The following is a 72,089-nucleotide window of genomic DNA, read 5'->3' as shown; positions in this document are numbered from 1 at the left end:
CGAACTCGTACGCTTTTTCACAGTCTTTTTCGTTATACACGTCTTGCCAGTTTATGCGCAATATTTCGTTGCGAAATTTCTCAAGTGTGAATGGGTTAATATCCTGAAATGTGAAGTGTTGATCTTTAGAAAGACGCGAGGGCAACACAGGTGAATTAACAAGTAGAAAGATAGGCAAGTGGTCACTGTGATTACGCCCGATTCAATAATTTGTGTGTCAAAATTCGTAATGAAAACATCGAGTAAACTTTGGCAGTCACCTTGAACACGAGTAGGAGCAGTAATTGTATTAATGCAAGCATTTGATTCAAATACCCGCAATGCGTCTCTGCGAAGTGGGCTATCGTGTAACATGTTAATATTACTATCACCACCCAAAACTAAACTGTAGTCGTTATCGTTAACCCAGGATAAAAGGTTGTCGATGTATTTAAGAAAATTAACCACATTCCCTCCCGGTGGGCGATACACCACAGAAAAAATGCTGCGACCATGAAGAACAGTCAAAATTTCAAAGTCAGCAGTAATTTGAGTAAAGTCTTTCAACAATTCGCAATGCAAGTTAGTCCTTGTAAGCAACAGGACACCGCCGCCTTTTTTATTGCAGCGATTCAGATAATGAGAGACATAGTCTGACATTTGCAACACTTCTTCGTTGCGATACCATGTTTCGCACAGCATGACAATGTCAAATAAAAAACCAAAAGAAGACAGCAATGCGTTGAGATCATCGTCCTTATTGCGTGCAGATTGCGTGTTTAAATTAAAAAGGACGTGCACTTACTTTTCTTAGAAAACATTTTACCAACGTCAGTTGGTGTGAACAGTCTTTCAGCCATGTTTAACTACTGTAGTAAGGATGACGTCCGATGCACACTAGCAAGTGCTTACTCCATTTTATCAAGGTCTTGAACTGCAGATATGCGTAGTGCCCGTGACGTGTCAGTTTTCCGCGCGAAAAGTCTACCATCCCGAGTCCACGCGTACTTCCACTGTTTGTCTTTCTTTAGCGCAACAACTTGCCCAAGAAGCTTCTTTAGTGTTGGGCACAAGTGCTCATTTACGAAAATAGAAGCATGACCAGATTGACCGAGTTCAGTGGCGGATATACGCTTTTCTCGCGCCTTTTCAATGAGCCCATCACGCTTTGAACGCGAACGAAACTGAACGACAATATTCGGACAGCCACCGTCTTTCCGCGGCACACGGTGACAAACATCGACGTCTGCGTCACAGATAGGCTCATTGACCAGGCTGCCGAGCTTCGCTACTACTGCAAAAAGATTTTCATTTTCAGTGAATGGCACACCTTTAATTTCAACGTTTCTGTTTCTTGAGTATTGTTCATGGGTTGTCACCCTCTCCTCAAGGTCAGACCCTTGCCCTACAAGCTCCTGACATTTGTCTGTCAAAGCAGCGTTTTCCTTTTTTAAGGAAGCGCTTTTTTTTTTCAATTGCAGCACACCGTGTCGTCATTGCATCAAACTGCGTGCTGAAGAAATCAATAGAATGTTGCATATCTTTGAATTCCTTTCGGAGTTCTTTTTCAATAGCGCTTCGCATGTCACGCATTTCTTGCCGAATTTCTTTTAGGAACATGGTTAGTTCAGGCATCACCCTAGTACCGGACATTTACACTTCACGTTTGGCAGCAGTGACGGAGTAAGTAAGAAAAGGAAACATACAAGATTCCGCACAAACCTGTGTGTAGGACAATCAACGCAAGTAAATATGTCGGCTCCGCCGCCACTGCTGCCAAAGTGCCGGTCAGGTAGAAGATGCAGGTCCTTTATAGCCAGGGGCAGTGCCAGTTGAAGGTCAGGGGGCGCTGATTTCACTCGGAAAGCTACGTCAGCTGTAAGCGCGTATGCCACCCAACCGAAGACGGTATGATGTGGCAAAACGGGAACAATCCCGCGCAGCCGCAGCCGTGAAGTCCCCAAGTGGCAGCCGACGTCGTTGCGGCTCGAGGCAGGCAAAACCTGTGTGTAGGACAATCAACGTAAGTAAATATGTCGGCTCCGCCGCCACTGCTGCCAAAGTGCCGGTCATGTAGAAGATGCAGGTCCTTTATAGCCAGGGGCAGTGCCAGTTGAAGGTCAGGGGGCGCTTATTTCACTCGGAAAGCTACGTCAGCTGTAAGCGCGTATGCCACCCAACCGAAGACGGCATGATGTGGCAAAACGGGAACAATCCCGCGCAGCCGCAGCCGTGAAGTCCCCAAGTGGCAGCCGACGTCGTTGCGGCTCGAGGCAGGCAAAACCTGTGTGTAGGACAATCAACGTAAGTAAATATGTCGGCTCCGCCGCCACTGCTGCCAAAGTGCCGGTCATGTAGAAGATGCAGGTCCTTTATAGCCAGGGGCAGTGCCAGTTGAAGGTTAGGGGGCGCTTATTTCACTCGGAAAGCTACGTCAGCTGTAAGCGCGTATGCCACCCAACCGAAGACGGCATGATGTGGCAAAACGGGAACAATCCCGCGCAGCCGCAGCCGTGAAGTCCCCAAGTGGCAGCCGACGTCGTTGCGGCTCGAGGCAGGCAAAACCTGTGTGTAGGACAATCAACGTAAGTAAATATGTCGGCTCCGCCGCCACTGCTGCCAAAGTGCCGGTCATGTAGAAGATGCAGGTCCTTTATAGCCAGGGGCAGTGCCAGTTGAAGGTCAGGGGGCGCTGATTTCACTCGGAAAGCTACGTCAGCTGTAAGCGCGTATGCCACCCAACCGAAGACGGCATGATGCGGCAAAACGGGAACAATCCCGCGCAGCCGCAGCCGTGAAGTCCCCAAGTGGCAGCCGACGTCGTTGCGGCTCGAGGCAGGCAAAACCTGTGTGTAGGACAATCAACGTAAGTAAATATGTCGGCTCCGCCGCCACTGCTGCCAAACTGCCGGTCATGTAGAAGATGCAGGTCCTTTATAGCCAGGGGCAGTGCCAGTTGAAGGTCAGGGGGCGCTTATTTCACTCGGAAAGCTACGTCAGCTGTAAGCGCGTATGCCACCCAACCGAAGACGGCATGATGCGGCAAAACGGGAACAATCCCGCGCAGCCGCAGCCGTGAAGTCCCCAAGTGGCAGCCGAAGTCGTTGCGGCTCGAGGCAGGCAAAACCTGTGTGTAGGACAATCAACGTAAGTAAATACGTCGGCTCCGCCGCCACTGCTGCCAAAGTGCCGGTCATGTAGAAGATGCAGGTCCTTTATAGCCAGAGGCAGTGCCAGTTGAAGGTCAGGGGGCGCTGATTTCACTCGGAAAGCTACGTCAGCTGTAAGCGCGTATGCCACCCAACCGAAGACGGCATGATGTGGCAAAACGGGAACAATCCCGCGCAGCCGCAGCCGTGAAGTCCCCAAGTGGCAGCCGACGTCGTTGCGGCTCGAGGCAGGCAAAACCTGTGTGTAGGACAATCAACGTAAGTAAATATGTCGGCTCCGCCGCCACTGCTGCCAAAGTGCCGGTCATGTAGAAGATGCAGGTCCTTTATAGCCAGGGGCAGTGCCAGTTGAAGGTCAGGGGGCGCTGATTTCACTCGGAAAGCTACGTCAGCTGTAAGCGCGTATGCCACCCAACCGAAGACGGCATGATGCGGCAAAACGGGAACAATCCCGCGCAGCCGCAGCCGTGAAGTCCCCAAGTGGCAGCCGACGTCGTTGCGGCTCGAGGCAGGCAAAACCTGTGTGTAGGACAATCAACGTAAGTAAATATGTCGGCTCCGCCGCCACTGCTGCCAAAGTGCCGGTCATGTAGAAGATGCAGGTCCTTTATAGCCAGGGGCAGTGCCAGTTGAAGGTCAGGGGGCGCTTATTTCACTCGGAAAGCTACGTCAGCTGTAAGCGCGTATGCCACCCAACCGAAGACGGCATGATGCGGCAAAACGGGAACAATCCCGCGCAGCCGCAGCCGTGAAGTCCCCAAGTGGCAGCCGAAGTCGTTGCGGCTCGAGGCAGGCAAAACCTGTGTGTAGGACAATCAACGTAAGTAAATATGTCGGCTCCGCCGCCACTGCTGCCAAAGTGCCGGTCATGTAGAAGATGCAGGTCCTTTATAGCCAGAGGCAGTGCCAGTTGAAGGTCAGGGGGCGCTGATTTCACTCGGAAAGCTACGTCAGCTGTAAGCGCGTATGCCACCCAACCGAAGACGGCATGATGTGGCAAAACGGGAACAATCCCGCGCAGCCGCAGCCGTGAAGTCCCCAAGTGGCAGCCGACGTCGTTGCGGCTCGAGGCAGGCAAAACCTGTGTGTAGGACAATCAACGTAAGTAAATATGTCGGCTCCGCCGCCACTGCTGCCAAAGTGCCGGTCATGTAGAAGACGCAGGTCCTTTATAGCCAGGGGCAGTGCCAGTTGAAGGTCAGGGGGCGCTGATTTCACTCGGAAAGCTACGTCAGCTGTAAGCGCGTATGCCACCCAACCGAAGACGGCATGATGCGGCAAAACGGGAACAATCCCGCGCAGACGCAGCCGTGAAGTCCCCAAGTGGCAGTCGACGTCGTTGCGGCTCGAGGCAGGCAAAACCTGTGTGTAGGACAATCAACGTAAGTAAATATGTCGGCTCCGCCGCCACTGCTGCCAAAGTGCCGGTCATGTAGAAGATGCAGGTCCTTTATAGCCAGGGGCAGTGCCAGTTGAAGGTCAGGGGCGCTTATTTCACTCGGAAAGCTACGTCAGCTGTAAGCGCGTATGCCACCCAACCGAAGACGTCATGATGCGGCAAAACGGGAACAATCCCGCGCAGACGCAGCCGTGAAGTCCCCAAGTGGCAGTCGACGTCGTTGCGGCTCGAGGCAGGCAAAACCTGTGTGTAGGACAATCAACGTAAGTAAATATGTCGGCTCCGCCGCCACTGCTGCCAAAGTGCCGGTCATGTAGAAGATGCAGGTCCTTTATAGCCAGGGGCAGTGCCAGTTGAAGGTCAGGGGGCGCTTATTTCACTCGGAAAGCTACGTCAGCTGTAAGCGCGTATGCCACCCAACCGAAGACGGCATGATGCGGCAAAACGGGAACAATCCCGCGCAGACGCAGCCGTGAAGTCCCCAAGTGGCAGTCGACGTCGTTGCGGCTCGAGGCAGGCAAAACCTGTGTGTAGGACAATCAACGTAAGTAAATATGTCGGCTCCGCCGCCACTGCTGCCAAAGTGCCGGTCAAGTAGAAGATGCAGGTCCTTTATAGCCAGGGGCAGTGCCAGTTGAAGGTCAGGGGCGCTTATTTCACTCGGAAAGCTACGTCAGCTGTAAGCGCGTATGCCACCCAACCGAAGACGGCATGATGCGGCAAAACGGGAACAATCCCGCGCAGACGCAGCCGTGAAGTCCCCAAGTGGCAGTCGACGTCGTTGCGGCTCGAGGAAGGCAAAACCTGTGTGTAGGACAATCAACGTAAGTAAATATGTCGGCTCCGCCGCCACTGCTGCCAAAGTGCCGGTCATGTAGAACGTAAGTAAATTGCGAAAAAACAAAGTACGTCATATTTAGACCAAAAGGAAAGCAGCTGATGGGTCACTACGAGCTAAATTTTGGGGGGCGCATTATAGAATATACGAAGTGCGTAAAATTTTTAGGCGTATGGTTTAACGAAAACCTGTATTGGTCCATTCATGTGGAGACCCTCAGAGCCGACATTCGTAGAGCGACGGGAATGATTAACATGTTAAAGCATCTTATTCCAATGAATTTAAAGAAACAGCTATATTACACACTAATACACTCTCGTCTACACTATTCTCTTCTGGTCTGGGGAACTACTACCAAAACTAACCTTATGTCACTATATAGGCTGCAAAAAAGAGCCGTAAGGGCAGTTTGTAACCTACCTGTTCTTGCACACACTAAACCGTTTTTTGATAAGCTTGGTATACTCCATATAGACCACCTATTTTTGCATAAGCTATCGCTCGAGGCGTTCCGTCTCCGTCAGGCTGATCACATACAGTTTAATCAGACCTTCGCCACCAAAGAAACTCCGTATAATCTCAGACATGACCCAATCTCTATACTGCTTACTCGCACGAACTACGGGAAACAGGCATTACACTTTCAAATATCAACCTTACTAAACAATAATCCCACAATTCTGGAACAATTACAAACCACGAAATCAAGCTTGAGGTTCAAGAAATCTGTTAAAACGTATTTTCTTCGCTGCTTTATTGTATAACTTCCTTATGTACTACGAGATTACTGTTTTGTTTTCCTTTTTAACATGTTCTGATCGAGATTCGAATTGTTAATCGTTTTTTATATGTTATCATATTTCGAAAATTGTAACACTTGTTGTGCTGTTGTTTGCTTCAGAGTGTCAACATGCTTTGGGTGCTGCAGCCTTTGTCAGGCAAGAATATTGCCTTTTGCTGCAGCCCCTGAGACAGCTGTATGTCTCAAACAACAAATAAAATAAAAAAAAATGAAATGAGATGCAGGTCCTTTATAGCCAGGGGCAGTGCCAGTTGAAGGTCAGGGGCCGCTGATTTCACTCGGAAAGCTACGTCAGCTGTAAGCGCGTATGCCACCCAACCGAAGACGGCATGATGTGGCAAAACGGGAACAATCCCGCGCAGCCGCAGCCGTGAAGTCCCCAAGTGGCAGCCGACGTCGTTGCGGCTCGAGGCAGGCAAAACCTGTGTATATGACAATCAACGTAAGTAAATATGTCGTCTCCGCCGCCACTGCTGCCAAAGTGCCGGTCATGTAGAAGATGCAGGTCCTTTATAGCCAGGGGCAGTGCCAGTTGAAGGTCAGGGGGCGCTGATTTCACTCGGAAAGCTACGTCAGCTGTAAGCGCGTATGCCACCCAACCGAAGACGGCATGATGCGGCAAAACGGGAACAATCCCGCGCAGCCGCAGTCGTGAAGTCCCCAAGTGGCAGCCGACGTCGTTGCGGCTCGAGGCAGGCAAAACCTGTGTATATGACAATCAACGTAAGTAAATATGTCGTCTCCGCCGCCACTGCTGCCAAAGTGCCGGTCATGTAGAAGATGCAGGTCCTTTATAGCCAGGGGCAGTGCCAGTTGAAGGTCAGGGGGCGCTGATTTCACTCGGAAAGCTACGTCAGCTGTAAGCGCGTATGCCACCCAACCGAAGACGGCATGATGCGGCAAAACGGGAACAATCCCGCGCAGCCGCAGCCGTGAAGTCCCCAAGTTGCAGTCGACGTCGTTGCGGCTCGAGGCAGGCAAAACCTGTGTGTAGGACAATCAACGTAAGTAAATATGTCGGCTCCGCCGCCACTGCTGCCAAAGTGCCGGTCATGTAGAAGATGCAGGTCCTTTATAGCCAGGGGCAGTGCCAGTTCGAGGTCAGGAGGCGCTTATTTCACTCGGAAAGCTACGTCAGCTGTAAGCGCGTATGCCACCCAACCGAAGACGGCATGATGCGGCAAAACGGGAACAATCCCGCGCAGACGCAGCCGTGAAGTCCCCAAGTGGCAGCCGACGTCGTTGCGGCTCGAGGCAGGCAAAACCTGTGTATATGACAATCAACGTAAGTAAATATGTCGGCTCCGCCGCCACTGCTGCCAAAGTGCCGGTCATGTAGAAGATGCAGGTCCTTTATAGCCAGGGGCAGTGCCAGTTGGAGGTCAGGAGGCGCTTATTTCACTCGGAAAGCTACGTCAGCTGTAAGCGCGTATGCCACCCAACCGAAGACGGCATGATGCGGCAAAACGGGAACAATCCCGCGCAGCCGCAGCCGTGAAGTCCCCAAGTGGCAGCCGACGTCGTTGCGGCTCGAGGCAGGCAAAACCTGTGTGTAGGACAATCAACGTAAGTAAATATGTCGGCTCCGCCGCCACTGCTGCCAAAGTGCCGGTCATGTAGAAGATGCAGGTCCTTTATAGCCAGGGGCAGTGCCAGTTGAAGGTCAGGGGGCGCTGATTTCACTCGGAAAGCTACGTCAGCTGTAAGCGCGTATGCCACCCAACCGAAGACGGCATGATGCGGCAAAACGGGAACAATCCCGCGCAGCCGCAGCCATGAAGTCCCCAAGTGGCAGCCGACGTCGTTGCGGCTCGAGGCAGGCAAAACCTGTGTGTAGGACAATCAACGTAAGTAAATATGTCGGCTCCGCCGCCACTGCTGCCAAAGTGCCGGTCATGTAGAAGATGCAGGTCCTTTATAGCCAGGGGCAGTGCCAGTTGAAGGTCAGGGGGCGCTTATTTCACTCGGAAAGCTACGTCAGCTGTAAGCGCGTATGCCACCCAACCGAAGACGGCATGATGCGGCAAAACGGGAACAATCCCGCGCAGCCGCAGCCGTGAAGTCCCCAAGTGGCAGCCGAAGTCGTTGCGGCTCGAGGCAGGCAAAACCTGTGTGTAGGACAATCAACGTAAGTAAATATGTCGGCTCCGCCGCCACTGCTGCCAAAGTGCCGGTCATGTAGAAGATGCAGGTCCTTTATAGCCAGAGGCAGTGCCAGTTGAAGGTCAGGGGGCGCTGATTTCACTCGGAAAGCTACGTCAGCTGTAAGCGCGTATGCCACCCAACCGAAGACGGCATGATGTGGCAAAACGGGAACAATCCCGCGCAGCCGCAGCCGTGAAGTCCCCAAGTGGCAGCCGACGTCGTTGCGGCTCGAGGCAGGCAAAACCTGTGTGTAGGACAATCAACGTAAGTAAATATGTCGGCTCCGCCGCCACTGCTGCCAAAGTGCCGGTCATGTAGAAGACGCAGGTCCTTTATAGCCAGGGGCAGTGCCAGTTGAAGGTCAGGGGGCGCTGATTTCACTCGGAAAGCTACGTCAGCTGTAAGCGCGTATGCCACCCAACCGAAGACGGCATGATGCGGCAAAACGGGAACAATCCCGCGCAGACGCAGCCGTGAAGTCCCCAAGTGGCAGTCGACGTCGTTGCGGCTCGAGGCAGGCAAAACCTGTGTGTAGGACAATCAACGTAAGTAAATATGTCGGCTCCGCCGCCACTGCTGCCAAAGTGCCGGTCATGTAGAAGATGCAGGTCCTTTATAGCCAGGGGCAGTGCCAGTTGAAGGTCAGGGGCGCTTATTTCACTCGGAAAGCTACGTCAGCTGTAAGCGCGTATGCCACCCAACCGAAGACGTCATGATGCGGCAAAACGGGAACAATCCCGCGCAGACGCAGCCGTGAAGTCCCCAAGTGGCAGTCGACGTCGTTGCGGCTCGAGGCAGGCAAAACCTGTGTGTAGGACAATCAACGTAAGTAAATATGTCGGCTCCGCCGCCACTGCTGCCAAAGTGCCGGTCATGTAGAAGATGCAGGTCCTTTATAGCCAGGGGCAGTGCCAGTTGAAGGTCAGGGGGCGCTTATTTCACTCGGAAAGCTACGTCAGCTGTAAGCGCGTATGCCACCCAACCGAAGACGGCATGATGCGGCAAAACGGGAACAATCCCGCGCAGACGCAGCCGTGAAGTCCCCAAGTGGCAGTCGACGTCGTTGCGGCTCGAGGCAGGCAAAACCTGTGTGTAGGACAATCAACGTAAGTAAATATGTCGGCTCCGCCGCCACTGCTGCCAAAGTGCCGGTCATGTAGAAGATGCAGGTCCTTTATAGCCAGGGGCAGTGCCAGTTGAAGGTCAGGGGCGCTTATTTCACTCGGAAAGCTACGTCAGCTGTAAGCGCGTATGCCACCCAACCGAAGACGGCATGATGCGGCAAAACGGGAACAATCCCGCGCAGACGCAGCCGTGAAGTCCCCAAGTGGCAGTCGACGTCGTTGCGGCTCGAGGAAGGCAAAACCTGTGTGTAGGACAATCAACGTAAGTAAATATGTCGGCTCCGCCGCCACTGCTGCCAAAGTGCCGGTCATGTAGAACGTAAGTAAATTGCGAAAAAACAAAGTACGTCATATTTAGACCAAAAGGAAAGCAGCTGATGGGTCACTACGAGCTAAATTTTGGGGGGCGCATTATAGAATATACGAAGTGCGTAAAATTTTTAGGCGTATGGTTTAACGAAAACCTGTATTGGTCCATTCATGTGGAGACCCTCAGAGCCGACATTCGTAGAGCGACGGGAATGATTAACATGTTAAAGCATCTTATTCCAATGAATTTAAAGAAACAGCTATATTACACACTAATACACTCTCGTCTACACTATTCTCTTCTGGTCTGGGGAACTACTACCAAAACTAACCTTATGTCACTATATAGGCTGCAAAAAAGAGCCGTAAGGGCAGTTTGTAACCTACCTGTTCTTGCACACACTAAACCGTTTTTTGATAAGCTTGGTATACTCCATATAGACCACCTATTTTTGCATAAGCTATCGCTCGAGGCGTTCCGTCTCCGTCAGGCTGATCACATACAGTTTAATCAGACCTTCGCCACCAAAGAAACTCCGTATAATCTCAGACATGACCCAATCTCTATACTGCTTACTCGCACGAACTACGGGAAACAGGCATTACACTTTCAAATATCAACCTTACTAAACAATAATCCCACAATTCTGGAACAATTACAAACCACGAAATCAAGCTTGAGGTTCAAGAAATCTGTTAAAACGTATTTTCTTCGCTGCTTTATTGTATAACTTCCTTATGTACTACGAGATTACTGTTTTGTTTTCCTTTTTAACATGTTCTGATCGAGATTCGAATTGTTAATCGTTTTTTATATGTTATCATATTTCGAAAATTGTAACACTTGTTGTGCTGTTGTTTGCTTCAGAGTGTCAACATGCTTTGGGTGCTGCAGCCTTTGTCAGGCAAGAATATTGCCTTTTGCTGCAGCCCCTGAGACAGCTGTATGTCTCAAACAACAAATAAAATAAAAAAAATGAAATGAGAAGCAGGTCCTTTATAGCCAGGGGCAGTGCCAGTTGAAGGTCAGGGGGCGCTGATTTCACTCGGAAAGCTACGTCAGCTGTAAGCGCGTATGCCACCCAACCGAAGACGGCATGATGTGGCAAAACGGGAACAATCCCGCGCAGCCGCAGCCGTGAAGTCCCCAAGTGGCAGCCGACGTCGTTGCGGCTCGAGGCAGGCAAAACCTGTGTATATGACAATCAACGTAAGTAAATATGTCGTCTCCGCCGCCACTGCTGCCAAAGTGCCGGTCATGTAGAAGATGCAGGTCCTTTATAGCCAGGGGCAGTGCCAGTTCGAGGTCAGGAGGCGCTTATTTCACTCGGAAAGCTACGTCAGCTGTAAGCGCGTATGCCACCCAACCGAAGACGGCATGATGCGGCAAAACGGGAACAATCCCGCGCAGCTGCAGCCGTGAAGTCCCCAAGTGGCAGCCGACGTCGTTGCGGCTCGAGGCAGGCAAAACCTGTGTATATGACAATCAACGTAAGTAAATATGTCGTCTCCGCCGCCACTGCTGCCAAAGTGCCGGTCATGTAGAAGATGCAGGTCCTTTATAGCCAGGGGCAGTGCCAGTTGAAGGTCAGGGGGCGCTGATTTCACTCGGAAAGCTACGTCAGCTGTAAGCGCGTATGCCACCCAACCGAAGACGGCATGATGCGGCAAAACGGGAACAATCCCGCGCAGCCGCAGCCGTGAAGTCCCCAAGTGGCAGTCGACGTCGTTGCGGCTCGAGGCAGGCAAAACCTGTGTGTAGGACAATCAACGTAAGTAAATATGTCGGCTCCGCCGCCACTGCTGCCAAAGTGCCGGTCATGTAGAAGATGCAGGTCCTTTATAGCCAGGGGCAGTGCCAGTTCGAGGTCAGGAGGCGCTTATTTCACTCGGAAAGCTACGTCAGCTGTAAGCGCGTATGCCACCCAACCGAAGACGGCATGATGCGGCAAAACGGGAACAATCCCGCGCAGACGCAGCCGTGAAGTCCCCAAGTGGCAGCCGACGTCGTTGCGGCTCGAGGCAGGCAAAACCTGTGTATATGACAATCAACGTAAGTAAATATGTCGGCTCCGCCGCCACTGCTGCCAAAGTGCCGGTCATGTAGAAGATGCAGGTCCTTTATAGCCAGGGGCAGTGCCAGTTGGAGGTCAGGAGGCGCTTATTTCACTCGGAAAGCTACGTCAGCTGTAAGCGCGTATGCCACCCAACCGAAGACGGCATGATGCGGCAAAACGGGAACAATCCCGCGCAGACGCAGCCGTGAAGTCCCCAAGTGGCAGCCGACGTCGTTGCGGCTCGAGGCAGGCAAAACCTGTGTATATGACAATCAACGTAAGTAAATATGTCGGCTCCGCCGCCACTGCTGCCAAAGTGCCGGTCATGTAGAAGATGCAGGTCCTTTATAGCCAGGGGCAGTGCCAGTTGAAGGTCAGAGGGCGCTGATTTCACTCGGAAAGCTACGTCAGCTGTAAGCGCGTATGCCACCCAACCGAAGACGGCATGATGCGGCAAAACGGGAACAATCCCGCGCAGACGCAGCCGTGAAGTCCCCAAGTGGCAGTCGACGTCGTTGCGGCTCGAGGCAGGCAAAACCTGTGTGTAGGACAATCAACGTAAGTAAATATGTCGGCTCCACCGCCACTGCTGCCAAAGTGCCGGTCATGTAGAAGATGCAGGTCCTTTATAGCCAGGGGCAGTGCCAGTTGAAGGTCAGGGGGCGCTTATTTCACTCGGAAAGCTACGTCAGCTGTAAGCGCGTATGCCACCCAACCGAAGACGGCATGATGCGGCAAAACGCGAACAATCCCGCGCAGACACAGCCGTGAAGTCCCCAAGTGGCAGTCGACGTCGTTGCGGCTCGAGGCAGGCAAAACCTGTGTGTAGGACAATCAACGTAAGTAAATATGTCGCCTCCGCCGCCACTGCTGCCAAAGTGCCGGTCATGTAGAAGATGCAGGTCCTTTATAGCCAGGGGCAGTGCCAGTTGAAGGTCAGGGGGCGCTCATTTCACTCGGAAAGCTACGTCAGCTGTAAGCGCGTATGCCACCCAACCGAAGACGGCATGATGCGGCAAAACGGGAACAATCCCGCGCAGACACAGCCGTGAAGTCCCCAAGTGGCAGTCGACGTCGTTGCGGCTCGAGGCAGGCAAAACCTGTGTGTAGGACAATCAACGTAAGTAAATATGTCGCCTCCGCCGCCACTGCTGCCAAAAGTTCTTTTGCGGGCATTTCCACCCATGTGGTTATCCACTTCATACACTTCGAACCATGTAAGCACATATGCTGGTCTCCGTTCTCAGCCGAGGAAGCCCACAAGCACAATTTGCCCATGGCTGCAGCAGGAAAGAACGAACGGGGAGCGCCAGTTACGGTGCGTGTATACTGGGAGTCTATGTCGCTGTGCGGACTGCAGGAGCAAATGCTTACCTCGAGAGACTGCTTGCCAACGCAACTGACTAGGCCCCCACATCCGAGAAACGTAAGATATGGTGACCACAACCAAATGGGGCAGCAAAACCAGATTCTGCAATCAATCACTGCAGTGTAGCTTGCGCAAAGGCCCAGACTGTCGAGGAAGAAGAGCAATCATCAACGAGACTAGGAATATGTAAAATGAGAAAGCTTGCATTCAAGAAAGAAGCCACCCTGCTCTTCAAGCATTGAAGGCTAAAAACATTAGGTAAAATGGTGCATGGCACATGGTGCGTAGGTTAATTCAAGACACATGCCGATGCTGCATCAGCTATTTTAGGAGATGAACTGCGCATGACAACATACACTAGAAGTTACTGCTACAGATATGTTACGCAACTAGACAGTGACTGGTATTAAGTATGAATGAAGAATCGGTTGGCCTTTATGCTTGGATGAGGATGAACAATCTCCAACGAGAATGGGCAATGAAAAAGCTTGAATTTATAGAAAAATATTGCACTTGGCACAAATGTAATTGACATGGCCAGGTAGCTGATTAGGGCGAACTGACGGAACTCTTCTCGCCAGCGTCGTCCGTGCTTGGTCAGAAGTTGCAGGTGCATCTGAAGACGGAGAATTTCTAGAAACTTCTTTTTGAGTTACCTGGATGACTCGGCTAAATGTTGGTGCTGGTAGAATGGTGGCTGAAGCTCTTTTCAGTCTTGACACAGTCCTGTGCAGGCTTGATATCTCATCCAAATTCTTCTGCGTGCGCTTCTTTGTTCGTGGTGTGAAAGCCTTGCGAATTCGTCTCCAGTCCCTTCCTGTTGGTGTATATGGGAGCTCTCGTGATGTGACCAAGACGTGCTTTTCACAGACTCTGTTGGAGCCGAACAGTGGCACACGAGATACAGCACAGATTAGCCAAACTCATGTAGTGTTTTCTTTTATGTTCAAACCAATTGTGCTGAACCATAAAAATGAACAAACATTCATATCTGCTGCAAACAAATGACATGTATCTCAAGACTAGCATGCCAATACAGCATATATCAAGCATATTTATCTCTGAACGAGAAGTTGTTTACCTTGTAGTAGCAGCCAAAGTCCACACAATGGCTTTGTTGTTGCAGGCAGTAGCTTCTGTTTAGTGCATGGAGTATGTTGCTTTATACTGGTGCCGTCCTCATTACTGCATGTCTGGAACAGAAATTTTGACTGCATCAGAAACTGAAAAAGCACAACTTTGCAATATGAAATGCAAAAAAGTGTGACCTATATATTGTAATGATTTACGAGTACAGAACACATGAAAATGTACACTGTCTGTTCTAGGATGCTTAAGGAGCATGTTAAATAAATATTGCTACTGTCCATAAAATTGATGTCGGCCTAACTACAATGCATGTCAACAGCTTAAGTATTATTAAGATCACAAATGAGAACATTTGTGCGCTCATTTATACACTAGAAGAGATCACACTGCTGGTTCCACAAAACCAACCTGAACAGCAAGAACATTTGGAACTAACAAGTACGAAATATGCGTACATTATCATGGTTGCAACTGATTAATACCCTTAAATTCTGTACATTCACTTCATTTCCCCAAAGGAATATTCGGTTTTGAAAACGAAAGAAGTTGCCGGCGGACTCGAAAAAAGGTTATATATATATATATATATATATATATATATATATATATATATATATATATATATATATATATATATATATATATATTGATAAGGCTACTCAGTCACTTATGGCGACGGCTACAATGAGATGAAAAGTTTGACACGCGTTCCGATATCGCTCTTTCTTTTTTTCCCTGATTGTGTGTGTTTAACGACGGCCTCGCAACTAACGGTTGATTTAGGAAACAGCAACGGAGGGTCCTGATTGCCCATATGTAATGCAGGATCTAATTAGTTAACTTGTCTCGGCCTGTAGGTTAATGAGACGAATATTATATATCGATTCAAGCAGCGGTGTTAAACGACTCACCGTTATTTCCGTTGTCAGCCGCAGCAGAATCCAGCTCCCGTTTCGATTCAGACGTGTTCAGAATGGCTTACGACTGAAACCCAGCTTTCGGGCTTGCATGTCCGCTTGCAAACCCGTCACTTCACCCCAAGTTATATAACGCGAGACATCGAAGCGCAAAGAAATAGATTTAGCAAGAAAGAAGCAACCAGCCTAATGGCGTTTTTCACTGGTCGATTCGGAGCAGGATTTCTTGCTCCGCGGCAACGAACGAATCCGGATTTCACGGGTCGATCTGGAGCGGGTTCGCGCGTTCCACTGGTCGTTTCGGATCAACTCGCTCCGCGCCGGATCGCTCTCACTTGCTCCGCCGTCTACGCGCGGATTCAGGCGGAAATAGCTCGAGACACTTCCGTCTTCAAGCGAAATCGGTACCCGGTTAGTATGCACAACATTGTGTTGCTTCGCAAAATGGCTGCGTTCGGTGCTGCTGCAGAGCTCGCGTTTAGCGATGAGAGTTCGGACGACAGCGATTACGAGGTGACGCAGGTGCTGTACGAAGCCTTCTATGCACGTTGTCCATGCACAATCCTTGCCAGCGCGACATGCAAATGACGGACTCTGCGACTACCGCGGTCAATTTACGCACGGGGGACGGCGACTTAAGTTGCCGTGGAAACGTACAGAGCGGAAGTTGTCCATGGTTTCCGGAACTGGTTTGTGGCACGCGCACGCAGACTTCCTGTGTGATCCTCCGCAGAGCGTCTTTGCGCTCCGCTGGCCGATTCGGATTTGTGAACCCGAGCGCTCGCTCGAGGATTTCGGCGGCCGCTCCAGATCGACCAGTGAAAAACGCCATATGTGTACGAACGAATGAATCCGTTCCGCCGTGCACTCGAAAATACCGGTAAAAATTTTAAATCCAGGCCAGAGGTCACGTGGAAGATCGATGATGATGAACGCGATTTGTGTTTATAATGACAAAAACAATAAACTTACTAATAGAGATTACAATATCTAGTTAGAAATGATAACCTTGTGCTCTTTTTTATGTAATCAAAATGCTTCGATAATCGTAGAAGAAAGTTTGTAAGATAAATGGGTGGATGGATGGATGGATCTTATGAGCGTCCCCTTTGGAACGGGGCGGTGGGTTGCGCCACGAAGCTCTTGCTATTATAGTGCCTAATGTCCTACGTAGGTTAAAAAAAAGGAAAAAAAAAGCACGATGAACTCCCACAACCAAATTTCCTGACCCCCTATTGTGAACTCTGCTTTTGTACGTTTCCGTTTTTTGTCGTTTCCCTACTTTGATTTCACCAATCTTCCAATCGCCTCTTACTAATCTCTATTGCGGACATGTTTACTTTTCCCCTGCTTTCGCTGAACCCAAGGGCTTCAAGGAGGCCAGTGGTGTCTCAGTTGACCGCAGGGGCAGATGTATACACATTCTAATAATACATGCATGCTCCATCGTTTCCCTAGCTTTACCACAGCAAGCACAGGCTTCTTCTTTATTCTTATATCTCGCTTTATAGGTGCGTGTTCTAAGGCTTCCTGATCTCGCTTCGACAAGTAATGAGCTTCCCTTTGAGTTATCCCAAATTGTTTCTTTCCTAATTTCGTTTTTTCCTCTTAAGTAGTTACTCATGGCAGGTTTCCTTTCCATTGCCGCCACCCATGAGATTATTACAGCCTCTCTGACTTTTCACTTGACGTTCTTTGTTGCTGTGTTGCCCACCCTACAGGCCGCAAACTTGCTGGTAAGCTTCCTAGTTCTTGTCCTCCACTGTGAATCAATGTTTTTCCTGTACAGATACCTGAACGCTCTCCCAGCCCATTCACTTTCTTCCATATTCCTCAGGCGTTCTTCATACTCAATTTTACTGCGAGCATCCCTCACTTCAAAACTAGTCCAGCCCATATCACCCTGCACAGCTTCATTTGTAGTCTTCCCGTGAGCGCCCAATGCGAGGCGACCCACTAACCTGTGGTTCCCGTCGAGTCCTGATTGTACCCCTAATTTAAAGCAAACAACCGCATTTCCAAAAGTAAGTCCAGGAACCGTTACACCTTACCGCAAAGCTCGGATCCCGCAGGGGCGTCTGCGTGAGCAGGCGTTTGGTGTGTTGCGACACCACGTACCCGAGCACACGAGGGTTGGACCCTCCCGCGTGTTGCCATGCGCGGCTTAGCCGTGTCTGGCGAAAGGGGGATCCTGGGGGTTCAGCTGATGCTGGGTGTTTGGACCTTTAAGGCCCCCCACTTGAGGCAACACACCCCTTTGGCCTCTGCTTCACATAGACGGCACCCCCGGACTGACCCACCCGGGGGAAATCGGTAGTTGCCTTTGCCTGTCTCTCTCTCCCTCTAGCCTTCGTCTTTCTCTGACTTTTCATCTATCCTGTCTTCTCCTAGCTTGCGCTTACTTTCAATTTTTCCAGGCAGCAAGGGTTAACCTTGTGTGAATAGCCAACCTGGGTTATTTCATATTTGGTTATAGTGGTAACGTACAGCTGGCGTTTGCAGGCCGTGTTTTACGGGTCCTGCAGCGTCCCCTTGTAGGACTGCACGGTGGGTCGCTGGCGTTACTGCCAAAATTACAATCTCTTATGGCTTCTTCTTTCCCCTCATTACCTGATCGCTCCCTCAAGAGGGGGCGCACCGATGATGTCTTCGAATTTTTTGCCCGTCAAAAAGAAACTTTTCCTCGTTTCCATGTAGTGCACTCCGAAACACCAGGCAAACCCGTGCGAACAATCTCTCCATTCCTCGTGTCCAAGTCTCTTACCCAAGTTTTTGGTACAGGTTATAAAGCATCCAGGATGGCAAGCGGACCGGTGATCTCCTCTTGGAGCTCCGCAACCAGAAACAATATGAAAATCTACCCAATCTAGTTTCATTTGGTGACGCCAAAGTAACAGTAACTCCTCATCGTACCATGAATACCACCCGTGGCGTAGTCTCCGATGATGATCTATTGTAGCTGACTGAGGCTGAGCTCTTGGAGGGCTTCAGTGAACAGAATGTTATAAATGTCAAAAGAATCAAGATGAGGCGAGGTGGTAAAGAAATTGCGACCAAACACCTAATACTCACCTTCAATTCAAGTGTCCTGCCCGAGTCAATCGAGGCCGGGTACATCAAGCTCCGTGTAAGACCGTATGTGCCAAATCCTCTGAGATGTTTCAAATGCCAACGTTTTGGCCACAGCTCGCAGAGCTGCCGAGGCCGCCAAACTTGTGCGAACTGCAGTGCTAATGAACACACGTCTGAAGCTTGCAAGAACTCTTTGCATTGTGTAAACTGTGATGGAGAGCACGCCGCGTACTCGCGGTCGTGCCCGTCTTGGAAAAAAGAAAAAGAAATTGTCACGATCAAAGTGAAAGAAAATATATCGTTCAAGGAGGCACGTAGGCGGGTGGCATACCTGCTTAAGAACACATTTGCCGAAGTGGCGCGTCAGGGGGCAGCGCCACAACGGTCTCCGGCGGCTAACCGTCCCACACCCAGTGAGGCGGCAGTGACGCCATCCGCCCCCCTGGCGGCTGCAACTAGCGCTGCTACGCCAACCCAGCAGACGGGGCCATCTACCTCCGGGCAGGTGACCTCAAAGGCCTCGTCCAATGTGCCGAGGCCTTCACGCCAAACAAAGCGCTCGGAAGAGCGCGTGCACAGTGCCTCGCAAGAGGCGATGGACACGACCACCAGCAAGACGGCGCCACCAGCGCCTAAGGAGTGGCGAGGCACTCTCGATCGCTCCAAAAAGGCAAAACTCCCGTCACGGCGCCTGAAAAAGGCCCGTGAATTAATCCTTATCTCTTAAACAGACAGCACTTAACACATTATCATAATGGAAACACAAATATTACAGTGGAATGTACGAGGACTTTTACGTAACCTCGACGACATTAAAGAACTGTTACGCAACATAATCCAAGGTTGCTGTGTGTTCAAGAGACACATCTGAAACCCACACAGACAAACTTTTTACGTCAGTACATAATCTATCGCAAAGACCGCAACGAGGCTAACGCCTCCGGCGGTGTTGCAATATTTGTGGATAAATCTGTAGCTTGTCAACAGATTGCCCTCCAGACGCCCCTTGAGGCCGTATCGGTTCGGGCAATCCTTTTTAACAAACTGGTAACTGTGTGCTCTTTATACATACCGCCTAACTGTCACCTGAAAAAAACCGATTTCCACAACTTAATTAATCAGCTTCCTGACCCCTACATACTCGTGGGTGATTTTAATGCCCACAACACGATGTGGGGAGATTCGCGATGCGACGCGAGAGGTCGATTAATTGAAAATTTTCTTTTGACCTCTGATGCCTGCCTTTTTAACAAGAAGGAGCCGACGTATTACAGTGTCCAAAACAACACATATTCAGCAATAGATTTAGCAATCGGTTCTTCTTCTCTTCTGCCTCACCTAGAATGGTCCGTGATCAATAAATTGGATGGAAGTGACCACTTCGCCGTAATTTTAAACATGACAACTTTGCATGAGAACCCTCCGCATATTCCTCGATGGAAACTAGCATCGGTGGATTGGGAGCATTTTAAAGAATCATCTTATTTATCACCAGATTTTATAAATAATTTTACTATAGATGATGCCATTGCATATTTTACTGCTTTTATTATTGATTTAGCCGAGAAGTTTATTCTACAGACGAATGGTGGTTCACTAAGAAGACGTGTTCCCTGGTGGAACGAAAACTGTAGATAGGCGCGAAAGAGACAGAACAAGGCGTGGGGCGTATTGCGCAGATCGCCGAATGCCGAAAATCTAATTCACTTTAAACAAATTAAATCACAGGGAAGGCGGACACGACGTTAGGCAAAGAGAGAAAGCTGGGTGAGGTTCCTCTCCGGCATTAATTCTTACACGCAGGAGGCAAAAGTGTGGAATGGCTTGAGAAAGCTGTAAGGGCAACAAATCCATCCGTTGCCTCTGGTGAATGACCAAGGGGATTGAGTCTGCCTTGCAAGACCAGGCAGACTCTCTTGGGGAACACTTTGAGCGTGTATCGAGCTCAATACACTATTCTGAATCATTCCTTAAATACAAAGAAATAGAAGAACTCAAGCCATTTGTACGTAAATGCAGACATGACGAGGCGTATAAACGGCCATTCAGTATTGCCAAATTAAGAGCTGCCTTGATCTCATGCAAGAGCACTGCACCGGGACCTGACCGAGTCATGTATGACATGATCAAAAACTTGCACTCTGACACACAAGTTACACTACTCGCACTCTTCAACACTATTTGGGCTGCTGGATACCTTCCACACACATGGAAAGAAGCAATTGTGGTCCCTGTTTTGAAGCAGGGGAAAGACCCATCCCTGGCGGCAAGCTATCGCCCGATAGCTCTTACAAGCTGCATGTGCAAGCTTTTTGAAAAAATGATTAATCGGAGACTCATGCATTTTCTTGAACTCAACAATATACTTGATCCTTATCAGTGTGGCTTCAGAGAAGGCAGGTCGACAACAGATCATCTTGTACGCATTGAAGGATATATTCGTGATGCATATGTACATAAACAGTTCTTCTTATCAATATTCCTTGACATGGAGAAGGCATATGACACAGCATGGCGTTACGACATCTTGCGAGACTTGTCGGGAATGGGCATCTGCGGAAATATGTTGAAAATAATTGAAAGCTATTTGTTGAATCGCATCTTCCGCGTGAAAGTTGGCAACGTATTGTCACGACCTTTCACACAAGAAACAGGTGTACCCCAAGGAGGCGTGCTTAGTTGTACGCTATTTATCGTGAAGATGAACACGCTTCGTGCTTCATTATTACCTGCCATTTTTTATTCCATCTACGTAGACGATAGTCAAATCGGCTTCAAATCCTGTAACCTCGCAGTATGCGAGAGACAGGTGCAGCAGGGCTTGAACAAGGTTTCCAAGTGGGCAGACACGAACGGATTTAAAATCAACCCCCACAAAAGTTTTTTTGCTATTTTTACTAGAAAGAGAGGCCTTGTTCCAGATCCTTGTGTCCAACTGTGTGGACATCAAATACCTATCAACAAAGAACACAAATTTCTAGGTATTATACTTGACTCCAAGCTTACTTTTATTCAGCACATTAAATATCTTAAAGAAAAATGACTAAGGACAATGAATTTACTTAAAATTCTATCCCACACAACATGGGGTAGCGACAGGAAGTGTCTGATGAATGTTTATAAGAGCCTAATTCGATCACGATTGGACTATGGTGCCGTCGTATATAACTCTGCCGCTCCGAGCACACTAAAGATTCTAGATCCTGTTCACCATCTAGGTATCCGCATAGCCACTGGCGCTTTCAGAACAAGCCCGATTGAAAGCTTATACGCGGAATCAAATGAATGGTCCCTCCATCTACAGAGAACTTACATCAGCCTTACATATTTCCTGAAAATACATTCCAATCATCAACATCCATGTTTTAACACTGTTAACGATATGACATGTACTACACTTTTCCATAACCGTCCCTCTGTAGGACAGCCTTTCTCGCTTCGTGTGAGGGAGCTTAGTGATGAAATGCGTGTCCCACTCCTCAAACTTCACCTAATGCATCCAACCAAGTTGTTACCGCCGTGGGAGTGGCAGGTCATAGAACGTGACATATCCTTTTTAGAATTAACAAAACACGCACCAGAGATCGAAATACGAACTCATTTCCTAGAACTCCAGCGCAAGCACTCCTGCGCAGAGTTCTACACAGACGCTTCGAAGTCTAATGCCGGGGTGTCCTATGCTGCCGTCGGCCCATCCTCCTCAGAATCCGATGTACTACATCCGGAAACAAGTATATTTACGGCCGAGGCCTACGCATTACTGTCTGCTGTGAAGCATATAAGAAAATCAAAACTTCAGAAGTCAGCGATATATACAGACTCCCTAAGTGTCGTGAAGGCGCTGATGTCACTCTATACACACAAAAATCCAGTACTTAATGAACTATATTCCGTCTTCTGTAAAGCGTACAGATCTAACCAGCATATCATTATATGCTGGGTGCCTGGCCATAGGAGCATCGAGGGTAACGTTCTGGCGGACGAGATGGCCACGTCAATCGCATCGCAACCTGTTAATCATACCGCTGAGGTGCCTGTCACAGATCTGAGGCCTTTCTTGCGAAGGAGGCTGCGAGACCACTGGTAACGCATGTGGGATGCTGAAACGGATAATAAGCTCCACCTGATAAAACCACAGTTAGGATTCTGGCCCTCGAATACAAAATCACGCCGAACAGATGTTCTATTCTGTCGTCTAAGTATAGGACACACATTTGGCACCCATAACTTTCTACTCACCGGAAGTGAGCCTCCAAGTTGTGGTAGATGCGGGGAGAGGCTGACCGTACTCCACGTCCTCCTGGAGTGTCGGGAAGCTGAATCTAAGAGAAAGAGACATTTTTCCTTAGCATACCGACAGCACATTCCTCTTCATCCTGCAATGTTTCTTGGTTCAGAACTGCTTTTTAATACAGACACAGTCCTAGGTTTCCTCAGAGATGTGGTATTACATGTTATTAGTCCCATGCATTCGTAGCGCCTCCTCTCTCCAGAGGATGCCACTGCGATAATTGTTTTGCATAGCACATGCCTCCAGGCCCTTGTGTTTCAAGGGCTTTAAGGAGGCAGTAGTGCTCTAGCATTTCTTATAATCTGATATATTTTACCTATCGTATAATTCTTTTTAAATGCATCTAAATTTTCATAGTACAAGTCATACGTCATCACCATAATTTTATTATACAGATTTTACGCACTTTAGAGCGTATATTTTAAGGCCCCTTTACAGCCACGTCACACCAACTTCATAGTAATCATAATTACACTGAAAACTCATTATCACAGACATGGCGCTCTTTGGCCATACCTGGCCCTTGCGCCATAAAACCCCATACATCATCATCATCGTCATCATCACAAAGCTCGGAGCGCCTCGTACCTATTGTATCCAGATAGCGCTCTGTGCTTCATTATGGCTGCATTTCTGCTCTCCTTCACTGTTATTGTTTTTTCCTGTGCTTCTATATATCCATTGCCTTCGTTTATCCATATACCAAGATATTTATATTCTGTTACCCGAGGTATTTCCTGACCCTGTATCTCCACTGTCTGTTCACCGTTTTCATTTATTACCATAACACCTGATTTTCTAACCCTAAATTTCACACCTAAATTGTTGCCTTCCTTTCCACAGATATTAGCCAGACGTTGCAAATCGCTTTGCTTGTTAGCTAGCAACACAATATCGTCCGCATAAAATAAACCTGGAAGCTGCTGCTCTACTACTGTACCCGCCTGTTTGTATTAGAGATTAAAACCGATATTACTTCCTTCTAGCGCCCTCTTGATCCTCACCATGTACATCATAAACAGCAGTGGGAATAAAGGGCACCCCTGCCTCAGTCCCTTGTTGATATGTACTTTCTCCTCGCTCCTCATCCCTTCCCATTCAACGCAAACGGTATTTTCTAGGTAAATCTCTCTCAAAAGCTGTAGACAATCGTCACCTAAGCTTTCCTCTTACAGAATGTCCCACAAAATGTTGCGGTCTACGTTGTGATGCGCTCCTGTAATGTCTAAAAAGGCCACATATAATGGTCTGCTTTCTACTCTTGATATTTCAATACACTGAGTAAGAACAAAGAAGTTATCATCCAAACGCCTACCTATTCTGAAGCCATTCTGAAGCTCTCCCAAAGTGCCATTATTCTCTGCCCATGCTTGCAGCTTTAATTTGTTTGCCTGCATTGCTAGCCTGTATATTACGATGTAATGGTCAACGGTCTATACGAGTGAATTCTATCTTTCTGCCCCTTAGCTTTATAAATTAAGTTCATTCTAGTTTGTCGCCAACTGTCTGGTATTTGTCTTTTAAAGTTTTCCCCACTGCTTTCACCAGAGCTGCCTTACATATTGGTCCTAGTTCATTGATCAGTCTAACGGGAACCTCGTCTAGCTCTATGGCTGTGCGCTTAGGAATTTTCTCTTCGGCTTTCTTCCAGTTGAAATTTTTCAGCATCAGCTCCTTTTCTATCTGGTTCTCTTTCATGCTCTTTTTTTGTTCAAATACCACCTCGTCATTGCCTTGGAAAGTTGCGGCTGTTAGTTTTCGGATGTAATTTAATGCCGCTTCCCCTTCCAGTTTGTTCCCATCTTCGTCTAGGATATGTTGTTGTATTGTTGTTCACTTTCTGCCTAATAATTTTATGTGGTTCCAAAATATTTTATGTGAGGCCTTTTTTTTCTCACGCATTTCTGACAACCAACGTTCACATTCACCTTTTATCTTTGCTTGCACCAGTATATGAACCATAGACTTCTTCTCCTGGTATAATCCCCATTTACTGGCCACTTCCTCCTGCGGCTACTGCGCCTTCTTTGCCTGCCTGTGCTCTCGGGATGCTTTCTGTCATTCGGTGCTCGCTTTTCGTATAACCCTGTTCCACCAACATTTCGGTTTCTTTTTTTCCTTTCCAACGAACATGTTGTTTCTCTTTCCATATTCCTGTCGTTATTATAGTTAGAAGCTCACTATATTTTAAATTTAATTTTATTCCGCAACAAGAAAAAAGCTACTAGGAGGACAGGTAAAAGCTGTAAATACAGCTTGAGGAGCCCTGACCCCCTATCACACCGGGAAGCCTAAAAGCGTGCGGCTAAGGGAGTACAACCTACAAAGAGGAAAACACTTAAAGGAGTTATAAAACGTCACTTGAAAAGGGGATTATACAGTAGTCAAAGAAATAGAAAATCATCGTATCACATCATTATACAAACATTAAACGCAGTTGTTTTGGTGATGTACTAGATATGCCAATCTTATTTTCTTTTATTATGTGGTTTAGAAGTGTAGGCAATTGAAATTTTATCATTTGATTTCCGTAATTGGTTCTACATTTGGCGACGTACCACACTTCAGTATGGCGCATATTATAAGCAAACAAGTTTTTCTCTAGCCTTGCTAGGTTTGTCATAGCATCATTATTTTTCAGCAAACCAAGTTTATATAAACGGCATAGCTTGTAATCATACATTTATGGAACTTGAATGATGTGGTGCTTCTTAAACAATTCTGCACTGTGGTAGCGATATGGGACTTTACAGGCTAGGCGCAGAGCACTTTTTGCAAGACGGAAAGTTTGATAATGTTTGAAGCTGTTGTTGTTGACCATACAAGAAACGCGTAATTCAATAGGGAAGAAAATAAAGAGTTATATATGAGTATGTTAACAGAGGTGGGAAAATAGTAGCAGTGACGGCGCATAATGCCAGTTGTCCTAAATAATGGCATAATACCGGTTGTCCCACTCTTTAGCTGGCCAGTTTCTCAACAACTCCTTATTTAAGACTCCAGGATGACCATACACGATAAAGAGCTATTCGTCTGGCAGTGGAACTGCAGAGGTCTAGCCGGCAAAAAGCGGTCCTACAACAGTACGTAAGACACGTCCAACCCAAACCCGGTGTGAGAATGCTACAAGAAACCATGGGCGCGTCGGCCAACACCCCGGGCTACCGCGCCCTCGTCCCTAAATTCCTGAACGATAGAGGAATTGCCACACTAATCAGAAATGGCCTAGTACCTATAGAATATTGAGATTAAAGGCCCCCAGGTCGAGCATATAATGATAGAGATTATTCCTAACAGAACGCAAAAGAATAGCATCTTTCTACTGGACATATACAGTAACCCATCCAAAAAAGGGCAGCGTTTTCTCTCCCTGCTCAAAAAAGCAGCCGAGCTCGCGGCCTGAACCCGTTAATAGTGGGAGGGGCTTCAACGCTCCGGATACGGCCACACCACAAACAAGGGCAAACAGTTATGGCAGGACTCGCAAGACTTGAAATACACGCTCTTCCCGGATCCGAGTGCCCCAACGCGAATGGGCAATTCGGTTGCAAGTGATACCACACCGGACTTAACAATGATCAAAAACATCGAGAGGGCTACCTGGAGAAACACCCTAGAAGACCTAGGTAGCGACCACATGATCATCGAGATCACGGTCAAAGATTCAAATGGACAGACTGGGACAAGTTCCGCAAGCACCGGGATATCAGGCTAGACGACGAGCTGATCGGTGACATTGACACATAGATCGCGGACCTGACCAGAGATGTCGGGGAGGCCACGCAAACCATCACTGCCGCATTCCTGTCGGAAAAGATGGCCAGTTGCCTCGCCCACCTCTGGGAAGCTAAGAAATCCATACAAACGCGATGGCAAGGCCAGCGGCTCAATCGAAAGCTGAGGTAAAAGATAGCCGAACTGAACAAACAAATCGAAGAGCACTGCAAAACCTTAAAGCAAGCAACAGTGGGACGAAGTCTGCAACGCCGCGGATGGCCAACTCCACAACGGAAAAACGTGGCAACTGCTGAGGCACCTGCTGGGTGAAACCCAAAGCAAATCCAAGCAAAGAGCCGACATGCAGATACTTCTGCACAAAGAGAAAGGGGTGGCGAGCGAGAATCAAATCTTCCTAGAAACTCTGCGACAAGTACCTTCCGCAACGACCGATGGTCAAGCACGGCCGATACACTGGCAGTCCCAGTCCGAAGTTAGATGAACACTTTAGTGAGGCAGAAATCAGAACGGCATTCCAAGGAGTGAACGGCAAGTCAGCCCCAGGACCGGACAGGGTTAACAACAAAACGTTCAGAAACCTGGACGCAGATCCATCCCCAAACTCACGGGCTATATATGAACAAGTGCTGGAAAGAAGGCCGCATCCCGGAGCAGTGGAAGAGGTCCAAGGCTGTCCTCAGACCAAAGCCCGGAAAGCCGTTAAGCTTGGAGAACCTACGCCCAATCTCTATCGTGCGTGGGGAAGGCCTTGGAACACGCCTTCCTGAACCGTATCAACAGCCATCTGGAAGAGACGGAAGCCTACCCCCACACCATGATAGGCTTCTGATCCTGCCTGTCCACGCAGGACGCCATGTTACAACTGAAGAACCAGACCCTTGACGACAAGACAAGAAATACCAGAGCCATCCTATGGCTAGACCTGGAGAAAGCATTCGACATCGTCGCTCACAAGTCGATCCTGAAACAAGTGTCTAATCTGAACCTGGAGAAAAGGGCCTACAACCACGTGAGGGAATTTCTGAACGATCGCAAAGTCACCCTGACGGTTCGCGACTTCGAGTCCGAAGAACAGACCCAGGGAAGTGCAGGTACCCCCAGGGCTCAGTTATATCTCCGCTCCTTTTCAACTTGGTCATGCTGGGTCTCCCCAGCGAATTACGGGAAATCGAAGGAATCCACCACGATAAATACGCAGACGATATAACGATTCGGGCGGACCGCGGCAGTGACCGCCAAATTGAGAACGCACTACAAACGGCCATTCAATGCTCCCCGAGCAAGTCCGAACTGCTCCTTTACCGGCCCACGCGCAGAGGCATGCCACCAAAGAGCTATACGGGACGCCGGGAGTACGCGAAAATTGGCCTGTGCACCCAAGACGGAAACGCAATCCCTAAAGTAAACAAGATCAAAATCCTCGGAATGATCATTGAGGCCAGTGGAGCTAACGGCGAAACCGTGAAGAAAATCGAAGGCAAAGTCACCAGCGCCACGAGACTCATAAAGAGGATAACCAACAAACACGCGGGCATGAAGGAAGAAAACGTCATTCGACTGATCGACTCCTTCGTTGTCAGCCACATCGCCTACGTAGCCGCTTACGACAACTGGTACGTCGCGGAAAAGAACAAGATCAACACGCTCATAAGGAAAACGTACAAGATAGACCTGAGCCTCGCGGAATCGACGAGCACCGGGCTCCTGGCCCAGCTGCGCATACACAACGCCCCGGAAGAAATAGCCGAAGTACAACGCATCTCGCAGCTCGAACACCTGCCGACAACCACGACAGGAAGGCACATTATGAAAAAGCTCGGCATAACGTACCACAACCAGCACGGTCAGAAAATGCAAATCCCCAACAAAATCAGAGACACCGTTACGGTGGCAAACGTCCCAAGAAAGGTGCACCCCGGTTACAACCGAGGCAGAAGAAAGGCAAGAGCCGAGGCTCTGCTCTGTTCATTCGGCAGGGAGAGAAACGCGCGCTTTGTCGACGCAGCCGAATATCCGAACGACCAAAAATACACCGCCGTAGTCATAGGCATAAACTCCAAAATCAGAATCGCATGGAGTGTATACACCAAACACTCGGAAATAGCGGAGGAAGTAGCGATCGTGCTGCCCTCACAGAACAGTAATGCGAAGTCCAACCAGTTCTGGTATTTCTGTATGTTCTATGTCTGCAAATAAAGAATTGAATTGAAAAAAAAAGTCGTACTAAGCGACTCGCAAACGGCAGAAAGAATTACGCCAAAGTTAGAATTTCCAAGGAAGCCCTGTCCATTCTGGCCAAAGCGGGCAGATCCAAAACCGCGCGCTCGAGGATCATATGGTTCCCCGCGCACGTCACCACGGAAGGCAACGCGCTCCCGAACCTAAACGAGACGGCGCACCGGACGGCGCGAGACATGACCCGCCGCGCCAAACAGGGCAACGCCTCTCGCACGGTAGCGAACGCTTCTCGAGCAGAACGGGACAGGCTCACCAGATACAACGACATAACCAGTGCATATTTGAACGCCAGAAGGATATACCCACCGCCGAGTCCCAAATTGAACAGGAGGCAGGCCGTCTCCTGTAGACAACTCCAGACGAACACCTTCCATAATCCATTCCGTCTGAAACGTATCTTCCCAGATAAGCACCAGGACGACACGTGCAAATTGTGCCAGGAAGGACCAGCAACACTCAAACACGTGCTGTGGGAGTGCAGTGTAGTTATAGGAGGGATGGCAGTTACTCCGGAGGCCCTGTCGTCGAGGTGGGCCGCCGCTCTGCGCAGCTCAGACCTCGGAATCCAGATGTGGGCAGTCCAGCAAGTCCGTGAGGCGGCGTTGAGGCAGGGCCTTGACGTTCCCACGTGGGAGACCTGAGCTCGGGTCGAGCTAAACTTTGCCGGATGCACAATAAAGTTGTATCCATCCATCTACTTACTCGGCCATTTGCCAAGTTCTTCCTCGACTCTAGTGACTATATTTGTTATTTGTTCAACGTTCAAATTCGGACTGTCCATTTTGCACTCCTTGCTCTCTTTCCCAATTACATATCCCATATTAAAAATGACGTGTTTATGGTCACACCCTATGCTGCTATACCCTTCCTCGTCAATGACTATTTCTCTCAACTTATCATGAATTCTTTCTGTCATCAGACAGTAATCAATGGTCGATTGCCGGTTTCCCACTTCCCACGTGATCTGCCCTTCACACTTAGGCCCTGTATTCACGATAACAATTAAGGTTATGCTGCTCACAAAGGTGTAGCATTGACTTCCCGTTGTTGTCGGTATAGCCATCTAAATCCTGTATGTGGGCATTCATGTCACCTAATAGGATAAAACTGTGCTTATCACGGGGCCTATAGCGGGAGAAATTGGAACTAATGAAGTCATCCCTAAGTGTTTATACTATGCTAGATTTAGTAGCATCGGCGGGCGGTCGATTTTTTCGTCCTCTGTGGCCATTTGTTGAACTTGAGAGTGTGCTGCACTTGGTTAGGGTGTAGCCACCCTATCTTGGACTGCCGACGCCGTTTTGGAGCGCGAGGTTGGCGCCATCTACTGGGCTCATGCGCAGTACGCGCGCCACTCCGATGACGTCACGAGCGCTACCTAACGGAGTGTGTCATGTTCTGTGTCACCGCTGTGGACGTGAGCATGGGCCAATAAAGGCTTTCGCCTTAAAAGTAAAGGCGGGGCCTGTGACGTAAGCATCACGCGATCCTCGAGGTCCGGTATGGGAGAACGTAGGGAAAGAATTTCGCTTGCGGAGGCTAGAGGGGGCGAGTGGAGAGAGCGTCTTGCGTGGTAGTGGAGCCCGCCTGCTGAAATCATGGGTTGCGGCACTGAAATATTCCTATCTCGGCTATTAATGAGCCGATTTGAAAATTGTTTGCGGCAGAACGCTCCCTAGAGGACACGTGACAACTTCCAGCATATAACCAAAATTGGCTAGGGGGCCTGGTGAAGGGGCCCTTTAAACATACGCGGAGGGCAACGCCATCTCGTGGCGTTGTAATATGTAGTAATGCAGTTGTAGTGCACTGTAATGCAGTTGTAATGCAGTAATAACGTTGTAGTAATGCGTGAGGTCTTGCGTGATGCGTAACTTGTGCTGCACCCTCATTGGCGGGCGCGACAACGCGGCGCGGCGCGTTCTTTTCTACTCCCAACAGTAACACCGCGTGACGCGATTTCCGTGGGCGCGTTCGTCCAAACGATGCCCACACCCATCCGCCGCGCGTAAATCGCGCCGAAAATCGCGCCATGCAGTTCCAGCTTTAGACTCAAATGTTAAAAGTTTTAGAATTGGGGTCCCAAGACTTACTTTGGTGCCTCAGCCGCGTCGCATTGGCTGCTCTTGGGTTCGGAGGAGCATCAGAATTGGGACAAGAATTGGGTTGCGCGCTCGGGACGTCACAGTGGTGAAAATAGAAGACGCATGAAAGTGAAAAAACGAGAGCGTTTTTTCAAGTGAGAGAACGAAGTTTGTAATAAAAATAATGACTATGGGATTATTTGTACGACTTGTTTCTGCCCTTTCTAAGTCGGAGGGGGTGGGATCGAAGGACGCTGACCCGACCTCATCTAGCGTCTTGCGTTTCGCGGCATCTCTTGCCTTTAAAAATGCCGAAAGTCACCCGTAACAAGGCAAGCTTGATCTGCAACGAATTGTTGTATGCCGATGTAAGTTGGAGTGAGACGCGACCAGCGCATACGAAGCTTTGAGGCCAGTCATGCTTGGCGCCGTAAGTTGACTGCGCGATCCGAGCTCAGCATCTCGTATGTCTCTCTTGGCTATCATGTTGTTGTTTACACATCTTTATTCACATTTTTGCCGGGCTGTGGTGAATCGGCTTGGGAAGTGGCGGGAGCGAGAAGCTAAGGGATACAGTGGGGGACATCATGGAGTCTGATGCTTTCGCTGGTACGCTCAAGATGAAGAAGCCTGGTCCCAGTGGCTGGAGCCTCAGGATCATCCAGGAATTCGTACAGTGACCACCAGAGCTCGTTGGCGGTCGCAGCACTGCAGTGTCTCGGTAGCGCCCAGGTCTGTAGGAAGTTGGTCGCCATTCCGTTGGGAGCGAAGCAAAGGCCTTTTGCCTCGGCCCAGAATACAGCGGGCAGTCCCAGATTAAGTGTTCGAGGTCCGCCCTGGTGTTGCAGGGGCTGCAGGTACCCGCACGCGAACATTCCAGGCCACGAGGGCCTTCCTTTCTGCGAAAACGCTGCATGAGGAATGGAGTAAGGAGGGTGCCAGTCTGTACCTGCCGGAGCAGAACCTGCTGCCGACGAGTAGCAGCCTGGGAGGGAAGGAGAGGAATGCCCATGGGACTGGGCGTAGTGAAGAGATAGCTGCGCTGGTGGCCCTTGGCTTCGGCGATTGCTTCCATGGGATCGTACCACTGACTGTGTATTTCCGTGTCTTCAGGTACGTTGTTCAGTAATTGTTCGGGCGGTTTCGACTGCGCGGATAGTAGCGAGCCGTGCGCTAGTCGATGGGCCCGTTCATTTCCTGGTATACCCGTATGCCCCGGGATCCAGTGTAACTGAATATCATGACCTTAGTCACGCAGACGACGCACGTGGAGGCGGAGTTGTTGAATCACAACAGTGGTTGTACGAGTGCCCTTACACGCCCTAAAGACATTTTGAGAGTCCGTAAACACTCTGTAGTGGTGCTTAGCATCCTTTGGAAATTTGTTGGCAGTGTGTTCAGCATGCTTGAAAAAATCTAGGATGGAATACAGGTCTGCCGTAGAGCTGTGAACGACATGTCTTGTGAGGTGGAGTTTACTGCCCCGTTCGGTTGCTTCCATATTTGTCCACGTCGTAGTGAACATTGGCTCCTCCTCTGGTCTTCCGAGAGAAGCATCCACATAGACTATATGGCACTTGCCAGAGTGGTAGTTTCTCTCACGTAGTTGGTGTGTATATTTCTTATGGCGTTTGGCGTGGTCCTGTCTTCTTGCCAATTGATCTTGTCCCATGTTCTTCGGCCGTTGCTTGGGATCCGCAATTGGTACGTGCTGCCAAGGGGGAGATATCTGTGGAAGCGCCGGAAGGTTAGAGATGCCATGCCCAATTTTAACCAGTGCGCCTCTTTCTGCGTTTGTGGACATGAGGCATGTCCCATGAGTATGCTCGTGCGTTGAAATAAGATCAGGGATGTCACCCAAAGCGCTGCAGTTCTTGAGTGCAGATACTGGCATGTACTTTGGCAATCCTGTCATTACTCTCCTTGCCTCGTTGTTGAGGCGTTCCAGAGTATGTAGCTGTGTTCGAGTGATGGGGGGAAAAGGGGCGCCATGCGGGATGCGAGAATGTAGGAAAGCCTACACAAAGTGTCTGATTTCTTTTTCTTTAACGCCCCTTGAACGTTTGGCAATCCTGCGGAGGATTTGGGTGGCCTGCTTGGTGACCTTTACTGTTTGATTGTACCACGTTATGGATATACACTGCTCGTCTAAAAACATTCCGAGTATGCGGATGACCCGCTTTCTGAGAATGGGTGTCTATCCGATCGAGAGGTGGACGCTGGCTTTCTCCTCGTCCTTCGACTTTGGCCTTTTCTCATAATGGTTGACGATAAACTCTGTCTTCTCCGGTGCTAGCGTAAGCCATATCTCCCTCGTGAAGCTCTCGATGTTATTCAACGCCGTCTGCAGGGCCTCCTCTTGTTCTCCCAGGGAGCCTCGCGTAGTCCACAGCGTCACATCATCTGCGTAGATAGCGTGCTCAATGCTTGTGATTGTCTCTAGTTTGGCAGGAAGAGCTGCTAAGACGATGTTAAATAATGTTGGAGACATTACGGCTCCCTGTGGGACTCCAACCCCGTTATGATGATAGGAGCTGAAGTCGCTGCCTACTTGAACTTGAAACGCTCTGTCCTGCAGGAGCGCAGCAATAAAGTTGTACATGTTGCCTTTGATGCCCATTTCTTGTATCGCCTGCATGATGGAGGCGTGGGGAAGGCTATCGAAAGCTTTCCTATTGTCCACCCCAACAACTATGCGAGGACACGAGGACGAGGCATCGAGCACGTCGTCTTTTAGGCGGATCATAATATCCTGAGTAGAAAGACCAGGCCGAAAGCGTACCGAGTGTGAGGCAGAAGACAATTTACCTCCAACCACCATATTAACCTTGTGTTCACCATGCTCTCCAAAAGTTTGCACAGACATGACGTGAGCGAAACTGGTCTTAAGTTTCCCACGCAGTTCGGTAGCTTGTTCGGTTTTGGAATAGGCTTGACAATCAAATGGCGCCATCCTTGTGGGAGAGTTCCTTCTTTCTATATACGGCTAAATTCCGCCAGAAGAGCAATTTTGCATCCTTCGGTAAGATTTTGGATGTGCGCTGCCGTGATTTCATCAACCCCTGGCGCGCCACGCGTGTTCATTCTGCGTATAGAGTCTTCGAGCTCGCTGGCCGTGAAGGGCTGGTTCAGATCATCGTGTCCGTATTGGTCATCGTCCCTCGCATAGGTTCTACTTATGGTACTATTTACTGGGGAAAAAGGATATCTGCCGCTTTTTCTGCGGGTTCAGCATTGGTGATGCCTTCTTTCAAGGCAACACGGGATGCGGCGTCTGAGGTTTTACGGTGGCCAAGAAGAGATCTCAATATAGCCCACGCCCTGTTTGAACTAATCGATCCATTGATTTGCTCGCACATCTGCATCCAATGCTTGTATGCTAGCTCTCCCGTATACTTCTCGATTTCCTCTTGTAAAGAGCGTAGTTCAGTTCGTAGTGTCCGGGGGCACCCCTTCGCTGGGTAATAAGACAGAAGTCTGAGCCTGCGGTTCCACAGATGCAGGAGATGCCTGTCCGGATCTGGTTGGTCCGGAGAAACCCGCAGCGTCTTGTTTGCTGTGGGCTTGGCACGCTTGCGTTAAGGAGTCAAGATTATTAATTGGGCCGTTTTCTTCTAGCAGCATCTGATATTTGTCCCAGTGCGTAATCGTACAATCCCGTTTGTAAGACGACGGGCAGCACGAGAAACTATTTGCTCTCGCTGTGATGGCAATTGGAAGATGGTCACTGCCAAGAGGGTCCTCTAGAAGTTTCCATTGGCAGGTTCTGGGTCTCGAGGACCACGTTAGGTCTGGCGTCGTGTCTGCTTGCCCTGTGTCCTATCTGAGCCTCGTATAGGATTGCGGCAGATTAAGGAGCGATAGTCCACAAAGGTCAAAGTCTTCCATGATACGACGACCACGTGGGCTGCCCTTATCCAGGCTACGTATTGAACAGCCTCCACAGATTGTATCCTTGGGATAGATCTTTAGAAAACGTTGTGTGTAGCTGAAGTAGGCGCACTGAGTCGTGCGTTCTCTGGACGCGTGCACACGGACAAAACAACTAATGTTCTTTCGGGCGTGAGTTGAATCCGGCATCCAGTAACATTAGCAATATTCCAACACCAGGGCTCAGTGTCGAGCTTTGTGTGAGTCTTCGATCCAAATACACAGCTGTGCACGCAGGTGTGTCGGTGTCTTCGGGGAAGCCATAGCCCTCGTAGCATGGTAAGCGTGGCATGAAGCAGTTAACCTCATGCCAGAACGGCGGCTCTGAGACTGTTATGCGACAGGCTCCAGCGTAAAATCATGTCCGCTTTTTTCTTCTTGAGTGAGCGGCAGTTCCACTGAATCACGGTCTGGATGGCTCCCCCCACATCCCGACCGCGAACATTGAGTGATTAGCTGAGCCATGCAGTGTGTGACCATCGGAGCTATCTACACAGACAACAAAGGCGCCGTATTAACTGATGCGGCCGTGGCAAGACCTCCGAAAGAGAGCATTCTATTGAGCATTAGGCGCTCCATGAAGGTGCGAACGCATGTTTCGATAGCTCGTTCTACCATCGTTTGTACCCTTGACATGATCCTGTGTTCCATTTGTGACAGGCGTGCAGAGAAGATTGCCTCGAAATCAGTCTGAATTTGTGGTTTTGGCTGCGTTTCTAGCAGCTTATTCTGGCTCTGCTTTGGTGCTCCGACAGCGAGGGCTCGAGAGGTGATTTCGTGGACTTCCACGTGAACACGTGCACCTTCATTTGCTGAGAGTGAGGCGGGGACAGACTGACCTGTAATTTTGGCGTGACTCGCTTTCGCGTGTTTTAACTCTTCGCTGTTAGCCATCTTGACGACATTAGCAAAGGTACATTTGCCGTGGTCGAAAAGCGGTTTATTTACCGGTGGCATCGCAGGAGTTGATGGAGCGCGGGGAGGCCCAGTGTAAAAGTTGTGTCTCATAGTCACTGTCTTTTGAAGGCGCTCACGAACGTGCGGTTGTGACCCCATGGAGTTCTGGCTTTGCTTCTGAGGGCGTTCCGACTTCACGTGCAGCTATTGATCTTTATGCACTGGGGGCAGCCTCGAGCAAGGTGCTTATCCCCGCAATTGCAACATTTCGGCTCCTGGTTGGCACAGACGTCGTCACTGCCATGCTGCTTTCCGCCACATGTGGCACAACGCGGGCTGCAAAAATTCGGACAATGCTGTTCTCTGTGTCCTAATTTGTGGCCCGTCTCACAAGCGTAGACGTGCGACTTGAACGGGTAGACTCGTATTGTGAAAGACTTGAGCCCGATTTTGTATCGAAGGCTAGTCCCTTTAAAAGTCACTATTGCTGTGCCTTTCTCGCCAATGGGGCGAGCGCTGATAATGTCGCATTTTCGGTAGTGCAGGTTCATGATAAGCTGCTCGACAGTCATTCCTCCTGCGTTGCGGATAATGCCCCGGATTTGATCCTTCTATATGGCCTCATATGCTTGAAATGCAGTTGACTACTCCTGTCCAAGTATCTGATCTGAACGATCGGGTCAGCTTCCCTTTCATGCGCTGAGGAAGCGTTGTGAATGTTATTCCAGATTGCCTCATCACTAACAATGAAGTTTTCATCCATGATTCTGCATGGCTTATGAGGTTTTAGGATCACAGTGTGCGCGTATGAATGGCGTTGAACGCGCGCGTTCGCTTGTTTCTTCCCTGGATCGCGGCGTTTATATGTGACGGTCTCCCATGCTCCTCGTTCGCTGTCATCTTCGTGAGCAGCCGCCATGTCCGAGTCGTACGCGTTAAAGTCTGGCGTCTCGATGCCGTTGTAGCGAGAGACGCCATGACGAAACGCATCTTTGGGTTTAGCTGCTGCAGCTGCAGCTATCGCGGAGTTCCGCGTGAGCGTTTCTGTCCATGCTTGGCGGTGGGAACAATGAGTAGCTTCGAGACGAGTCGCACTTGCCTTTGCTTCCCCTTGGTGGCTCAGGATCAGCAAGTGGAGCGAATGAATTCACGTTTGGGCGCAGTGGCGTCTCCCTCGAAGCGGTGGTGTCCATAGAGTTTCCTACAAAAATTACTAGAGGGAACTCTGGCGCTGCAGTCGTTGTCCTACCATGGGAATGATGGGAAGTACATTGATTTGTCTGATCTTCGTGCTTGTGGATTCTGACGTTCTTGGGGCTTTGTATATTACGCTATATAAATATCATTGTCGTATATTTCAGCGCAATCTATATTCTTCGAAGTGCAGAAGACGCCGGGAATGCGTACAATTGCTATTAATTGCAACGATTGAGCCTTGTCCAGGTGGCCAAATCGAAACGCGCCAAGCGTCTCAAGGCAAGGGCATGCCCGCGATAAATTCATAAGGGCGTTTGATTCGCTCGTCGATACATGCGTCCGTGGCTTAATGATTTCAATATCAGGCTTCTGTGCTAGAGTCCCTGTGTTCCAATGCTGCCGTCGGGCAACTTTAATTATGTTTATTTAATTATTTATTACGCAATACACTGTTGAAAATGACGAGTTTACAAAGTCACAAAGCCGTTTGAAGCCAAAAAGACGAAGTTTAGGCAAATCCATGTACTTCCCATAATTCCCATGCTGGGACAACCGATCCCATTGCAGCTCCCGTAGACACTAGCGCCAGAGTTCCCTCTAGTAATTTTTGTAGGAAACTCTATGGTGGTGTCTACCGTTGGCCGAGGTGCTCGTTAGGGTTGGCGCGTCCTCTGGCGTGAGGGCGTCTTCAAACTGATGTAACTCCATGGCCTCGGGTAATGGAACGTTGAAAGCTGTCTCTGGGTCATCCATGGCCACGGTCGATGCGACTTTTGGGCCCTAAGGCCCAAAGTAACACAAGGAAGGCAGCGACTGTCGGAGACGAATAGGCGCACGGCAGCAACGTTGCACGTCAACTCAGCTCGGCCACCTGGTGGCGTGTCCTTGGCTATCATGCGACTGCTTGTCGCAGGCGCGAGCCAGCCAAGGCGGCTCGGGAACCCACACTATCGCAGAGCTTCAGATTAGGCTACGGAAGCGGCTTGCGTGCCGTAATGTAAAACGCTCTATTAACGCGGCAGCGTTAAGGAGCCCGGTTTTTTCGGAGCTGACGCACGTCCAGTGTCGGGCTTTTTTTTTTCGGATAGTACAAAACGAACACAACGATTTATTTTTGGTGATGCAGAAGGGCAAGAATGACACGGGTAACGTTCTCTCGGAGTAGCATTCCTCTCCTACGTCAGAGACACGGCGAGATAGGCGAAAAATGTGCCCAGCGACACCGAAAGGGTTAAAGGTGTTTCAATGAACTTAGCACGCCTGCACTTCGTAGAATACGATCGCCTGGATTGCGGCGCCCTCACTTGTGCTTCAAAACAACAGCCAGCAAGTGAAGTAACTCGAGAAGCAGTTGGCAAAGAACGAACGCTTTATTAAAGGTTAGTGTAGCTTTTATAGTCTTTATCTTGTGACTTCAGCCGCAGCCACTGCCGATTCACAAGAGGCAAGGCCGGTGAATCTAACAAAACAAACACGTGTCAGCGGCGCATGCTGATTCACAACAGCAAGCCAGTCACAAAAGAAAAGAAAAACCGCAATCGGCCAACAGGGTAAGCCGGCCGCTCACGTTAGCACCGTCGTTGTGGAGAGAGAAATCTACCAAAGTTCTTAAGCGATAGGCTGCCACTGGAAGCCAGCTTTCTTTGTGGTTTTTTTCTTTACAGACGGATATGCGACCGTCGCTGTATTATCGATAATTTTCATGGATATGTTTCCGTAATGACACAAGTTCGCAGCTCAGCACACAGTTAAGCAAGAATTGCGAACAAGGCTGTCCTCCTATCGGTAGAGACGTCAAAGAGAAATTATCGACGATGCAGTGCAGCGAAGGGTACGTACGTATGCAGTGACCACGCTACACTACGTTCGTTTAATGAGCCACCTAAAGGTCGATCGCAAGCTAACCTCACTTTAACTTATTGATGAAAAAGCGAGGAAGACGGCGTCCGTCACGTGTAGGAGCGCACGTGACCTCCTGCGAACGAGCGCACCTCGGCGGCCAAACACCTGTGCGCCAAAGTTATGATAATGCGCGCAGGGGCTGCGTGAGGGGAGAGGGCATCCAAACTGGTGTACATAGCGCAAGAATGGCACAAGGACGAAGCAGGAACACGGGACGAGCGCTAACTTTCAACAATTTATTTATTGCAGCTGGTGAGCATATAATATACTCACTGGGACGCCACTGCAACAGACATACCGAAGGGAAGGAGGAAAAGCAGCCATGTGACTACTACGCCCATAAATTCAAGCTCTTTCTTTGATAAAACAACAGACGGCGTGCTAACACAAGCGTCACCTGCTCTAGCTATCTCAGCTGCTTCGACAATTTCCCTCGTTATCTTATTCCTGTGGCGACAGACAACAACAGTTTGTTTTAAGGACACCATGCAGTGGTGTACCAGTGAGTATATATATGCTCACCAGCTGCAATAAATCAATTGTTAAATGTTAGCGCTCGTCCCGTGTTCCTGCTTCGTGCCATTCTTGCGCTATGTATCCCAGTTTGTATGTGTCCCACCAACACGCCCAAACGTCTTCCCTGCTAGAGAGGGCATCGCCGCGACGGCACGTCACACGTTCTCGGAAGCTTGCGTTATCCGCGTCTTCTAAAGTCTTTTCCTCCTCCTTGTCCCCGCAAGCTATCGCCTGCGTTCTAACTGCGCCTCGGTAAGACCAAATCAAAAATTTGGAGGACGCTTAAAGGACCCTGAAACGATTTTGACGATTTTCTACAAACGTACTGAGTCGTTAGAGTAGGTCCTTCGGATCATTAATTGACGCATCTAAGCGCTCTGCGTAAAGCGTGTAATTTATTATAAGGTTTTAAAAATGCACATCGCTGCCGATCGCAGCACACTGCGCGGCGGAATTTTAAGGCGCCCCTACCCATATGACGCAAATCACCCATATGACGTGAGTGGGGAGAGCTATCTGATTGGCTGACCAGGGCGCGTGATCGATAATTTTTCCAACTTCATGGTAAACAAATGATGTTCGTAATAGTCGAAATGTTAGTTAATTTGTTTTTATAAAAAGAAAGTAACAAAAGGAATGCACAAGAACAATTTTTCAGTACACTTAAGCACTTCCGGCACACAGCAAGTGTCGTCTGCTTGTGTTACAACGTGCTCCGTCTTTGACGAGAGCTCCGCCGTCAGTGTCGGTCTGTCTTTTCGCGAGCGCTATGATTCGACTTTGTTGCGTTGTGGACCACAAACGTAGCGACTGGCAATATGTCAAGCTGCGAAATCGTGTCTCTCTGCAAGCCAGTAGACGAGCGGACTGGCTGCAGCGCATCGGACTGCCGCTATCCGATCGGAGCCAGGGTTTGCGCGATTGTGCCCGTCACTTTACACCGGAAGATTACTAACGCAATAGCGTTTCGCAAGTCCGGTATTATGGTAAACGCAAGCGCAAAGGGGACAGGGCCTGACCGTGTCCCCTTGCGTGTTGTTTCATGGGATGAACAGAAGCGCAAATGTGAATTGTCTGCACGGTACAGCCACCTGGTGGCATAGAGCTCAACCACACACAGTAGCAGTAACAAAATGTATTCTTCTTTGCTGCTTGTGTAAATTTTTCGCAGGAGTGTAATCGTTAACACGTAGTTTTTGTAAATGCTCAAAATGTTTTACACTTGGTTATAGCAATATTAGCTCTTTCTTTGGTTGGTTAAGCTCTGCGCCAACGGGTGGCTGGACCGTGGAGACCAATCAGGCAGCTCACGTACGTCTACGCTAAAGTTCCTTCATCAGCTTGAGTTTATGCTTCTACCGTTCAGTCGAAACGTTCCGCTAGTGTGTGATTACCGGAATACCAGACACGTTCGGCGCTACGACAGAATGCTCGCGACGCACGCTGCTTCGATAGCTCTCGCTTGCGGTCGAGGGCCAAGCGGCTAGCGGAGACGTTTCGCGCGTCCGGAAGCGGGCTCCAAAACAAACGGAAGTGGACAATGTGACGTCGCATCGTGACGCAGAACCAGTGAAGGCGGAGCTTAGCCCCGATGGCTCGGTGAACGAGTTGAGGAGGAAAAGCATGGCTAGGGAGGAGGGTAACTTGTAATCGCTTGTAGCTCCATTAATACGTAACGCTTCACTTAAATTGTGGTGCGAATGTTCTACTTAAGTTGTACCCTACGCGACTACAAAATTTGTCCGAACCGTTTCAGGGGCCCTTTAAGCTCGGGCCCGACTCCGACGCGGCCTATTCAAATACATGTAAAAACTCAAGAACGCTTTTCTGAAATAGCCCCTGGACCGATTTTAATGAAATTTGTTGCATTAGAGAGATAAAGTTAAATTCTATTGACTGTGGAAACGGAATTTCGATTTAGGGCCTGAATTTTGTTGAAATAATTTTCAAAAATTGGAAATCTTCAGAAAAATAAGTGCATGAAGTTTACAAATTAATAGCTCTGCGTCAGGAAAAGGTATCGCGGTTCTATAAACCGTATTTATTAGAACATTGAAAGCGGACAGATTCAATTTGTCATTTTATATCTTTATTTATTTATTTATTTATTTATTTATTTATTTATTTACATACCTACTTCGCCCATTGGGCATTACAGTAGGGAGGACAGATAAGCAATATAAAATACAAGATTGCACATGCTTAAAAGGTTAAACACTTCAGACCATGGGTACAATACTAATCATACATGTGTTACATTTTGAGACAGCACAAAGAACAAGTTGCGCCCAGGTAACAAGATACACTTATTTTCACAGCACGTTGGCTAACATTGCAAAACAAACATCAAAGAAGATTACAAATGGCGAGTGCATTTTTATCTGCAAACATATGCTTGGAGAGCAGTGGGGAATGCGACATCAGAAGCAACTTCAATTAGTTCAGGAGGCAGCAGGTTCCATTCGTGAATTGTACGGGAAATAAAGGAGTTTTGGTATGTTGTTGTGCGCGCGCATATTTCTTTTATCTTATGTAAGTGGTCGCGGCGCCCAGATATGTATGTTGGTGGTTGTAGATAAGTCTCTTTGTTTAGTGGTGTGCGATTGAAGACGATATCTCGAAGGAAAGAGAGGCGGGAAACAACACGGCGTAGCGAAAGATCTTCTAAACATATGTGCCGTTTTATTTCTGTGATGCTGCTTGGAAATGAGTAAATGCCGGTTATGAAACGGGCCGCACGTTTCTGTATCGCTTCTAAGCTATTCACAAGAATTTGTGCATGCGGGTCCCACACAACAGACGCGTATTCGAGAATCGGGCGAACGTTGCTTAGGTAAAGTGTTCTCTTGACATCTAGTGGCGCGTGCCTAAAGTTCCGTTTGATAAAATTAAGTACTCGCCCTGCTTTTAAAGTGATGGTTTGAATGTGACGATTCCATGTCAGATCGGCGGAAAATGTGACACCTAAGTATTTAGCTTCGCGTGTTTCTGATAAAGGGGAGCCGTTCAAGTAATACTGTGTACGGATTGGTTGCCGCTTGCGGGTGAAACAAATATGCTTACATTTTGAGACGTTGAGGGACATAAGCCACCTGTTACACCATGAAGAAATTTTATTTAGGTCTGTCTGTAATGCTACTCGGTCGGAATCATTATTAATTTCTCTGTAAAGGACGCAATCGTCTGCGTACAGCCGGATTTTCGAAGTGATTCCTGTGCCAATGTCATTTATATATATAAGAAATAAAAGAGGACCTAAGACGGAACCCTGCGGAACGCCAGAAGATACGCATGCATATTCTGATTCTGTGCCATTAATTACCACTCTTTGTAAACGACCTGTCAAGTAGTTTTTGAGCCAATAAAGTATTTTTTCTGGTAAACCAAGAAGTGAAAGCTTATGAAGTAAGAGAACATGGGACACTTTGTCAAACGCTTTCTGGAAATCTAATAGTATGCCGTCTGTTTGTAAACCTTTGTCAAATGATGTGAATATGTCATGGGTAAATTCCACTAACTGAGTTACGCATGAGTGACCAGCTCTAAACCCGTGTTGGTAAGGAACAAAGAAACTGTTGTTTTGAAGGTGGGAAAAGATGTTAGTGTAAATTATGTGCTCCAGGGTTTTGCAACACACAGAAGTTAAGGATATAGGTCTATAATTCATGACAATGTCACGGGGCCCGCTTTTATGAATCGGAACAATGTCGCCCATCTTCCAGTCTTCAGGTAATTCTGAGGTTTCAAGAGATTTGCGGTACAGTACTTCTAGATACCTTGATATGATATATGCGCAGGATTTCAAAACAAAATTCGGTATCCTATCTGGACCTGGTGCCGAGTGTGGCTTTAATTTTTGGAGAAGGCTGACTATTCCGAAGTAGTGAATATCAATATCCGGCATATCATCAAGCGCGTTGCTCAAGAAGACTGGAAGATGTTGAGGTACTAGCGTTGAATACACAGAAACAAAGTAATCATTAAAACAGCTTGATTTATCTCTATCATTAGTAACAGCTGCATTATTGTGGATTATTGGAGGGATACCAACATCGTCTTTACTGTTTGATTTCACTAGTTTCCAAAGTTCTTTTGGATTTTCTTTTATTCTAGAACCAAGAGAGTCGAAATACCTCTTTTTTCTTTCTGCGATTTTCATCTGGATTTCAGAACCAAGTTGTCGAAGCTTAGAAAATTGCAGTGAATCGGGCTTTTCTCTATACCGTTTGAAGATACGATTCCTCTTATTAAGTAGCACCTTTATGGGTTTATCAAACCAAGGTTTATTTTTTCGGTGTTTCACAGAAAGAAGCTTAGATGGAATGTGCAAGTCAATGAGCTGTAAAAGTTGTTCCTTGAACAGCAGCCATAACTCGGAGACAGATACAGTGCTGCTTTGTTCTGAGAAAGTAGCGAAGTTTGACTCAAGCGTTTCAGAAATACGAGAGTAATTTCCGCTATCAAAGAAATAAACTTTTCTGGGTTTCGGTCGCGGTATGTACGGCTTGGGAGCAACGAGACGGGCAACCACTGCATCATGGTCGCTTATTCCGGGAACTATGGAAACAGATTGCAGCAACGAAGGAGAGTTTGAAATCAGAAGATCTAAGATGGAAGCGGCATTGGCATGGCGACGTGTTGGTCCCTCCACGAATTGATAAAGACCATGCGTTGCGAAAAGATCGTAAAAAGCTGACGACAAGGATGAGCACGAAGGAAGTACTGGCAGCTTATTAATCCACTGCGCATCTGGCATATTAAAGTCACCACCGACAAGAAGGTAATCAGTTGAGACCGTAAGTAATAAACGGGAAAGGGTATTAAAGGTACGACTGCTGTTGTCATTAGGCGGACGATAAAATGCTCCAACTGTAAGCTGTTTGCTATGTTCTAGAACAACTTTGCACCAAACAGATTCACAGCTGTTATCCCCCAAGTCAACTATGAAACTTGGCAAGCTGTGCCTGACCAGAACAAAAACGCCCCCACCGTGCGTATTGCGGTCTTTGCGATAAGCCACGTATTCCGCAGGAAATACTTCAGAGCTGGAAATCGATTCATCCAACCAAGATTCAGACCCGATAACAATGTCAGGGCCAAAAGATGATACAAGCCCTGTTAACTCGTCGGTTTTGTTCTTGACGCTTCGGCAATTGATAAGCATGACGTTTACCAATGAAGGACGGCACGGCACATGCTCAACGGAGCGGCATCGTGGAACGCTGACGGAACCGTTAACTTCAGTAACAGGGATCGCTCGACGCCGTTTCAAGTTCACTTTTTTTGCAGCACGATATTATCATTATCAGCGTCGTAAATGAAGTTTCGTCCGTCCATACGAAGCTTATCGTGCCTTATTTTGTACGAGGAGGACCGAGCCTTTGCAAATTCGGAAAGTTTCCTGCGGGCTAAGCGTACTGAACGAGAGAAGTCTTCCCTGATGGAAATGTCACTTGTCTTCAACTTCGGACCCGCCCCCAATACCGCATCTTTATCTTTGAATCTAACAAAGCGAACAATTATGGGGCGGTTTTTATCTTCACTGTAAGTGCCCAGTCTATGCGCTCGATCAATGTTTAGTGGGTCAAGCGATACACCTAGCTTAGTAGAGCAGAACGCAACAACGGGAATTCGTACGGGAATTTGTTACACAAACCTTTTTACCTATGCGACGTCTGACGACGCATAGGTAAAAAGATTTTCGAACCACACATACCCAGGCCGTTCATGTGACGTAAGGAGCTCACTGAAATAGCTGAATTTCTCAAGCTAAAATACGCGGAAAACTCGTAAACTACGACTTACACAGACAACCTACAGACATGATAGCTCTCGGATTGTAATTTGAATATACGAGAAAACATTATTCTGTTACGCAAACACCCGAATGTGGAATTTATTTTCTTGGGGAATTTTAACTACCAAAATATAAACTGCCAAACCGTAGGCCATCTAACTGCTGGTAACTCTGAAGCAATGCACTTTGTTGACGTGTGTTTAAACTTTAACCTGAGGCAAATGGTGCTCGAACCGATTCTAGTTATGCACGGATCATAAAACACTATGCCTTTCATTCTAACCATCAACCCCGAAAACTTATCACCGATTACTGACCTGCGTAAAATTAACGATCATAAGGTTATTCATGCCATATTAAAGTTTACCCCCACTCCTCGCCAAACATCCAAGAAAACCATACGTATGTACGACAGATGAAATTACGAAGCAATTAACAAGGAACTAGAACCTTTCGGCTGTCTTTTTAATCTACACTTGATCACCGATCTGTCATTGATAACTGGACAGTTTTCAAAAACAAGATACACGAACTAACAAACAACTTCATTCTCTTTGTCAGTTTTTGTGTAAACCGCCAGAAACCGTGGTTCTCAGACGAAAAGATTAGAAAGAAGAAAACGACTTTACAGTGCAGCTAAACGGAACCCATGTGTATGGGATAAATACTATGCAGCCGAGGATTCGTATTATAACGCATTTCGCTGCGCCAAAGGCTCTTTGTTTCAAACTCCTCACGAATAACCCCACGAGGGTTGGGGAAACCCGCAAGAAGCCATCGCTCTCACGAACAGGCGAGGAAGCCATTGGTAGAGAATGTACAAACATATTTACCCGTGCGTTTGTTTCCCTTTTCACAGACGAAACTGACTCATCAATGCTCGCTCCGCCTAGCGTAACACTTTCAGCAATGACATCAATGGAATTCACATGACATCATGAAACTTATCGACAGAATTAAACTCTCATCAGCCGCTGGAGTCGACGAAATCAACTGAAAAAATACTAAAAGAAAGCACAAAACATATTTCAGCCATATGTATTTCATTACTGTTTTCTCAGTCGCTTTCAACAGGAACCCTACCAGACGACTGGAAGGTGGGAAGGGTCATTCCGGTTCATAAATCAGGTATAAAAGGTTCTATCGTTCCATCTCCTTAACCAGAGCGCCTTGCAAACTCTTGGAACATGTCATTTATTCACATGTCATCACCCTTTCTAGATTTCAACAATTTCCTTCACCCGGCCCAGCACTGGTCTCGCGGAGGACTCTCCTGTTAAACTGAATTGGCAATCTTCACCTACGACCTACATTCTAACCTTGACCGTAACCTGCAGACCGCTGCATTGTTTTTAGATTTCGCGAAGGCCCTTGACAAGGTACCACACCAACGCCTATTACCAAAACTCGTCGTTTTAAATTTGCACCCTAATATTCTAGGATGAATAAAAGAATTCCTAAATGCCCGCTCTCAGTTCGTTTCTATCAACAATCACAGCTCCAGCACTCTCCCTGTAACATTGGGCGTACCGCAGGGGTCTGTGCTCGTTCCGCTTTTGTTCCTCATATATATTAATGATCTGGCACTCCACGTATCGTGTAAAATCCGTATCTTCACCGACGACTGCGTAATTTATCCAACTATTAATAACACTTCGGATCAAGCTACCCTTCAAGACGACCTTGACCGGGTCCATGAATGATGTGGCCTCTGGTTAATGACGCTAAATGCTAACAAATGCAAACTGGCCTCATTTCATCGCCAACACAGCTCCCCTTTTTTTCCTTATGCAGCTTCTAACTCACCTATACAAAACGTCCAGTCATTAAAGCATCTTGATATCACCCTCTGCAGTGACCTTTCTTGGCGAACACACATTATCGCAGTCATATCATCTGCCAACAGATCTCTAGAATTCATATAACGTCATCTTCGTCATGCGCCGCGTGAGACTGCTGGCATCATAGAGTTTCTCACTATATAACCTAGAGGGAAATCTGGCGCTGCTGCGCTGTGGTATCCATGGGAATGCCGGTATATTGTGACTTCGGATTGGCATCGTTCTCGGAGAGCCAGGACACCATGAAGATGCGCCTGGCAAGCCCCGTTCCGTCTGTCACAGTGATTAATTTTCTACTAAAACAGCACGTAAAAAGCTGTTTTAACTTTATTATTACACAAAAACATGTTTTGTTTAACTATGAGAACTTGCTATTGCATGCACAATTATATGAAATGTAAAAATTATAAGCGCGGCGCTAAAGTTGGGGCACAGACGAGAACGTTCGCGCTCGCTTTGAAACAGTTTGTCGTCTGTTCTTGCTTTTCTTCGCTTGGTCATGCATTGTAGGTGAGTAAAGATGTAATACGCGTGAATGGAAACATTTTATGAAGAATTCACTTTCAGAACGCGTTATTTGTGTAGCCATATCCACGTTTTAGATGAAGCCTCTTACAACACCAGCCAACACAAGCCTCGCAGGCACATATACCGTCATTCCCATGACGGCACGGCGCCCCTTAAGAAACTCGCATAGACGGTGGCGCCAGATTTCCCTCTAGGTGTTATAGTGAGAAACTCTATGGCTGGCATACAAAACCCTCAACAGACCTAAACTTGAGTATGCCTGTCCGATCTGGAACCCGCAACAAATATACCTAAAAAAAGCAATAGAGTCTGTTTAAAACTGCGCCATTCGCTTCGCCGATCCTTTATATTCGTGTAACACCAGCGTTTCCTCCTGGAAGACAAACTCCGATCTCGAAAGCCTCGAAGCTCGCCGCCGCATCGCCAGCCTCTGTTTGCTCCGCAAGTTTTACTAAATCAAACACCTTACATTACTCACCCGGCCCGCATATCTCATCACACTGCACATTCGTCTCACATTGCCCGGCCTCTTTCTCGAACTACGACTTTTTTTTTCAGTTTCCTTTTCTCCACGCGTGGTTGTGGCGGTGAATGAAAGCACGGTGCATGAAAGCGAGGCGGTGCATGAAAGCGCGAAAAAAATTTCAGGGGGGGGGGCGGTCTTAAGCCTCATAAGCCCCTCCCCCCCCCCTCCTGGCTACGCCCTTGGCTGTAACCGCTTATATTATGAGGCAGTGACTTTTATTTATTTGTTGAATATATTAACCCACCCGTTACGTAATACCTCCCAGGAGGTCTGTAAGGTGGATAAAGTAAAGTGAAGTAATAGCAGCCTCATCGAGCATTTTAGATCAAGGGTTAGAATTGTGTTATCTGCCATAGGCAATCCTTAAAATATTTGATGCAGGTAAAAGAACACGCTCTATGATGTGAAAGCGTTGTTTTTCACTAACCCATCAAGCTATTCTGTCCTTTGGATGTGATAGCTCTAATAGGCGGGTCAGCGCCTGGATATTTGTGAACCGGTTGAAGTGAAGGTTGAAGCCTTCCAGGGGGTATTCTGTAAGAGTCCACTAGGTAGACACTTAGATAATACTTCCCAGGTAGCGTCTGCAATATCGCAGGGTCATCATCTGTTAGGTCATCATTACTTAGTTTCCTTTTTTTGTTGCTTAGTAGCGTCATGCTGATAGAGAATGGCACCTGCTTCGTCATAACTTGCGTCGCTATATCACAGCGCAGCTTGAAGTCGGGGAGTATTAATACAGTGTCTCATAGAGTGATGCCGAAAAGATAGCTGTAGCTGTTCTCACGTTCTTCCGATTGCCTAAAGGGCGCACCTTTTTGAGTCAGCGTGGTTAGACATTTCGTCTTCCTTGCAAAATACCTTATGAATACACGAAAAAGGCTCGCCTGTCCGAAAACATTCGGAGGAAAAGAGCATTGTATGGTTTCACCAGATCCTTGATTCGCTGAACAATCTTCTTTGGTGCGCTTTGTTTTACCCTCAAATACCATTCAAAAAGACCACTTTACTGCCAAAAAAACTCGCTTTTCGTAATGTTAACTTTACGTGTTGCGATGCACAGTGCCCCGATTACTATACACAAATGTTCCTCGAAGCGACCCCACCACGTCTAGGGCGCACAATAACCACCAGATGAATAAACTGCTGCTTGAACATGCAGCCGACTTGCCGACCATGTTCAGCAACCTGGCCTCCAAACATATGCCCCCTCCTACGCAAATACCCATGCCCGACTATGCTGGTGAAACCAATGAGGAGCTTTGCAGTCACATCACAGAAGCGGAGGTTCGAGATGCCCTCAACCAAGTGCGAACTACCACGGCACCAGGACCAGACTCTGTGACCAATCAAACGCTTCGCAACCTCGATGAGCCATCTATTTATTTATTTATTTATTTATTTATTTATTTATTTATTTATTTATTTATTTTAAATACTTTCAAGGCCCGTAGGCGCTACAGAAAGGAGTGGTACATATACATAGAAAAAAGAATGCAGATGAATGAATAAAACATTTGTTAGATGGCATGGAAAACAGCAGTCTTGAACCCCGATGAGTCTACAATAGTAGCGACCGATGCGGGGAGGTGGTTCCAGTCATTGCAGGTGCGAGGTAAAAAAGAGTAATAGCACGCGTTCGTGCGACAAGATGGCACGAAAACTTTATGAAGGTGATCGCTGCGGGATGAAAAGTAGGAAGGACGAGTAAGAAGTTTTGCTTTTAATACCGGGTTGTGGTAAATCTTGTGGAAAAGGCAGAGGCGACTGTATGCACAACGTACTGAAAGTTCCGGTATATTAAGGGTTTGCTTCATGAGTGTTACGCTAGCATGACGAGAGTAATTAGATAGAATAAAGCGGCACGCGCGGTTCTGAATGGCTTCGAGGGAGAGGGTTAGTGATATTTGAGGGGGATCCCAGATGGCCGAGGCATACTCTAATTTTGATCGAACGAGTGTTTTGTAAAGCGTCAGTTTTAAAGATGCAGGAACGGCGTAAAAGTTTCTGCGTAGGTAGCCTAGCGTGCGATTAGCGTTAGAAGTTATAAATTCAACATGCTTGTGCCATGATAGATCGTGAGTGATGTAAAGGCCGAGATACTTGTAAAAATTAACTTGACTGAGAGGAGCGCTATTCAGAAAATACATGCGCGTTTCAGTATTGTTAGAGCGGCGTGATATGCGCATATATTTACATTTATTTACGTTTAGTTTCATGTTCCACGCATTGCACCATTTAGATAAATTGTTAAGGTCTTCTTGTAGTTTAGTGGAATCGGCGGGGTCACTAATCCTATGATATATTACGCAGTCATCAGCAAATAGGTTAATTGAAGACGATTTCACGCAATCAGGGAGATCGTTAATATAAATTAGAAAGAGCAGAGGCCCGAGGACGGATCTCTGCGGGACCCCTGATGTAACTGATGAAAAAGTAGAGGAAGCGTTATTGGCAGTTACGTACTGAGTTCGATTGGAAAGGAACTCCTTAATCCAGGCTAATACTAAATGATCAATGTTAAGCTGATCGAGTTTAAGGTTTAGTAGATCGTGTGTTACGGTATCAAAGGCTTTAGCATAGTCCAAGAAAATACAGTCAACGTCAAAGTTATTGTCAGATGCAGCGAAAAGATCATTAGTAAAGCAAGCTAGTTGGGTTTCGCACGAGTACATTTTTCTGAAGCCATGTTGACAGGAATGAAAAAATGAATTGGTTTCCAAAAATTCAACAAGGTGAGAGTAAATGATGTGTTCCAAAAGTTTGCACGAGATGCTTGTCAATGAAATGGGACGGTAGTTCTCGGGAGCATGCGCATTGCCTGATTTTGGGACTGGAACCACCTTTCCTTTCTTCCAGTCACGCGGGAGCGGAGAATACTGCAACGACTGCGCAAAAATTTTAGAAAGAATAACAGATGAAAACACCTCAGTGCATTTCAATATTTTTGAATTAATACTATCAGGCCCACTGGCAGACGAAATCTGCAGATTAGTGATTAGCCGGCTAATACCAACCCAGTCAATTATTATGGGATCCATCACAGGGAAGTTTGAACTTGGTGCACTCGGTAAATCGACGATGATATTGGCATTAAGGAAAGACAAACGCCTCATTCAAAACGCTGCAACATTGATTAGGTGGAACACTGGTGCCATCAGGGTAAGTTAAGAGTACAATGTTTGTTTTAGTGCCATTAACAACACTCCAAAACTTGCGCGGACTCGTTTGAAGAAACGAGGGCAGTGTAACATTCAAGAAGGTAGTTTTAGCGTTACTAGACATTTGGATGTACTCAGTTTCCACTTGACGGTACGTTGACCAATGAGCGGGGAGATTTGATTGCTTAGCCCGGCGGAATAACAGTTTCTTTTTGTTGCGCAGGCGTTTAAGGGAGTTGTTGAACCATGGTGATCTAGTGTTTGAGGGTATCTTTCGTTGAGGTATATAATTGGCAATTAAAGATAGTAGTTTATTTTTGAAAAGTTGCCAGTTATCCTCAACTGAGCGTTCGTCAAAACCGGGGATGTAATCGGCTGTGAATGATTCCATTTCTGCCGTGATAGAAGCCGTATCGGCGTGCTTGTAATCGCGAACAGCCTTAAAGCTCTTTTTTAGTAGAAACATGGGCACGCAAAGTGAAATGAATAATCAAGTGGTCACTTAAACCAGGGATATATGTAAGTTTGGAAACCAGATCAGGTGTAGTAGTAAAAATGAGATCAAGGATATTAGCGGAAACTGCAGTAGTACGAGTAGGTTCATCAACAAGTTGTGCGAGGTTGAAATCCGAACAAACACCAAGAAACTGTGCGCATTCCGAAGAATTTTTTGTGATAGTGGCGGTACCACTGTGCCATGATATGTTTGGAAGGTTGAAATCTCCTAACAGAAAAAAAAGGCAACGTGGGGTATAGCGTAACTATATTATTTAAGAGGTCATGAAGTTCATCACAGAAAGAACGGGGTGCAGTTGGGGGTCTGTAACACACGCAAAAAATGCAATCCCTATTGTCAATGGTAATACGCACGCACACCACTTCTAAAGCTGACACGACTGGGACACTTGAGGAAGGAAACTCTTCATTAACAGCGATCAAGACACCTCCACCGATACGAATATCGTGGTCATATCGATAAATAGCGTATTTCTTTTCACAGTCAAAGATTTCACTGCTTTGAACTTTTGCAGAAAGCCATGTTTCGGATAGAATAACAATATCAGCGGAACATGAATCAATATGAGCCGAGAGTGTTGCTCGCTTGTTGAGCACACTACGTACATTGGTAAAAAGAAGAGACACATCATTTGCATGGCGGGAAGATAGCTACGCAGACGAATTGCCAGTATTGTTTAAAGGTGGGTTGCGATTACCATGTGACTCACGAGGGGAGTCAACTTCACAAACGTTATCTGTGGAGGCGCAGTAGATGTAGCGCTTTTTGTTGATGATAAGTTTGTTAAAGCGCAGTGAAAAAGGTTGACCGCTAGATTTTCCATATTCAATTAATTTTTTTCGTGACAAGCGTGTTGATCTGCAGAAGTCTTCGCCTACAGAGATGCCAGCTGTTTTCAGCTTCGCTTTCTGAGAAAGAACAAACTCTTTGGTTTTAAAAGACGCAATCTTGACGATAACTGGGCGTGTCTTTAGTTGCACAAAGGAACCCAGCCTGTGCGCTCTGTCGATCATATTATCGGTAACGTTCAAGCTTAGATGACGCGACAGTAGATCTTTAATACAGTCTTCGGACTGTGCCCACGTCTCGTTAGCATTGTCAGCTATGCCATAAAATAATAAATTGTCCCTTCGACACCGATCTTCCAATTCGTCGAGCCTTGAGTTGAGTACGGCACCTTTAGTCCTAACAGTTTCATGAACAAGGCGGTTAATTTCAGTTGGCGCCGACGCATTTTCAATAGATTCAACAACAGATTCTAAAGTTACCAATCTTTCTGTAAGATCTGAAACTTTTTGCGTAAGTGCCCCTTGGTTTACCTTTAACTCGGCCAAGGATTCCATTACTTCCGTATGACGCTTGTCAAATTTTGTCGACAAGGCAGTAATGGCGTCAAGCAGTTCCTTGTGCGATTTGCTAGGGTCAGGCTGGGGAGGACCGGGGTTTTGTTCTACGTCACCGCTTAGCATAAGAAGTTTAACGACAAATATACAGTCATTCAAGGTATCGCAAACAACACTTGGGCACGGGAAGAGCAAGAGACATCGGTTGCTTGAACGTTTACAATAAAGACATGGGGCTGCACCAACCTGTATATGAAAGCAGAAGGGGATTTTGAGCAACAACATCGTCGCTGCTCTCCCGTGCCCACTGAAGGCGGAAAGCCGATGCAAGGCCTTTAAATCCCGGCGGTAAAATGCTGTCGGTGGCAGTGCTGATGCCGTGCTTGACCATGATGGGAAGGTGGCACCAGGGCAAAGCTCGTACTGGACATAATCGCTCGCTGTCGCCGAAGGTATCAAGAGCGGTGATGATAACGGCAACGGCGTCGATGTAGGGGCAGTTGGTCCAAGCGCAGGCGCGGATAGCCATCCGAAGAATAAGGCGATGAACTGCATATGAAAGCAGAAGGGGATTTTGAGCAACAACATCGTCGCTGCTCTCCCGTGCCCACTGAAGGCGGAAGGCCGATGCAAGGCCTTTAAATCCCGGCGGTAAAATGCTGTCGGTGGCAGTGCTGATGCCGTGCTTGACCATGATGGGAAGGTGGCACCAGGGCAAAGCTCGTACTGGACATAATCGCTCGCTGTCCATACGCAAACTAACCGAGTATTACAACCACTGTCTCGAAGAGGGGGAGATACCCCAACAATGGAAAGCAGCCAAAGTGATCTTCATTCCAAAGCCGAATAAGCCAATTCACATTGATAACTTCCGTCCAATTTATCTCACTTCATGCATAGGGAAGATCTTGGAGCACGTAATCCACCTACGCCTCTCCAAATATATCGAACATAATCACTTGTTCCCTTCGGAAATGACTGGCTTTCGCAAATCTCTTTCTTGTCAGGATGCCATGCTAAGGCTCAAAGAAGACATTATCGAACCGAGCGACGCACGTGACACACAAGCGTTGCTCGGCCTCGACCGCAAGGGCGCCTTCAACAACGTGTCCCACTTGGCCATACTACGCGAACTTAGCAGTATAAACGTCGGGGAACGAATCTATCGCTTTATACGCAGCTTCCTCACGAAGCGCACTGCGACGCTACAATTAGGCAGCGAACCATCTGGCCAAAGAAGTTTAGGAAGCACTGGCACGCCCCAAAGGGCAGTACTTTCCCCCTTCCTCTTCAATTTGGCTATGCGACCTTTAGCTTTCACTCTGAAGAATATTCCTGACCTCCGATTCACACTGCACGCGGATGATATTACGCTGTGGATGACTGGAGGTTCTAACGGGCACATCCAAGACACCCTCCAAGCAGCAATTGATCAGATCGAACAAGTAGGTCACGAGTTTAATCTCAGGTGCTCCCCCACCAAATCACAGCTTCTCCTTCTGCGACCCACGAGACGCTTCAGGACTTAACCCCTGAATATCCAACTCACGAATCAAAGGCACCCAATACCCCAAGCAGACAGGACAAGGGTCCTAGGATTGCACCTCCAATGTAACCGAACAAATCAGCATACCTCGCAAGCACTACAAACAACAGCAGATAATACGCTCCGCCTGATAGGGAGGATTTCTAACAAACACGGAGGGCTTCGAGAGAAGGAGCTAATTCAGGTAATCAAGGCTTTTGTCTTAAGCAAAATCGCCTTCGCACTACCGTATCTCTCACTCTGTAGGCAGGAAGAGGATACTGTGAACTGCTTGATCCGCAAGATACATAAAGTCGCTCTTGGTGTTCCAATTAGAGCATCCACACAAAGGGTGATGGCCGCGGCCACACTAAATACCCTTCAAGAATTAACTGAAGCCCATCTATCATCGCAATACCACAGACTCACCACCACTGAAGCTGGGCGTGAGATCCTGAGACAACTTCATCATGCTCCATCATCCAACGAGAGCAAGCGACATCAACTTCCTCCGAACATACACGGCCAATACCACATCCAGCCCCTACCCAGAAACCTGTACCCCGAATTTCACGTCAAACGCCGCAAACTTGGAGCCAAGGCGCTACAACGCAGTTATGAACAGGCTGCAGGAGTCTATGTGGATATAGGGCACGTTACAAGTGCTAGGCGGCGCCCTGTCTTTCCGACCCCTAGCACCATCTGACGAATAGTTGCGCGAATGTGGTAGGATTACTCACGGTGTCAGCAGCCCGCGCTGCGTGTTTGGCGTCCTGTCAAACGGTAGCGATGGCGCGAAACAGCGTGCCGATATTAATTTTAACCGGGTTTCGGGAATTACAAGATCTTCATAGCTTTTTTCGTGAAAGGAATTTAGAGAAAGGAAGTCCTCTATTTGAAGTGGGGCACGTCTACGACGTGAGGGAAGTGTTGAACTCGCACTGATCGGAAGTGACTGCTAGGTTTATTCCGCAAACGAAAAATAATGCACCAGCGAGATGCGTGAAGCTCAGCGTAAGTTACTTCGTTATCTACGGTGTGTACGCATGAAATTATAGGCGACATTGATTCTTGAAGATCGGCGACAGTAGACAAATCCTAGCGGGGAGCTGCGATTGCCGTGCTGGCATCGCAGGGAAGTGCAAGGACGCCGCGGTAGTTTCCCTGTACATACAGGACGCCAAATACGAATCCAAAACATCTCATCCAAGAACGTGGGACGTACGAACGACTCGTAAGACCTACCAGAGGTATTCTAACCTTGCTCTCTCCAAACACAAAAAAGGGGATGAACTTACCAGTTGTGTTAGACTACGCTGGGAAAATATTTTCGCCCAAGTTACTGGAAGTGCGATACTTTTATGTTGCGATTTTTCAGTGCGTGCAAAGGAGGTTCCAATAAACCACGTTGTCAAAAATTTTGGGGATCTCAACTGCCCCTTCATTGATATGCTGGGCGCAGAAGGGTGTATGCCAGCTCAGCCGGCTGCAACCCCTCCTCAAATCTCTCAGCAAGCCCTAGCGCTGTTTGAATGGGAGAGGATTGGGAAAGAGTTCCACAGCTTTACTGCGGTACAGTGTGGGAACAAACTACTTTGTTTGCTGCATATCCTGGTACGCACTGCAGGCAGTGGCGTAGCAAAGGGGGGGGGGGGGGGGAGGGGCGTGGGCCCCGGGTGCAAGGGGCCAGTGGGGGGGGGGGGGTTGTCATATACGTCTGGATACACACGGAAATTGTTGATTTCCTCGCCTTCCTCGAATAAACCCGGGGGAGGGGGGGGGGGGGACAGAAGACCTATGGGCTCCGGGTGCCAGACGACCTAGCTACGCCACTGACTGCAGGTGTCCCGTTGCTGCCATCATTGCTGTAAAATCAAAGAATTCAGCGTTATAACGCACTTGGCATAACGCCGGAACATAAAACAGCTTATGCCGTTGGACGAGCGCTATCCAGTGTCGACGCCGTTCTGCTTCATACGGTCGGCTTGGAAACCTGTAAAGCTTTGTTCCTCGTGAGTTGGTGTACGTGCTGTTGCAGCCCACTACTCAACAGCTCGGGTTGCACTTCGGCATTGCTCAGAAAAGGCAACAGCTACGCGCGAAACAGTGCACATACAGGCTTTTCGAACGCAAGCGGGCCGGTCGTATCCTGCCGGTTCCGCGCTCGCCGCCGCGAGGGGCGCCCTAGTAGGCGCGGGAACTACGTTCGCAACCTGCAACCAGGGCAACACTGTTTGTTCAGCATCAGTCAAGACCACCTCGGCGGGCGATGCGGAAGAGGCCGCCATTGCACTCGCATCGGGGCTACCCGATTGCGACGTCATCATTTGTGACTCTAAGACTGCTATCCGGAACTTCAATAACGGCTACATTGACAACCTCGCGCACTCTCTACTTGTAGCTCACCCACCAGAAAACGACATCGCTCTCGTATGGACTCCAGCACATCAAGGACTCCACGGCAACGAAATGGCTCATGCCGCTGCTCGAGGATTCACGGACTTAGTGGCCGCAAATATGGGCCTAACTCAAGAACCCCATGACTCCCAACAACACACCAATAAAGACACACTCGTCACATTCTATGAAATTTGCACGTGTTACAGACACCAACGCCTTATGTACCACCTCTCTCTGTGCCTAGAACGCGCCAGAGAGAAATACTGTGGCGACAACTACAAACTGGCACTTTTCTTACCCCGCGCATTTTGCACTTATTCTTTCCCGCCACATACCCGACACCCAAGTGTCGCTTTTGCCCTGTCCCGATAGCAGATCTCTCCCATAACATGTCGAAATGCCCCATCAAAACTCCCCCCCGCACGCTCAAACCATTAATTAGTAGCGAGGAGCTGTGGGAGACTGCCCTGCGCAGCTTCGATCCCACCCTACAGGACCGAGTCCTGAGGCGGGCTGAGGAGGTAGCGGAGGCCTACCACGACTGGTAGACGGACTTCTAGCCACATAATGTGGTGACGGACGCCTGCTGGGCTGGAGTACTTAGACCTCCCTCTCCCCCCCCCCCCCCCAGCCCCTCCGCTCTCTTAAAAGGGGAATAAAGTTCATTCATTCATTCATTCCTCGTGGATATGAGGTGCGCGAATAGCACTTTTCGAGAGCGAATCGAATACTTTTCGAATAGATTTCGAATAATGAACAGCCGTTCTTACCATTAACAGAAAACGAAAGCGTTGTTTATTAAAAGCATAAATGGAGCATTATGATAAACTGAGTAGTTTATTCGCATAGGTTAGACTCATACATGAATGCAAATGGCCATGGTTTAACCGGATAATTATGACTTTCTGAGTGACTTTGCCGGCTCTACTGCGAAACTTCCGGCATTTTCTGCCAAGTATGCTTGCCGCAGGGATGAATTTGTAATGATCACTTTTGCTGCAATATTGTGCTTTATCGCGCACGTTAGGAAATTTTAAATATTCCAGAACTACTCGAAAACAATTGCTATTTATAGATAGGAATTATTCAATTCCAAGACCGAATCGAATGTGGCATATTATTCGATTCGTTATTGCAAAATTTCCTATATTCGCACACTCGTGGCCTTGTCTGTAGAGTAAACGATGATGTCATTCATACAGAACGGCAAAATATTCTAAACATTTGCTCACTACAGTTGTATCGTTCGTAAGTTCTTAAACCATGACGTGGAACTGCTCCAGCAAAATGGTAGCCAATTAAGTAATTCTTTATTTCTTGCTAATTCGAATGAGCGTAGGCTGATAGGGGCCCTGAACCACCTCTCGGTCTTGGCGAAATGCCATAGTCCGCGGGTGGCACACGCTGTCGTGCGCGGTCCGTGGAGCTGGCAAAGGGAGCGCGCAGTCACCTTTCTCTCAAACGCTCTCGTTTCAAAAACCCCATGATCTTCGCTTTTTTCTGTGTGCTCTATTTCGTCATAAATATATAGCAGCCGCGCACTCCAATACGCGGCTGCTATTGGTCGCTGCGCTTGGCTACACCGCGGCCGCCCCAAGGTGCCGCCATGAGTCCAGTAACTAAGCGCACTGCGGCTCTCCGGGGACAGCCGCGTTTGGCTTACGTTTATCTCGGCATAGGCACCAAATCGGAAAATTGAACTGCGCGCCACGGTGACGTCTCCACCGTAGCCTTCGCAGTGCAAGGCATTGGAGGAGGAAGGGGAGCACAGCTGATGCCGTGTTTGATTGCCGATAACTCCGCTTCTGATGAACGCATTGAAGTACTTTTTGCGGCAAGGTGGTTCTGAAATAGCCTAACTTCACTTCAAATGTCTTTCTCCACATCGATAAAAAGTGGTTCGGGCCCCATTAAGGCTTAAAGGCTGACATAGGTATTAGCCCCCGTTAACGATAAGTTCGACAGCACCGTGCATACATGTGTACAATTTCTGAAAGTGCAACAGCGTTCATTACTGTAAAGAAAGCCGCTAAGAATGTATGTTATTATATTCAGACGGGATCAGATTTATACAAAATACAGCAACAGCCTGCGTACAACAAAACATACATCCTAATTGTGTGCAAAATGTAAGCAAGAAAAGCTAGCGATAATAGATGAGCACGCACGTATGCTATGCGTTAACGCAGAAATACGAAATTATATCATGTGAATCCTGAAAGGACAATATCAGTGACCCACATGGCACGAACGCATTCCTTTTGCGTTTTGTAAGCTCACTTGTTCAATTTTAACATATATTGACACGTGTACTTGTTTGTCTTTATCGGGCGACACGTTTCACCGCCTAAAAAATGTTATCGCACAGCACAGGACGCGCCTGCATGTATCGGAAGTTTCTGGAGTGTTATCGATGCTTCCATCGCTGTCTGTAACCGAGCCTTGTGTAATCTGATTGCATGTGTGCGCGACGCGAATAATGCAGAACTTTGTGGAAGGCACGCGGGTCCAAGCGATTACTCTGGAACATTCGACGACTGATGCATAAAAGCCGACGCGCTTGATCCACTGATCAGATTTTGACGATCGCCGACTGTGTTCGCCGTTGTCGCCGTTTTTATGCGTTGCATATTGCGATCACTCAGTTCAGCCCTTGGGCGCGGCCGGGCAGCCACCATTGGGGATATGAGCCCATAGAGTTTCTCACTATAACACCTAGAGGGTAATCTGGCGCCACCGTCTATGGGAGTTTCTTAAGGGGGCACCGTGCCGTCATGGGAATGACGGTATATGTGTCTGCGAGGCTCGTGTTGGCTGGTGTTGTAAGAGGCTTCGTCTAAAACGTGGATATGGCTACGCAAATAACGCGTTCTCAATGTAAAATCTTCATAAAATGTTTCCATTCACGCATATTACATCTTTATTCACCCACGATGCATGACCAAGCGAAGAAAAGCAAGAACAGACGACCAACTGTTTCAAAGCGAGCGCGAACCTTGTCGTCTGTTCTCCAACTTTAGCGGCCCGCTGATACTTTTTACGTAACATGTAGTTGTGCACAGAATAACAAGTTCTCATAGTTAAACAAAACATGTTTTCACGTAATAATAAAGCTAAAACAGCTTTTCACGTGCTGTTCTAGTAGAAAATGAATCATTGTGACAGACGGAACGGGGCTTGCCAAGCGCGTCTTCAAGGTGTCCTGTCTCTCCGAGAACAATGCCAATCCGAAGTCACAACATACCGGCATTCCCATGCATACCACAGCGCAGCAGCGCCAGATTTCGCTCTAGGTAATGTAGTGAGCAACTCTATGTATGAGCCATCATAGTGGCTCATACCCCTACACTAGAGTTTTATGCGTTGCATATTGCAATCACTCAGTTCAGCCCTTGGGCGCGGCCGGGCAGCCACCATTGACCTTTAGTGCAACCACGTGACGTGACGTCACGACAGCCGGAGGAAAAGCTGGGCCCCAACTCGCGCGCAATATGCAACGCATTCTTGGCTTAACCAAGCTAAGCCTGGCCATTTTTATTTAAGTGTAGCCTGTTTTTGCGGGCACAGGTTCGCCCAATAAAAGTTAGTTTCGTCTTTCACAGTACTTCTACTGTGTTCTTTGTACGTCACTACCACGTGACATCTGTTGGAGGTGCGGGGTAGTGACGTATAAAGAACGCAGTAGAAATACTGTGAAAGACGAAGCTAACTTTTATTGGCCGAACCTGTGCCCGCAAAAACAGGCTACCTTTAAAGAACGGCGGCAACGGCGAACACAGTAGGCGATCGATGATGAAAGCGATCTGGTAGGGACCGCCTTCATCACACCAGACGGCCTCTATGAGATCAAGGTCATACCGTTCGGACTGTGCTCGGCGCTTGCAACGTTCCAGCGCGTCATGGACACGGTGTTAGCAGGATTGAAGTGGCAGACCTGTCTTGTTTACTTAGATGGCGTCGTCGTCTTCGCCGGAAATTTCGACGATCACCTTTGGCGGCTTGCGACAGTACTAGAGGCCATCAATCCATCAGTGCTCACACTGAAGCCAGAGAAGTACCGCTTCGCTTACGATGAGTTCCTAGGCCACGTCATCAGCAAGTCAGCAAGTTCGGAGTACGCCCCGACCCGCAGAAGACTGCTTGCTGCCATCGGAAAGTTCCCACAGCCCATCGACAAAAAGGCAGTGCGTCATTTCCTTGGCATGTGTGCCTACTGTAGGCGCTTTGTCAAGGACTTTTCACGCATTGCTGAGCCGCTGGCACATCTAACAAAATGTGATGTCGAGTTGAAGTGGGAAACGCCACAGGCCGACGCATTCGAAGAACTCAAACGACGCATGCAGTCGCCCCCAGTACTTGCGCGCTTCGACGAGGACGCCGATACTGAAATCCACACTGACGCCAGTAGCCTAGGCCTTGGTGCCGTCCTAGTCCAGAGAAAAGACGCACTTGAACGCGTGATAGCTTATGCTAGCCGGTCGTTGTGAAAAGCAGAAGGCAATTATTCTACAACCGAAAAGGAATGCCTCGGCATCGTTTGGGCTACAGCGAAATTTCGCCCTTACCTATATGGCAGGCAATTGAAAGTCGTCAGCGACCATCAGGCCTTGTGCTGGCTAGCGAATTTAAAGGACCCTTCAGGACGGCTGGCGCGGTGGAGCCTAAGACTGCAAGAGTATGATATCACTGTAACCTACAAGTCCGGACGAAAACACTCTGATGCCGATTGCCTATCACGCGCCCCATCGACTTGCCGCTGCAAGATGACAAGGATGACGACGCCTTCTTTGGCATATTAAGCGCGGAAGACTTCGCTGAACAGCAACGAGCAAACCCGGAGCTGAAAAACCTCGTTGAGTATTCGGAAGGGCACACCGACGTTGTCCCTAGGGCACTTAGGCGAGGATTGTCTTCGTTCTCGCTTCAAAACAACCCAGTCGTAAAGAACTGACCAGTCCGCGTCAAGTACCTTCTTGTTGTTCCCTCAGGGCTGCGTCTAGAAGTATTGCATGCCCTACATGACGATCCGACCGCTGGACACCTCGGATTCTCTCGGACACTATCGAGGATACAGGAAAGGTATTATTGGCCGCGCCGAACTGCCGACGTCGACCGTTATGTAAGAACAAGCCGAGACTGTGAGCGACGCAAGACACAGTCGACAAGGCCAGCGGGATTACTACAGCCAATCGAGCCTCTTTACCGACCATTTCAGCAGGTTGGTATGGGCTTCTTGGGACCCTTTCCGACGTCAACAACCGGAAATAAGTGGATCGTCGTGGCGACGGACTACCTCACCCGCTTAGCTGAAACGAAAGCACTGCCGAAAGGTAGCGCAGCCGAAGTGGCGAAATTCTTTGTCGACAACATTCTGCTGCGACATGGCACCCCAGAAGTCCTCATCACCGACGGAGGAACGACCTTTACAGCGGAGCTCACCCAAGCCTTTCTGCCGTGCAGTGAGACAAGGCACAGGAGGACAACTGCCTACGACCCACAGACGAATGGTGTTACGGAGCGCCTGAATAAGACCCTCGCTAACATGCTAGTTCTGTAAAAAGGATCGCCTACGCCGACCGAGCGGGATTTGCAGCCCAAAGCTTGAAGCTAACACTGTGTGCTGTTTTTCTAGGCTCCGCCTGCCCTGTGGGTGCGCAGCACTGGGTTTAACGGCGTCGGCTGAATCGTCTTGGTTCCTGCGGATTGCCGTTCAACGCGACACGTGCCCTACTACCTCGTGCCGTGTTTTGAAATTGCCATCCGGCACAATCAGCAGTTCACCGGTCCTGTTACTGCTCGTCGCCTGCAGCACCCTCTAGTCGGCTGTTCTGTAAAAAGGATCGCCTACGCCGACCGAGCGGGATTTGCAGCCCAAAGCTTCGAGCTAACACTATGTGCTGTTTTTCTAGGTGAGTGTGTAGCAATGTGCCTCTTTAAGGCCTTTTGAATCGCTCGCTGGCTGCAATTCGCCATTGTTTCCTCTGTCATTGACTTAGTTATGGGTATTGATTTGTGCACTTACCGCGCCCGCATCGGCTGTTTCGTTCAACCGAGAAGAATTGCGGAGCCATGCAGCCTTGTGTGGCTCCGGTTGTGTTCCTTTGGTAGCCGCTACTTCGTGGGTGGACGCCTACTACTTTTACTTTTTTCTCTTGTTCATTTACTGATCTGTGCGGGAGATGTTGAGGTTAATCCGGGTCTGGATAAGATTGACCAACTTGAGACATTAGTGAAGGAACTTAGTGTCAAACGAGCGATTTCACAAGGAAGTGACAAATAAATAAACTTAAAGATATCCACACTACTGGGACAGACGTCAGAAGACGACTCTCGAAAATTGAAGAACGACTTGAGACTGTTGAGGACTTGAGTGAAAGCGTTACGGCTGTCGGTTCTGTTCTTCAACAATCTAAAGTGCAGTTGAAGAACATAGAGCAGAAACAGATTCAACAAGCAAACATCGTTGTGGATGCCCTGAATAATCGAATGAGGCGAAATAATCTCGTATTCAAGGGTATTCCCGAACAAGCTGCTGAACAGTGGAGCGATACGGAAAAGCTTATTTCTGAATTTGTCACGGCAAACCTGGGTATCGAAGCAGGTGAAATAGAGCGAGCCCATCGAGTCGGTCAACGTAAACCCGATCGCACTCGGCCCATAGTGGTTAAATATCTGAACTTCAAAGACAAAAGCAATATCTTGAAAAACTCTTTCAAACTAAAAGACCTCGCAACGCCTTGAGTCTGGATCGAGGAAGATTTTTCACCGCGAATGCAACTAATCAGAAAAACGCTCCGTGATTTCGCACGCGCGAAGCGCCAGCAGAACGAAAAATATAAATTGCAGTTTGATAAGCTTATAATGGGCAACGGAACTTTTACAGTCGACCCTTCAAGCAATGAAGTGGTCGCCATCCCTAGACACGAGGCTCCCGCGAATTGCAATAGACGTTTCAATGCCGATGAGAAAAAACTGTCTATTATTGTGGCAAATTTTAGAAGTCTCTTCAGAAAACAGGATCACCTTTGTGCTTTTGTCGAGTCCTGCTCAGCTGATATAATACTGGGAACAGAGACATGGCTGTCTTGCGATGTGTCCGACAATGAATTATCTCTTTCTAAAAACATTATTTTGTTTCGAAAAGACAGGGTAGTAACACGACGCGGTGGTGTTATAATTGCAGTAAAAAAAGAATTCCAAGCACGCCTACTTGACACGGGTTCCTGTATTGAAATTTTGTGGGTCATGCTTCAGATCTCACGTGTAACTTGTGCCATTGGTGTTTGTCACCGTCCTCCAGACTCACAAGACACGTTCATTAAATGCCTTAACGAATCGCTAAGCTTTGTACGTAACAAATTTTGCGGCTCACCTATTATTCTTGCTGGTGATTTCAACTACCTTGGAATTAACTGGCGGACGGTTACAGCTGAAGGTGGCCCAAGGAAAGCAGAATGTAAGGATTTTCTTGACGTCATTTCTTGTTACGGATTAAGCCAAATAGTTTCCTTACCAACACGGGGGGATGCTATCTTGGATCTTGTGCTGACCACTGAACCTGTCAACGTGTCTGTTCATGTGTTAGATTGCATTAGTGACCACAGCGTCCTTCACTGTTAATACGATATAAAGCGGAATACAAGTGTACAGGAAAAGAAAACCATTTATGATTATGCGCGAGCAAATGTTCAACTGATCACCAGCGAGCTCTCGGCTTTTTGTGTAGAATTCTTGAGCGGCATGCATAATCATGATAGCAATGATAACTGAATGATTGTTTGTAACAAGCTGACTGAACTTAAAGAAAAGTACATGCCAAAAATACAAATAACTCTGTCTACTGGAAGTGCGTGATTCATCTCTCACGTAAGGCGCTGTATTAATAAAAAAAAAGCGCGCTTATTCAAAAGCTAAAATTTCGACATCTGATGATGCATGGAAGCGTTGTCGGGAACAATCCAAGTTATGCAAAACCGAAATTGAAGCATCCAAAGACAAATTTTTCAACCATGATATTTCCAACATGTTAGCCCACAACACAAAACATTCTGGAAAGTAATAAACCCCGAACCATCATCATCAGGCTTCATTTTCATAAAGAAAGACAATAAATTCTTCCATCATCGCTACCGCATTAAATTATTTCTTCTGTTTTTACAAGTGAACTTCCCGTCCCCGCTAACATTGAACTCGGTTCTGTTACCTTCATCATGAGTAATACCATAATCACCCAAAAGGGCATTGAGGCTGCTATTGATCGTCTTTCTAACAGCTCGGCTCCCGGTCCAGACGGAATCGGCCCAAAACTACTAAAATGACTAAACCAGTGATATATCGCATTTTCGCCACTCTTTTTCATCAATATATTGATTCAGAATGTGTTCCTGACGAATGGGAAATAGCTAAAATAATTCCAATCTTTAAGTCCGCTGAGCCGTCATCTGTCTCTAACTACAGACCTATTTCACTGACCAGTATTCCACGTACACTATTAGAACACATATCATCAGCAATTATGAAATACCTAACCGATAACAATCTCCTCTTCATTAACCAACACGGGTTCCAACGGGGTCGCTCATGTGAGACGCAGTTATTCGAGCTAGTCTCTGACCTGCATCAAGCTATTAACGACTCCTCACAAGTAGACGCCATATTTATTGATTTTGCGAAGGCTTTTGATGAGGTAGCTCATAACTGTTTATTATTGAAACTTCGCCATTTTAATATAAATAGTAGGATTACGAACTGGATTAGTAACTTTTTAACTAACCGGTACCAATTGTAACTACTAATAAATATTCTTCTCCGCGATCACTAATTAAATCCGGAGTGCCGCAGGGATCTGTATTGGGACCAATTTTATACCTGCTATACGTCAACGACATCAGCAATAATATTAAATCTACAATAAGACTATTCGCAGATGATTGCGTAATTTATAGACGAAGAATTAACTCTTTCGTCACTGACATTTTGCAATCTGTCCTTGCAAAAATTACCGACTGGTGTAAACAGTGGCAAATGGAAATAAATGTTTCAAAAACTAAGGCTATAGCTTCCACTAGATCTAGTCACCCTAGGGTTACCCGTTACGTGATGAACAACATTACTATTGAAGTTGAAGTTTATTCATATGCAAAACATAGGTACATAACTGTAATATACAGACGAGGGTCCCAAAGTAATGATGCTGAAAACGGAACCCTCGGTTAGTAACTACAACAGAATTGTAAAATTGTTGGCAGCATAACAGTGGATAGCATAATAATATATTAGTTGCAAGAAAAGCAAATGATAACAAAAGAACATGCGCAAACAATAAAATATTTAGTAATTCATTTATCTTCAAACGTTTCATGGAATCATCACATCAATGCGATTACTAGCAGCCCTTGGCTACATTAGGCGTACCCTTTACTCGGCAAACAACTCCACTAAATTATTAGCCTATACGACACTAGTTCGTTCGAAAATGGAGTACGTGTCTTTTATTTGGAATCCGCATCAATCGTACCTCATAAACAAGCTCGAGTCGGTCCAAAACAATGCAGCCCGCTTCATCACGAAAAATTACTCACGAACTTCTAGCATCACTAACATAAGCATATCTGTAAATCTCTCCTCGCTAGAAATTCGAAGGCTGATGGGACTTCTTTCCCATTTTCAGAAACTGTATCGCTGCGGCTCGGCGCATGCACATCAGGGCCGCCCATCGTATCTTCCCGCGATCATTCCTTTCAAGTGCGGCCCGTTCCTGCGCCCCCTTTTTCTCGTGATATATCATTGGAATATGTTGCCAAATGAAATCGTGTCAACTCTAAGCCACGATGATTTCCTAGCAAAACTAAAACAGTATTTTAACATACTAACATAGTATTCGCTTGCTCATTTGTTATATATAGGCATCACTGTGTTGTTGCGCGCCTTTTTCTTCTTCTTTCTTTTCTTTTTTTACTCTTATTTTGCTTTTTTACCTCACCATATTTTGATGTTCCTTGCCCAAATGGTTTTGTTCTAGGTTAGCGCAGAGTCACTTCTACTGCATAAAATTTTTTCTGCTTGTGATTTTCATTGTTTCATGCAGTATCTGCTGGTATGTGTACGTTTTTAGTAAGCATTTTTCCTTGTATGAAGTGGCCAAGTTACGTTGATATTGTGTAACACCAATTTTAAATCTATATGTATCTTCAGCGTTTAGAACGTGTCGTTGTATTGCTCTTACTAATTTCTTTTTGTTTGTTTTCCTGTTTTTCCGCTTGTGTTCTTTTTATTGTAGCATGCATTATCTGTTTAAATGCGTATACTGTATCTATCACTAATTCCTTGTAACACCCCTATGTAATGCTCGCATGGGCCTTTAGGGTACTTGAATAAAAAAAAAAAAAAATGTACGTCGACGTCGAACACAAGACCTGGGATGCCGTCCTGCCATACGGAACATTCGCTTACAACACTGCGGTGCAAGAAAGAACACAGATCACGCCGTTTAAGCTGGTTTACGGCAGGAACCCGACGACGACTCTCGACACCATGCTACCGCACGTCACTGACGAAGAGAATCTTGACGTCGCTACCTATCTCCAGCGCGCAGAAGAAGCCCGACAGCTCGCCCGCCTACGGATCAAGAACCCGCAGCGTACCGATAGCCGACGCTACAACCTCCGATGAGGCTTCGTCGAGTACCAGCCCGGCGCCCGTGTTTGAGTTTGGACCCCGATACGCCGACGAGGACTGAGTGAGAAATTATTGTGACGCTATTTCGGACCCTACAAGGTCATTCGACGTATTGGCGCACTGGACTATGAGGTCGTGCCAGACGGCATTTCGTATTCATAGCGGTGCCGCGCACGATCTGAAGTGGTCCACGGGGTGCGTCTTAAACTATTTTACGGACGCTGACGAGCTTCCTTCCTTATTTTGTTGTTCTCTTTGCTACGGGTGTTTTTCTTTATTTCGTTTGCAGCATCGATGCTTTTTAAGAGGGGGTGCTGACACGTGTACTTGTTTGTCTTTATCGGGCGACACGCTTCACCGCCTAACAAATGTTATCGCACAGCGTAGGACGCGCCTGCAAGTATCAGGAGTTTCCGGAATGCTATCGATGTTTCCATCCGCTGTCTGTGACCGAACCTTGTGTAATCTGATTGCATGTGTGTGCGACGCGAAAAATGTAGAGCCTTGTGGAAGGCACGCGGGTCCAAGCGATTACTCTGGAACATTCGACGACTGATGCTTAAAAGCCGACGCGCTTGACCCGCTGATCAGATTTTGACGATCACCCACTGTGTTCGCCGTTGTCGCCGTTCTTTAAGTGTAGCCTGTTCTTGTGGGCACAGGTTCGCCCAATAAAAGTTAGTTTCGTTTTTCACAGTATTTCCACTGTGTTCTTTATACGTCACTACCACGTGACAATATGCTTTCTATATAACGAATCACTTATTTATTTTTTTATGTCCTTAAAGGAGTGTTTTAGGATGTTTTCTGAAACTGATAGCCAAATGTGTTCTTCGTGTTTACTGGTCATAAATTTTTTGGTGTGCTGTGTACCAGACAGTATCCGGAGAGGTTGTGAGGTTCACCGCTTTTGTGCCCTTGGGTTTCTTCCAGAATAATTTTCGCACAGTTTATCCTGTCCGCACGCAGCGTGTCGTATATTCAGCATAGCGGCGCTGTTTGTAGACGTGAAGGACAGGCATAGCAATTCGCATATAAGCGAAGAAGTATCTTTTCTTTTTTGTAAGGTAATCAATTTCGTGCAGTTTGTTCTGGTCTGAAAAATGCCGTAACTTTCTTAGCGTCCTTTTTTAGTGGCACTTGAGAACCTTTTGCACATGTCAATTTGTGAATACCATTCATATCATCCAGTCGCGTCAACTATGCCATCTATTCGATGCGTCAGATATGCAAAAATAGATGTCTGTCATTCCGTAATCAGTGCACCGTCGAGCTGATTCCTTCGGCTCAATAGGGGAAGCGAAATATGTTGATGGTCAGGCCTAATGAAGAGTTGACTGTTGGGGCTAGTTGGTCGTCCATATTTAAGTAGTAACTTAGCGCGAATACAACCAGGGAAACAAGAAAGGCGGACAAGTGAGTAGCGCTTGTCCTTGTCCGTCTTTCTTGTTTCCCTGGTTTTATTCGCGCTAAGTTACTACTTCAAATAAGGCCTAATGATACCTGTCTCTAACAAAGTTCTTGCCGCATTTTCTTTTCACGATTGCAAGGTTTTCTCAACGACGGTGCTGTTACCCGACTGAAACAGCCTCTCGTGGCTTGTGACCCGTGCATCTGGGAGCATGAGAGATACATTCTCTGTGCACGATGGCTTTTGCTTGTAAGGCGTCGTTGTTATGGTCGAATAATACCCATTACGTTTAGGTTATGCAACGGGAACCTCGGCATTCCAGAGAAAGTTCTTTTTTTTTATGCTCTTCACATCGGACTGCGATAACAACAACAAAAAAGGCCAAGTTGATACTCAAGTTCTGCTCTCGTCCATTTCCAGCCCTCCCGAGATGAACCACTTTTGCTCCACATAGGCTTCTGAGAAACGACGCTGGTGGTGTCTACTATAACTTCGCTTACTAAGCTCACAGATTCACCGGTTTTGATGAAGGTTGATATGTCCACGAGCATTGTCAAAGCACCCGATCAACCAAAAAGAAGCACAGCCTTCCGCGAGCTTTTGTGGAACCTTTGCACAGCATTGATGGGAGTGACAAGCTTCGCGTGTGTTTGTCGCTTGGAGTGCGTTGTCGCCTTTGCTGTCGCATTGAAATCTGAAGACGTAACGCACGCCAGTGATTGAAGCGACTGGTTCACTGTGCTTGGCGAGAGCTTTCTTTCTGCGCTCAATCAGACGAGTGACGTGAGCGCATGTCCCACGAAAACATTGAGTATTCTCTGCCGACTCGTGCTCGCCATATACCGCGTGTAAATTATAACGATAACAGGTAATTCGGGAACTATTCGGCTCGGCTATGTAAATTAAATGCCAGTTTTTGAGAACATAGTCACTGATGTCCATGGCTTTCTTTTTCTAAAATATGGCACTATTGCAAGGTTTCCCCGGGTTTATTTTTGAATCCTCTAGAGAAAGTTTAACTTATTCGAGGATTCCTTTCTTGTGCGATTTTTATGCGATCCTTATATTCTGTAGTTCTGTTTGCAATTCGTCAGTCGGCCATCGGTTCCCGTTCATAAATAACAAGCCGGATATGTACACTGGAGGAACTGGCTTCAAATATGTCTGGCTTTCCAAAAGCTTTCTCTGTTTCTTCCAGCTCTTAATACCGCAACAAGATCTACCAGTTGCTGCTGTTGTTTCATCTGGAACTTTTCAATTCGTAACACTTGAAATATACCTGGTGATGTCAATGCTGGTCGCGTATCACGGGCAGAGATAGGTTCTCTAACACAAGTTTTGGACTCTTCTATTTAAATACCGGCAGGACCGCGCCTTTGCTGATGGGTTCGTCGGTTGTCGGTCAAGTCGACTGGGCGCGAACGTCGTTCCGCTTTTGATTCGGGAGGCTATCAGCCAACCCGATGGTGGATTCCGCTTGCCGCTGACATAGGGGCGGTGATAATGCACGCTTAGAACAACTACGAGGCCCCTATTGCCCCATTGTGAACAAAGCTTCCGTGTGGAAGGCGAAACGTTTTTTTTTTGTCGGTGTACGTCTTTTTTTTTTTTTTTTGTCACGAGACTCCTATATGCGGGGTGATCAGTTTCTTTAAATATCACCGGTGAGCAGATAGCGCCATTGTTTTTCTTGAGCTGGATTATTCGAAGAGACGGACATTGCTAGCACGAGAAACCGAGACATATTCAACGAATTAAAGAACATTTATTAATTAACTTTTTGATTCATTACATTACGGCACATATTGCAATTTAAAAGTTGTAGCCGGCGAGTTTCCAAGACGTATCAACTTGAAATGAATTTCCAAGATTACACCAGTTTTGACTTATTTGCCAAAGTATGAGACGAAATACATTTACGTTCCAGGTACTTCTTTGCCTAAAAGAGCGTCTTGGTAAAAAATAAGTGGAACCACAGTGCATTCTTGCGGCAAGTTTGATGGTGATATCTCCAGCCAGGAGGCATTCCGGACATTAATTTTAATTGGATTCACCTTGCAAACGCAACGACTACGATTAGTAAATTGTTATATGTGCCGTAAAGTAAATAAGAAGTTTATTTGTGAATTTTTTTTAATTTGTTGAATATGTGTTTCCATTTCTTTTGCAAGAAATGTCCGCCGCTCTGAATAATCCAACTCAAGGGCTGCAACTACGTCATCTGCACACAGGCGATCTTTAAAGGTGACGTGAAATTTAGAAATGGTGACCGTGCGGCGCCCGAGTACGGTTGCGTGCGTTCCCGTGTTGTGTCCTCTGTGGGAATTGCACACGCCGCACAGCGCAATAGGAATTTCATTCTTCTTGGCGTCTGTGCGTGCGGCGTCAAGTAACGCGATTTACCGAGCATCTCCCTGTCTCTATACAGAGCAGCTTGCAAAGCAGCCCACCAAAAGCATTCACATGTGTTCGATCTCCCCGACCGGTATACGTGGGAGACGCGTCGTTGTTGGGGTTCGTGTACGCTGAAGCGTGGCTGTCGAGGTATTGTTGTTACTTTCGGTACTGTGCTGCTGCAACCTTTCTTGCTCCTCCTTCTCGCCTGCTTTGCCGACACACATAACGGCACCTTACGTGAGGTGATTCAGGTCACCTGCTGTCTGTAACAGGTGGCGCCATTGAACATCTCGCCTGGGAAACATCGCGCTGCGTCGTTCCATTATTCTGGGAGAGCGCGGGCACTCACTGGTCTCGTGGTAGCGCACCACCTGTCGCCTCGAGGCTCCCGCCATTGATGTTCGCGCCGCATGCCAGGCGGCAGGCGCTCCTTTCACCGCTTGGCCTTGAGCTCGCCTCCACCCTTGTGCGTTTGAGGGCGGCGGGGCCACAAAGCATTTCGCTGCTCTGCACGCGGAGTCGTCGCCGAACCTCCTTCGTGTCGGCGAGTAGCGACCCAGTGCACTCGCGTCGTGCCGAGAAAGCAAGGAATCGCGCGCAGCGATGCTTCATTGCCAGGGGGGCCGAGCCTTTCGTGGCATCTCGTGGCTCTCTCGCAGCGACTGCTTCGCTGGAGTCGATGTCGTGGCAGAGAATAAATCACCCGGCTTTAGGGTAAGCTCTTTAGTTTGTTAAGTGTCGGTAAGTGTGTTCGAGGCCTTGCTAGAGCAACCTACACTCTAACAAGTACTGTGACACTCTGAATTAAAGAAAGAGCACTTAGTTACAATTAGAGACACAAATTGTGCAGCAGTGATTATGGAAATTAATGGGCACGAGTATAGTAAGAATCACCTTGGGTAT

Source organism: Dermacentor andersoni, chromosome 9, assembly GCF_023375885.2.
Source record: "Dermacentor andersoni chromosome 9, qqDerAnde1_hic_scaffold, whole genome shotgun sequence".
NCBI classification, from domain to species: Eukaryota; Metazoa; Arthropoda; class Arachnida; order Ixodida; family Ixodidae; genus Dermacentor; species Dermacentor andersoni.
Note: the sequence above shows the minus strand (reverse complement) of the source record.